The sequence below is a fragment of the Artemia sp. Qi Xiang Cuo genome, chromosome 20, assembly GCF_049724085.1.
Source record: "Artemia sp. Qi Xiang Cuo chromosome 20, ASM4972408v1, whole genome shotgun sequence".
NCBI lineage: Eukaryota > Metazoa > Arthropoda > Branchiopoda > Anostraca > Artemiidae > Artemia > Artemia sp. Qi Xiang Cuo.
Window position 1 is genome coordinate 45,248,239 of NC_142813.1, and position 72,089 is coordinate 45,320,327.

Here is a 72,089-nt window from a genome sequence, read left to right on the forward strand (position 1 = left end):
ATTCTGTTGATTTTCATTGTTCATTTTGAATTTATTTAATTGAAATGCAAGAGTTGGAATATTTCAGTAGTGTTTTGTTGTGCTTTACCTTGTCACAGTTACATTCTCTTAATTTTTCAAAGTTCATTTTGAATTTCTTTCGTGAAATGCAAGAATTGGAATATTTCAGTAGTGTCTTGTCGTGGTTTACCTTGTCACAGCTACATTCTCATGATTTTTCAAAGTTCATTCTGAATTTCTGTCGTAAAATGCAAGAGTTGGAATATTTCAGTAGTGACTTGTTGTGCTTTACCTTGTCACAGTTACATTCTCTTGATTTTTCGATGTTCATTTTGAATTTCTGTCGTAAAATGCAAGAGTTGGAATATTTCAGTAGTGTTTTGTTGTGCTTTACCTTGTCACAGTTACATTCTGTTGATTTTCATAGTTCATTTTGAATTTCTTTCATTGAAATGCAAGAGTTGGTATATTTCAGTAGTTTCTTGTCGTGGTTTACCTTGTCACAGCTACATTGTCAGGATTTTAATAGTTCATTTTTAATTTATTTAATTTAAATGCAAGAATTGGAATATTTCAGTAGTGTCTTGTCGTGGTTTACCTTGTCACAGCTACATTCTCATGATTTTTCAAAGTTCATTTTTGATTTCTTTCGTTGAAATGCAAGAGTTAGAATATTTCAGTAGTGACTTGTTGTGCTTTACCTTGTCACAGCTACATTCTGTTGATTTTCATAGTTCATTTTGAATTTCTGTCGGGAAATGCAAGAGTTGGAATATTTCAGTAGTGTTTTGTTGTGCTTTACCTTGTCACAGTTACATTCTGTTGATTTTCATAGTTCATTTTGAATTTCTTTCATTGAAATGCAAGAGTTGGAATATTTCAGTAGTGTTTTGTTGTGCTTAGTTTGAGTCGGTAATGAATTTTCCAGGTCGGTAATGATGTGTTTATTTTGCTCTGCGAAATTCTTTCCAGCACATGTCAATAACTTGCAAGACCTAGCTATAGAAGAATCTTGTTTAGATTTAATCATTGTTTCAATCACCTCCTTGCCGTTCGAAGCAGAAATAAGACCTTCCTTCAAAAGAGTACCGAAAAATTCTGAATCATTCATGTTTAAAAATGGTTTTGGTTCATCTCCAAGTTTTATGGCGTGATGTTTCTTGAATATTGATCCTAGATAGGCTTCCAAGTTAAAATTTTTCACTTTGTTGGTTTGTGTCCTCAGAGATTTAAACATATTAGAAAATATATTAACATCTTCGCCACTTTTAGCCCCCACATTGGATATTATCTTTATTGCTTCCTCTAGATCTTCTTTCACCAATTGTGATACAAGTTCAAAAATCTTGGTTGAGAAGCGATCGTAAGATGTATTAGTAATCTCGCTCAAAAAATTCTTAAGTACAATTTTCCATTCTTTTTCAGATGTTGGAGATAATGGTGCCATACTGCTAGTCTTTTCCAAGAAAGCTGGATTTTCCTTATAATTTGTGCCAGTTTCGGCTTCTGTTATTACTTGGGCTGACCCACCTTTACAGGTCATTTCATCAACTTTTAAAGCAACAACGTTTGATCTGGGGAGCTTTGAGTTGCTGGACGTCTTTTTCGTCTTGTAGCTCTGAATAGATCTTTTCTTCTTTGCCAAATGCTTCAGAAAAGGCTTTTTACTACTACCTGCGGTTATGATTTTATTTTCTGTGGGTTCCGTTTGAAGGGCTGATAGCTTATCACTTGAAGAGGGTGTAACTCGGTCAGGAGAAGTAAAACCGATAATATCGCGGTTTGACTCTTGCAAAATTTCTTTATGAGGATTGCTCTCATCAAGATCAAAAGAAATCATCCAACTATCCAAATCAAGATCTATAAGGTGCAATACATGATTTTTCGTGCTGGCAAGAAGGTTAGGATTTTCCAGGAGAATTTCCAGGTCGGTAATGATGTGTTTATTTTGCTCTTTCATTGAAATGCAAGAATTGGAATATTTCAGTAGTGTCTTGCCGTGGTTTACCTTGTCACAGCTACATTCTCAAGATTTTCATAGTTCATTTTTGATTTCGTTCATTGAAATGCAAGAATTGGAATATTTCAGTATTGTCTTGTCTTGGTTCACCTTGCCACAGTTGAATTCTCTTGATTTTCATATTCGATTTTTGATTTCCTTCATTGAATTGAACGAGTTTGACTATTTCAGTAGTGTCCCCCCTCGCCGCCCATGGCCTCAGATAGGGTGGAAAACAGGTTCTCTGAGCATTCCTCTTGAGGAAGATCCCATTGATTTTCGATTCTGAACATTTTTGATTTTACTTACAAAATTGACCCCCCTCCCCTGCCCTCAGAAATGGGGGAAGGAGGGGCCTCTGAGCCTTCCCCTTGAGGCAGATCACGCTTTATTTTCGATTCTGAGCATTTTTGATTTTCCCTACGAAATTGACCCCCCCCCTCCCCTGCCCTCAGAAATGGGGAAACGAAGGGCCTCTGAGCCTTGCCCTTGAGGCAGATCTCATTTATTTTCGATTCTGAGTATTTTTGGTTTTACCTCCAAAATTTACCCCTCCCCATCCCGTACCCTCAGGCAATGGGGCAAGACGGGCCGCATCGCCTTCCCCTTGAGGCAGAACGCAATTAATTTCACTTGTGATAATTTTTTATTTTCCCACCAAAATTGACCCCCCCCCCTTTCCTGCCCTCAGAAATGGGGGAACGAAGGGAATGTTAGATCCTATTTTAAATTGACAATGCTTTTCAAACATCACTTGTGTATTATACAGACCACATCGGAGAGGTAAAGCTAGGTCAAGTCACGTCATTCTATCGTCGTTAGCCATTGTCATAGACTGATGTTGTTTCAAATTTATAACAAATTAACTGAGTTAACAACTCCTTCGGGGTTACCTTAACTGCTAATCTGTTTAATCCTTTTTTTCTCCACCTTCCTACAATCCAGTCACTAATTAGAATCATTCAGACTCCTATTATTCAAAACATTAATTAATATCGTTCATAGTGTCCAATTTGCAAATTCCTTATCTATTCTATTCTTTGAAAGAGTTATTAAATTGTGAAATGCTGCAACACGACAATCTATAACATAGCCAAAATATTTGCATTCCTTTTATTCAAATCCAATGACCTATCAAGTTATCAAAAATATTTGAATATATTAAGTTATAGGCAATACTGGTTTAGAAAAACTAGAATAGTGACATAATTTCACTTTATCGACCTACAAATTCCATTTAGGTTGCCGTGACCAGAAGTATAAGGCCATGTGAGGGAGCTCTGAATCTCTTTGAAAAGGTGTAGAGGCGCGATAGAATAACGTTGAAATTGCTATGGCAGTACGCAAATAGCATGGTCCTATACCTGCAAGCAAATTGCATGGTCCTATACCTGCAAGCAAATACCATGGCAATTGCTATACCTGCAAGCAAATAGCATGGTACTATAGCTGCAAGCAAATGGCATGGTCCTATAACTGCAAGCAAATAGCATGGCAATTGCTATACCTGCAAGCAAATAGCATGGTCCTATACAGGCAAGCAAATAACATGGGAATTCCTATACAGGCAAGCAAATAGCATGGTCCTATACCTGTGAGCAAATAACATGGGAATTGCTATAGGAGTATCAGAATTCCATATGTACATACTACTCAAGGGTAATTTTCGCTTGAGGAAAAACATAACACCAATCTAAAAATGATCAGAAATTAAATTTTAAAAAAGGAGGTTTTTCAACTAAAAGAAGGAGCAACATTAAATTTAAAACGAACAGAAATTATTACGCATATGAAGGGGTCGCCATCTTCTCAATACCTCGCTCTTTACACTAAAGTTTTTTTTAGAACTTTTCAAAACGCTTGTTATTCTAATTAATTGCCTTTGTGATTCAGGAGTCATTCTTAAATAACTATAAAAGAAAATCCAACTTTAGCGTAAAGAACGAGATGTTGAGGAGAGGGTGACCTCCATCATATACGTAATAATTTCTGTTCGTTTTAAGTTTTACTGTTGTTCCTTATTTTCAGTTGAAAAACAATGTATTTTTTATTTAATCAGTACAAGGAATCAAAATTCAGTTTGACTTTGAAAGAAGGCTCATATTAAAAGATCTACCTGAACATTTAAAAAATAATAATTAGTTAAAGAGTTTTGAAACTTCAGAAATGTTTTAGATACTATAAAATAGCTAATAATCTTAACTGAGACTAAGCTATAATGAGAATATGGCTGATATGGCTAGGACACGTTCTGCGGATGACAGATTGTCAAAGATTGTCCTTGTCGAGCAATCACATAAGGTCAAACAAAACAAAAGATAGTTTTCAAAAAAATCGGGGTATATGCCCGCCGATTACTTTTGTTGATTCTTAAAAAGGTATATAGAAATTTCAATTTCCAATCAAATGATGCTTTTATGACAACCCCTTACAATTAACCTTATCTGCCCCCGGGGCATAACTTGTAACACTTCCACCGGGCTCTGGGGGGTTGTTTTGACCAATGAGTTTTCGTTAGTCGATCTTTAAACTAGTTTGAACAAAAGGTCTATCTCAAAATTTTGATCAGATGCATTTAGGGAAAAAGGGGTCTGGGGGCTAGTTGCCCTCCAATCACTTTCGTCTCTTAAATAGGGCACTAGAAATTCCATTTTACAATCGAATGAGCCCCTTCCGAAGTTTACACTAACATCCCTTCCATAAAAACCTTATATGCCCCCGGGGCATAATTTGCAACACTTGTTCCTAGATTCTGGTGGGGTGTATCCCTGGGGTCTTTGTAATATGATTTTGGGTTTATTTCGAACAAAACGGCTATATAAAAAATTCGATCGGATGCATTTTGGGAAAAGAGGGTTGGTTTGGGGGGGGGGGCTAGTTGCCATCGGATTACTTTTGAATCATAAAAAGGGAATTAGGACTTTCAATTTCTAATCATTTGAGTCCCCTCCAAGGTTTTTACGACCACTTCTTCCATAAAACTTTATATGCCCCCAGGGCATAAGTCAAAATCCTTCCCCTGGGCTCTGGGGGTATGTTGACCCTGATGTTTTTGTTATCTGATCGTTGGACTATTTTGAAAAAACTGGCAAGCTCATAATTTTAATCAGATGCATGTTGGGAAGAGAGTGTATGTGGAGGGGGGAGGGTAGATGTCTTCCGATCCCTTTTGACTCAAAAAAGGTAACTAGAACTTTCAATTTCCAATCAAATGATTCATCTCTGAAGTTTATACGACCTTCTCTCACATAAAACCTTATAAACTCCCGGGACATAGTTTAAAACAGTTGCCCCCGGGCACTAGGGGGCTGTGTCGACCCCTGGAGTTTTTATTATCTGATTTTGAACTATTTTTTAATAAAATGGCTTTCTCAAAATTTTTATCGGATGGATTTGGGGAAAATGTCCATGGGGAGGTCTATTTGCCCTCTGATAAGATAAGATAATATTTATTTTCCAAAGGCTATCACAAGCTCTAATAGAGCCGAATTCGCTTCATATGTCAAAAAGAAATAGAAAAAGCAAAACAAAGAAACAAATAATACAGCAAGAAAAGAAACACCAATCAAGCATAAAAATGGTCTATAAGAATTTAGAAAATGGCTAGAATAGAAACAGAAAAATATAAGAATAAGGGGTGGGGGATAAAAGAAAATCACAGTCAAGAAGAAAAACGTTGCCGAAATCGTGTTCAAGGTCAAATACATAAAATTAAAAAAAAAACACTTAAAATCAAGCCAAATTAGTTGTCAGAAGAAATATTTACAATTAAATAAATTAAAACAATTAAAGGAAAAAAAAAATTAAAATTATAGGTCAGAAAAGCAATTTAACATAATAAGTATTAACAAAAGGGAAAATAAAAGTGACAAAGATAAAGAGAAAAAATGAAGCAAGATTATTGTGAACATACACAACAACTAAAATAAGGGACGGAGGAGTTAATTTTGGTACAGCCAAAATTTAGGTGCTTATTTAGGGCTTTATTTAGGTGCGCCAAAATAAAGGGGATAAAACTTTTCCGGAACCTCTCAGTAACGGTATGGATAGATAAATATGTTGGAATTGCCAAGAAAGCTAAGCGGGGGAGACGGGATCTAATGGGGTCATGTAAATCATGAAAGATGTCCTCAGTACGAGGATTAGATATTGCGGATTTAGCAAAACGCAAACAAATTTGTACTCTCCTTTCTTTTAAGGTGGTAATACCTGCGGATTTAAGGTGGAAGGAGTATGGAATTTTGCTCTCTTTTTAGATGATACTGAGCGAACGCTTTTGGACCGGCTCAATTTTGTCACTAAGCTCGCTTGAAAGATGCGAATGCCAGACCGGACATGCATATTCTAATAGTGGCCTGATAAATGATAAATAAATACGGAGGGACTGCATCTTAGGGTAATTAATTTTTTTTTTTTAAAATAGATAATGAAACGTTTGCTTGTTTAACAAGATTTCTATTGACTAAAAAGTGAACTAGAATTTTCAATTTCCAATCAAATGAGCCCTCTCTGAAGTTTATACGGAGCATCTCTTCTATAAGAACCTTATATGCCTCCAGGGCATGACTTACAACGCCTCCCCCGGGGTACTGGAGGGCTGTTTTAACCCTGCCGTTTGCGTTATCTGATCGGTGCGCTGCTTTACGCAAAATGGCTATCTCGAAATTTTTAACAGTTGTGTTTTGGAAAAAAAGGGGGCGGGGGGGGGGGGCTAGTTGCCCCCGATCTCTTTTGACTCTTAAAAAGTTAGCTTGAACTTTCAATTTCTAATTAAATGAGCCCTATCTGAAGCTTATACAAGCATCCCTTCTATAAGAACCATACATGCCCCCAGGACATAACTTATAACGCCTGCCCCCGGGCCCTGGGGGGTTATGTCGACCCAGGAGTTTTTGCTGTATGATCTTTGAAACGTTTTAACAAAATGGCTAACTTAAAATTTGTATGGGATGTATTTGAAGGAAAAAGGGAGCGGAGGGGGGGGGGGTAGTTGCCCTCCGATCTCTTTTTGGCTCTTAAAAGTAAACTAGAACTTTCAATGTCCAATCAAATGAGCCCTCTCTTAAGTTTATACGAACATCCCTTCTATGAGAACCATATATGGCCGAAGAGCATAACTTACAACGCCGACCCCCGGGCCCTGGGGGACTGTGTTGACCCCGGAGTTTTGTTATATAATTTTTGAACTATTTTTAACAAAATGGTTATCTCAAAACGTTATCGGATGTATTTGGGGAAGGGGGGAGGGTGTAGAAAGGGGCTAGTTGCCCCGTGATCACTTTTAACTCTTAAAAAGGGCACTAGAACCTCCAATTTCCAATTGAATGAGCCCCCTCTGAAGTTTATACGATGACCCATTCCATATGAAGTGCTTCTGGGGGAAAAAAATTAATAAAACATTGGAGCCGTATGGACTTAACTATAGGCAACGCTATAGCGTTGCCTCTGGTTAAACAATAAAAAAAAACAATTTGATTCAACTGAAAGTAAGGAGCAACATTAAAACTTAAAACGAACAGAAATCATTACGTATATGAAGGTGGTTGCTTCCTCCTCAACACCTCACTCTTTATGCTAAAACTTTTTAGTGCTTTTAAAAAAACTTCTTATTGTTCTAATTAAACGACCCTTGTGTTTCAGGAGTCGTTCTAAAAGAATTAAGACAAAATTCAGACTTTAGCGTAAACAGCGATGTGTTGAGATAAATACCATAATATGCATTTATGCAACTTTTATTAGCATTATGTGTCAAATTAAAAAAAAAAGAGAAACGTTGGTGAAAAACCACCAAAAAAAAAAAAATCAAGCCAAAAAATAATGGCACCAAAAAGCTTAAAAAGGCGTAGCTTTCCTTTGAAGGTATAGTTCTCTCTGGGAATCAAAATTTTATTAACTTTTGAAATTTTATGGACGAAAAGCGTTGTCAAATTCAACCAATAAGTTTCGCTTGTTTATTTTCACGGTTCAACGTTGCAACACTGACAAAAATGTGCCACTGCCCTAGAAAATTCATAATTTTGGAACGGCTAAAAAAAAATAGCGGTTTTTCAGGGATGAATAGAAGTAAAGTAGGTCAAAGGGAAGAGTTTTTTGTTGCTCTTGGTGCTTTAACTCTGTATATGATTTCGTCAATAACTGTTTTAAACATCTTTGTAATTAAATTCGTGTGTGACTCAGGTAACTTGAGCAACGTGCTATTCATTAATACGTTGTAAGTGCCCCCTTAGTGCCAGACCATATTTGACTAAAAACTTAAGAAACCTATAAAATTACCAATGTTTTTGCTACTGCCCAGGTCAATCGTGATGGCCTCTAAACATCAGATTGTCTGCGGCAAAGAAGTTTATCATATCTATCAATTTTTCAAATGTTATATTATTTGATGTAAGTTATTATATTTTCATATTGTATTTGAAAACATTACTTTTTATTATATTTATAGTTTATATAATTTGATTATTTTTTGTACATTCCATTTATATATTTTGTATTTCTGTACAAAGTGAATAAACTTTTGCGATGTCCTAATCAATCCTTCGTTTTTTCATCTATAATTCCTTAAAACAAACAAAATTTTACTTCACAGATTACGTAACACATTTCTACAAAAATAGCTTAAATAAACTAACTTTCGTTGCAAAACCTTTTAGCGAAATTTTTTTTTACAGAATCTTGAAAGAGCTGGAAACCCCTTGAAAAGTACGGCCAATCGAAATGAAAAGTACACCGTTGGATTTATCATGGTCAAATTGTAGATTTTGTTTATTTTCAAAGATTGTAGATTTTCAGCCCCCTATTTTGAAAACCCAAGAAAATTATATTTTAGCCTGCGTAACTCATGTGTCTCCATTTTAAGTTTTTTTTAGCAGTAGCGGGGACAGAAACATCTAGAGAGCTGTTTAGGGACTCATTTTATATTCAATGCTTATATCTACGAGCTTTTGTAGATTTATCTTGATAATGCTATCTGGATATGGAACCAAAAATGACACTTTTTGACCCATTGGTGGAGCGTAAAGGCTGGGAAGCATAATACGCATGTCATTAAAATCATCATGGTCAAAAACTCTAAACAAGAGGGGGGGGGGGTTACAAAACCCTATTTTGCAACTTCAGCTTCACATCTATATTAATAATACAGACCACTTGTACTTGCAATAATGAATGAATACCCCCTTAGACTTCAACGTTCTAGATGTCAGTTGCAATCTTGGACTGAATTTCTTTTATTTTATTTATGATTTTACATCAGTGATTTTATTGTAGAAATTGTGTGGTCAATATAGTGTCTTCCGTCTTTTCCCGTTTCTTGTTTTAAAAAATAGCAACAACCTAAAAACGAGGGGACCCTGGAAATTAGCAACCCCCCCCAAAAAAAAAAAAATAAGCGAAACGGTCTCATGAGAAAAACGTCACAATTTTTTTTGAAGGAAATTCTTTTTAAGTATGTTTTTATCCAATGCCTCTCAAAATAAATTTTAAAGATTCTTCTTTACTATTCAAATATTTCTAAAAAATTACAAGGAAAGTACAACATCGAATAAAAATTTCCGCTTTATCAGAGAAAAAACCTGAAAAATTTCTTTTCCTTCCGATGGGGTTAAAATTTTTAATGGAAAGTAGGCTCTAGCAAGCGGATATCAAACCTTCAAAAAAAGGAAAAAAAATAGATTCGGGGATAAAAGGCAAAAACCAGGATGGGGTGACCAATTTTCGACCACATTTTTTATGGTATTTGTCAAAATATCCCCCTCAATGTTTTAGTTTAGGTACTTAAACTATAGCCTACATTTTGTTGACAATTCAGCCATATGGCCGTTTCTGCCTATCCATGCTACTGTTTCTCCCTTTTTTCCTCCATACTTAAGGAGGTCCACATTGCATGAAGTCAACCTACGCGAGAATATATCAGCCGATTTGTCATTCAATATTCTTTCCAAATACTCGTATGTGAGACATTGCCATTATAAACTCCATTTAGAACGGTTAAAGAGACTCTGAAACTGTTCTGTTGCCCTCTCTATACATTTTTTCTCTGCTATAGCTAAAATTTTGATACGATACAGCATCTAGTCTAGGAAAACCTAATTTTTTTTTGAAAAAGTGAATTTTTCTTGGGGAGTGGGGGGGGGGGAGAGGTCATTGGACAAAACCCAGGGACGCCAAAGCTGGACAATGCTGAACTGGGCGGGGATTTCGGTTTAAACCTCTGAGACATGATTTTTATCAATTTTATTTTTGTTTTGATAACTAAAAATGAATACTAGATTGTGTTTTGATTCCCCTTGTTAGAGGCTACACTAATCTTTTTCGTTTCTTTAGAAATCTACAAGTAAATCTTTGCTGATAAATGTCATAGCATTAAGTCATAAAATCTCCCTCCACTCCCCCTTGCCCTAGTATAGAAGTAGACATCTCTCCTCACTCCATTTTCATTTTAAATAGAATACCAATGGGAGATCTTTACCTGTGAACAAACTGGAAGCTTTTATTTATTTTAGGGAAAAAAATTCCAGCTGAAAAAAAAACCGGATTTTCAACTCTTTTCCAAAACAGAATAAAACGAATTTTAGCCCATATGAAGAAATTTCTTTCATTGGATGAACCTGAAATGTGACTGCCGCAGCGAAATTTAACGTTTCAAAACCTAGCTTAATATTTAGAGAATTAAGATAGTATCGATGACGAAAATCTTTTTGGCGTAAGAAAAGACGAAATAGAGTCCTTAAGACCTTGTCGAATTGGCCTCCTATTTTTTCTACGTCTATGGTCAAAGTATAATCATCTACTGAACAAGTACTGACAAAACTCTCCAAAAGTGATCCCGCGTACCTCAGCGCCTCTAAACGCAAAATGTTGTACTACTTAATCGCTCTGAGCCAAAGTACTTTGCTCCCAGCCAATCGCCCCAGCCAATAGAGCGTGATTCAGGCGACGAGTTACCCGGAAATTTGTATTAAAACATAACCTAAGGGTCTGTGTAAATTGTGTAACAAAGGGTCACTTTTTTTGTGTGGAGAGGATAGGTTTTGTAAGTACTTGTTCAGTAGATGATTATACTTTGGTCTATGGTATTGACACCAAAACACTATCGATAACAAGAATCCTCTGGGGCCAGAAGAGACAAGTTCGAATCCTACAAGTCCTAACCTTTACAGCCCTCCTCTATATGGCACATCTTTTTTTCTTCTAAAATGTTAACGTTTTAAAAGTAAAGATTGCACTTGCCACATAAAACCTCACTTTTGCCCAAAAAGGCCGTTTTATTCTAGTCGGTACCTTTTTCATATGCAAACGCAAGGTTTCATAACATCATGGTTGCAGCAGCAACCGCCACCTAGTAAAGAAAGAAGAACCACAACCCATTGTGACCAAAAATTAAAAAAAGTAAATAGTGACAGCCACTGTAGCCAAAAATAGTGACAGAAAAATTGTCATTTTTAGCTGATTCAGGAATTGTAACTATTATCTCAGATAGTCTAACTAGTAAAATGTTATTCCAAAAACAAATTTATGGGATTTTCAAAAAAGAGCCTGAGACCCCTAAAAAATGGCGTTGGGTCAAACAAAAAGAACACCATTGGGATTTTCATGACCAAAAGTTCTGTATAGGAAACTTACAGTCCTTAGGCTTGAACAAAGAGGAAAATCACTTTTTGCATGGGTAGCAGTGACGTATCTTCTTTTTTTCTCCACTACAAGCGGGGCATTGGACCATCATAGAGAGCTGTTTAAGGGCTCATTTTAAAGGAAATTATTGCATACACTGCCTTTTATAATTATCAAAACACAATTTTTTAAATAACATCATTTCTTTGATAAAAAAAAAACTACACCTTCGCATTCAAGTGATGCAAAAAGGTAAGTTGAGTAAAGGTAACTTTAGAAAAAAACTAACTTAGAGGAAATACCGCAAGCTTAAAGCGTTAAAAAAAAGAAAAAAACTGGCAAGTGAGAATGAATTGCCATATTTAGCTGATTCAGTAATGGTAAATATTATCTCAATTAGTCACAATAGTAAAATGTTATTTCAAAAACAATATTATGGGAATTCCAAAAAATAGCCTGAAACCCCTAAAAAATGACATTGGAATCGCCATAGCCAAAAACCTTATATAGTAAACTGACAGTCCCCTGGCTTGAACAACGAGGAAAATTACTTTTTTGCATAAATTTCATTGATACATAAAAGATTTCATTGTCGTTTAGTGGCGCAATGGGTGTGATCTCAGCTACAACGATGCAATGCAGGACTTGGAATTTGACTCCGATAATGAGATTATGCAAAAGAATCTCCGTATTAATCCAAGCAAGAACGTATTTCATCGCTATAACATGATGTCATCATTTATCATCTTGTAGGCTATGCCCGCTTATCAAACCCATTGCAACTAATAATTAGAAAACACGTTCTAAATAAATTTTAAAATGTGAAAGAATTTCAACTTTAATCCATGTTAAACTTAAAAGTAGAGTCATGATAAAAACGAATTTACAGGAATTTCAAAAAAAGCCAGAAAACCATCAAAAACAGTGGCAGATCAAAATAAAAAATATACCATTGGGATCCCCATGGTCCAAAGGCTTTAACTGGAAGTTTTCAGCACTCTGTCTTAAAAATTGAAGAAAATCACATTCTAGCTTGTTTAGCACTGACTTGTCCTTTTTTAAAAAGCAGCTCTTGCAGGCTACTGGAACATTATCGAGAAATGTCTAAAGACTCATTTGAAGGCTAATGCTAACCCCAACGCGCTTTTTATAAATCCATCTTAACAATACTATGGTAACACATGGATTAACAATACTATGGCTAAATGAAGCTATGAGATCATGGTAAACTGTCTCTATATACAGAATGAATTTATAAATATAGGCTAGCTAAAGATATTTCGGTTTTACATTGCAGATAATTCTGACATCCGAATTGATAAGTATTTGCATCCGAATGATGCAACGTTTTTTCTTTTCAAGGAAATCAGTCTTCAACTCCGATCACAGGCAAACATATTGCTGCACATGAAATAAAGTTCACAAAGATGGCAGCAACTCTCACATTCCACAGCGGAAATTGGTAGGAATCAAGCATTGCACACATTTAACTTAACATTTTTATACCTTATAAATATGAAAAGGGACATACGTGGAGAAAGAAAATGCGTTGGTTACTCAAATACTTTGCTTTTAAATTTTCTCTCAATACAAAATGGAAATTGTGCAAAATGTAAATTTGTGAGAGGAGTAATATTCATGATGTAAATGAAATGTACCAGCATAGCAGGCCGGAGGTCAATAAATGCCAAGTCTGAAAATTGCGTTAAACCTGACAAAATATTTTAGCCTAAGCAAGGGATCCTTTTCCGTGTTTCTGTATGCAGAATGTATATTGTCTTGATCATCAAATTAGTCACAACCGCGTCAATAATCTTTTATCCTCCATTTTTCACTTAGTCTGAACAGTTATTCGTATAGCGTTCATCCACAAACAGTTTCAGCATGTTCTAATCTAGAGGCTTGTTGCGGAATAGCATCAGACACGCCATCTTTTCAGGCCGACAATACCAAATAAATAAGATAGGTCCATGATAGCAGGCCTTGGGTGCGTTCAGACTTTGGACTTGAGTTGAACCACAGTCAACTTCAAAGGTTTTTACCCGCGGTAGTCACAGCTACTCTTATCGCTATACTCTCAAGCTCTGGCAGACATTTTGTAGCTCCTGGACCAAGGCCGTATCCATGATTATATATATATATATATATATATATATATATATATATATATATATATATATATATATATATATATATATATATATATATATATATATATATATATATATATATATATATATATATATATATATATATATATATATATATATATATATATATATATATATATATATATATATATATATATATATATATATATATATATATATATATATATATATATATATATATATATATATATATATATATATATATATATAAATTTTTTTTGGGGGGGGGAGGAGCGGGATTACAAAACGCATCAAAAAGTTATTTATATTTATGTTTATTACTTTTTTTACGAGTCAGACATTTTTTTTTGGGGGGGGGGATACTTTTTATAAGGTATATACTAACAGGTTTAATTAAGGTAGACTACAGTAAAATTTTACCCAAGGCTAAGTATTTGATATGACCTTAATTTGAGATTTTGAAAGTTGACTATCAATTTCTTCCCTGAAATTTGCGAAAGAATCAAAATGTACCCACGCATATGTGGGAAACAAATGATAAGTATAAACCTATTAGTTAGTCTATCATGCATAGGAGATAGGCCTTTTTTAGCCATTGTGTGCTAAGCAGCAAAAAAAAAAAAAAAAAAAAAAAAAAAAAAAAAAAAATGGAAACCAAAACGCTCTTAACCAAGTTCCCCAAATGGGGACTTGATTTTTAGGTCCTCTGGCTATAAAGAGTTTGCTGTGTATTCTGTCAGATGACTCAATTTTCAATTGAAGTAAGTTACATATTATTTTCGTACAATAGAGCTAACCGAAACTAAACACACGGAAGAAAAATGGTGCAAAATATTGCATATTATTTTCGTACAATAGACCTGAACAAAATAAGCATAAGGAAGAAAAAAGGCGCGAAATATTACATATCATTTTATATTATTATTTCACAGATTATTACATATTAGTTGTATATCATTTTCGTTCAATAGAGCTAACCGAAAATAAACACAAGGAAAACATGGTTCGGAATATAAATTGCAGCCTAAATTTATTTGCATTTCGTGGATATTATCTCCCCTCCGCCAAATTGAGTATCCATTTTATAGATTTGATGTCATTATAAAGAGCTAAAACTTATCTAACCTGAGTGGAAAAAAGCCCTTAGAGGATAAGGCGACTCCAGAGCCATTGATGGCGCATAGGGTATCGAATGATATTTCAGTTCTTGGGTCTTTTTTACAGGGGCAGGGAGCCAGCCTGTCCCCAAACTTGCAGCAGCAGGAATCGAACCTTTGGCCCCATACTGCCGAGGAGAGCATCGATCCACTGATCTACCATAGTGTCAAATTTGTACCATAACAAAGGCTTGAGCCAGGATTACCGCGACCACAATGTCAGATCCTAACCACTTGCAAAATAAAAAGACATTCAAATTTTTATTCCCGCAGTTATCAAAATAATTAAAAACACATACAAGTTTGGAATCTTTTGCTTAGCCAATGAAATTCATGACGACCAAATGAAGAACAAAATGGCCGAAAATGAAATCGGCAAATGCTCTCTTTGGGCTAATGTTGTCAAACTGAACTTTGTTGGCAGGATTTATTTGCAGTCTCAAACATACTGAAAAACAGAAAATAGCAATTATTAGTAGTTTTATTCATAAGACAAAATATATCATTATTAAAAAAATAAGTCACAATAAAATTGAATTTTACTTAAAATTAATTAGAATTAAATTTAAGTTAAAAAACACAATAAAATCGAAAAAATATTAAAATCGGAATAAGATTGGCGTACACGCACACAGCGTGGAAGACGAGATGGGGCTACACTGCCCTTCGAAATTCGACATATGATCCTCTCGTATATTGAACTAGTTCATGTCGTTTTATCGACTTTTTCATTTCTTGGCTGTCAAATTACTTTAATAGCAGTATACTTTGAATGTTTTGACATTTATTTATCAAAATAAGAATTAATGCAAATTAATCAAAAAAGATTGCAAATTCTATATGTGAACGATTTGCAAATTGAATACCTTGCAGCCCTTTTCCCAGGGACTATTGGGGGTCACGTCATTCCCAAAGGCATAATTGTTGGAGCTTTCAACTATGCTGGATCAAATGGGCATCTCAAAATTTTGACCAAAAGCCTTTGGGGAGAAAAAGGTCGTGAGAGGGGGGCTAGTTGCCTCTCAATCCGTTTTAGTAGCTTAAAAACAGCACTAAAACTTTCGATTTCTGTTCGAATGAGCCCTCTCCCAATCTTCTAGGACCATTAATTTGATATGATCGCCCCTGGAAAAAAATTAACATGCATCCACAGCCTTTTTTTGTGGAAGAAAATACCAAATTCCAAGTTTTTGTAGATATGGGGCTTAAAATCTCTACAGTAGGGTTCTCTAATATGCTTAATATATGATTATCAAAATTCCTTTTTATAGAGCTTCGGTTACTACTGGGCCGAGTCGCTCCTTACTTGCAGTTCATTACCACAAATAGTTTTATTGAAAATTTCTTTGAAATTGTTACTAAACTGCAAAAAAATTGCACCAAATATAACCTAAACTGATCTACCTAAGGGTGAATAAGTGGCTGGAAATCTATAAGATCCTTAAAACTATTGTATTACAGTATGATTATTAGTGAAATTAGTGCTTTCAGAAAGCCTAGACAAGGCAGTGCACTTTGCTATTTATTTATTTCGAATTGCGGATTTCGGTGAAGATGGTGCTAAACTACAAAGAAATAGCCCCAAATCTAACCTAACTTCCTACAGCTAAGGGTTATTAACAAGCTAGAAACCTATAAAATCTCTCTCCTATAGAAGACTATTCTAGTAAAGGATGGCTGCCAGTGAGATTAATGTTTTTGATAATGGTAATAAGCTTACCTAAGCTATGGATGTCAGGTATTGTGTTATCTTGGAACGATAATTTCGACAGGACCTGTGCCTGTCATCATCAGGTTCAAATTCAAGACTCTTGCCAGAATATAAAATCAATAAATAAAATAAAACTAAAATCACTGAACAACACTAATAATACGTCGAACTTGGAACTAATGTTGTAATATGGCCCGGATTTTGGTAGAGGCATTGATGGCCGCTATCCTTGTAGATCTCAAAAAGGTTGGGTCTATAGATGTAGGGTGGAGTTTTTTGCGAGTTCTTAGCCTATGGGTAATGGGTTCCAAAATTTCACTGATGCGGAACTCTCCATTGTATTTATTATTGGCTGGTTTGTTTTTAGCAATTTCCAGAGCTTCTCTGATTTTCTGCTTTAAGAGTTGTGGAACAATAGCAATAAGTTGAGCCTGGTCAAAATTAACGGAGTGAGAAGGGTTTTCAAAAATATGATGGGCCAGTGCAGAAAAAGTATCTTCCTCCTTAAGCTTTGTCTTTTTAAGGCAGGCATCAATGGAATCAGCATGTTCTTTTAATCGGTGATGTAGAGATCTCATGGTACGACCTATATAGGTATCACCACAACTGCATTGAATCTCATATACTCCTGGTGGATCTGAAGTGATCTTATCTTTGCCTTTGTTTAAGAAGAAGGAGAAGGTCATTCCAGAAGGAAAAATCACCTTAAATCCTAGCTTAGTGAGTTTGGAGCTTAAAATGTCAATAATCCCCTTAATATAAGGCAATGACAAAAAGGGTTTATCTTCTTCAGTCTTAGGTGAGCTCTTGGTTTTTGTGCTAATCTTTCTCCTGGAGATAACCTTATCAATGACTTGTTGGGGCTAGCCATTGCCTATAAGAACATCTTTTATATGATCAAGTTCAGCCTTCAGCTCCAAATCAGAGGAACACACTACAAACGCTCTATCAACCAGCGAATAGACTACAGAATTTCTAATTATTGGGTGGTTATAAGAGTCATATCTCAGATATCTATCACTATGAGTTGGCTTTCTATTTACACTCAAGTCAAACCTAGTTTCCCGTTTGGTAATGAGAACATCTAAGAAGGGTAATCTGTGGTTATTTTCAAGTTCAATGGCGAACTTTATATCTGGATCCTGCTGGTTAAAGTATTGAGAAAGGATCTTAATTTGTCTTCGGTCCCATTCCAAATTATTAAGCAATCATCTACATATCTCATGTAGAGTTGGAGATCCTTGAAGTCCTGCTTGAAGATATTATTTTCGATATATTGTAGAAACACCTCACTAAGAACTGGTGCCAAGGCTGACCCCATTAGTATGCCCCACTTCTGTTTGTAGGTTTGATGCCTGAAAGTGAAGTAAGCATTGTTCAGACATAAAGACGTGAGAATAATGATGTCTATGGTGTCTAAGATGGTCAGTTCTTTCCAGGAATCATCATTTTCCAAAGCTGATTGTAAAGCTGGTATAAGTCGGGCCAAGGGTATGCTAGTAAACAGAGATACAACATCGAAACTGCACATTGTGGTATTCTCCAAGATGTTGATGCTTTTTAGCCTTTCAACTGCTTCTTTGGTATTTCTTATTGTGTGTTGGCTGCTAAGAGTTATGGATCTTAAAATACCAGCCAAATACCTTTCCAACTTTTGTGTAGCTGAACCTATTGTTGACACAATAGGTCTAAGGGGAATATCTGGTTTGTGAATTTTGGGTGCACCATAAAATCTAGGAATGACCGGTCTGACAGGACTAAGTTTCCGATAAAGTTGATCATTAATCCTATTTGTGAGACTAAGATTATCCAAAGCTTTTTTGACATTATCATAAGCAACCTTTACAGCATTGACATTAACTTTTTCATATACTTTGTTGTTATTCAGGAGGTTTAATGATTTGCTGACGTACTCGGTCTCATTGAGGATTACTATTGTATTACCTTTATCAGCTTTGGTAATTATGATGTTGGTATCTTTCTTGAGATCTAAAAGAACATGCTGATTCCATTGATGCCTGCCTTAAAAAGACAAAGCTTAAGGAGGAAGATACTTTTTCTGCACTGGCCCATCATATTTTTGAAAACCCTTCTCACTCCGTTAATTTTGACCAGGCTCAACTTATTGCTATTGTTCCACAACTCTTAAAGCAGAAAATCAGAGAAGCTCTGGAAATTGCTAAAAACAAACCAGCCATTAATAAAGACAATGGAGAGTTCCGCATCAGTGAAATTTGTGAACCCATTACCCATAGGCTAAGAACTCGCAGAAAACTCCACCCTACTTCTATAGACCCAACCTTTTTGAGATCTACAAGGATAGCGGCCATCAATGCCTCTACCAAAATCCGGGCCATATTACAACAATAATTCCAAGTTCGACGTATTATTAGTGTTGTTCAGTGATTTTGGTTTTATTTTATTTATTGATTTTATATTCTGGCAAGAGTCTTGAATTTGAACCTGATGATGACAGGCACTGGTCCTGTCGAAATTATCGTTCCAAGATAACACAATACCTGACATCCATAGCTTAGGTAAGCTTATTATCATGTACAAGAGTCAGGTTGGCCTCAGAGAATATATTAGTAAGACCTATGGAGGGTGTGTGGCCAAACAAGTCAAAGATCTATCTCTCCTATTTAGGAAGAAAGCTAGAATCATTAATCACCAAAAATTCTTACAACAATGTAAGAAACAAAATTTAATTCCACACTCTATGAGACCCAGAGTGAAAATATCTAGCAAGAACGATAAATCTGCTCAACACAAAGCTGGCCTAATCTTTATTAATCATGAATTAAAGGACCTTCAACAGAGGAAAAACATGGTTTTTCAACAGATCAGTACAATTAGACAGCAACTGAGTAATACTCTTAGCCCAGAAGATTTCACTAAGGTTGGCAAGATCCATGACAAAGATTTTAAGTTTGTTTTTTCAATAACCAGGAAAGTACATGTAGACAAGCTAGAAAAATTTAAATTTAAGAAGTCTGCTACTATGGTTACACATAATCCTAGAGTGGCATCAGGTCCAGCAGTAATAAATTTAACTCAAAAAACATTTGACCAAAAGAAATTAGACATTCTTTCAAAACGATGGAAATATTTTATCCCCCCCACAAATATACCAGTAGAAGAAATCATCTCCAATATAGAGTCAGCTTTAATTCTAAACAAGAAAACAATCAATGTTGATCCACAAGATATTAGAAGCTTGGTTTCTAATACCCTCAGAAAAGTTTTTTCCAAAAAGAAACATATTGATGAGAATCTAACAAGAGATGAAATGAAGATCCTCACAGATCTCAAGAAAGATACCAAAATCATAATTACCAATGCTGATAAAGGTAATACAATAGTAATCCTCAATAAGACCGAGTACGTCAGCAAACCTCCTGAATAACAACAAAGTATATGAAAAAGTTACTGTCAATGCTGTAAAGGTTGCTTATGACAATGTAAAAAAACCTTTGGATAATCTTAGTTTTACAAATAGGATTAATGATGAACTTTATTGGAAACTTATCCCTGTCAGCCTGGTCATTCCTAAATTTTATGGTGCACCCAAAATTCACAAACCAGATATTCCCCTTAGACCTATTGTGTCAACAATAGGTTCAGCTACACAAAAGTTGGAAAGGTATTTGGCTGGTATTTTAAGATCCATAACTCTTAGCAGCCAACACACAATAAGAAATACCAAAGAAGCAGTTGAAAGGCTAAAAAAGCATCAACATCTTGGAGAATACCACAATGTGCAGTTTCGATGTTGTATCTCTGTTTACTAGCATACCCTTGCCCCGATTTATATCAGCTTTGGAAAATGATGATTCCTGGAAAGAACTGACCAGCTTAGACACCACAGACATCATTATTCTCACGTCTTTATGTCTGAACAATGCTTACTTCACTTTCAGGCATCAAACCTACAAACAGAAGTGGGGCATACCAATGGGGTCAGCCTTGGCACCAGTACTTAGTGAGGTGTTTCTACAATATATCGAAAATAATATCTTCAAGCAGGACTTCAAGGATCTCCAACTCTACATGAGATATGTAGATGATTGCTTAATAATTTGGAATGGGACCGAAGACAAATTAAGATCCTTTTTCAATACTTTTAACCAGCAGGATCCAGATATAAAGTTCGCCATTGAACTTGAAAATAACCACAGATTACCCTTCTTAGATGTTCTCATTACCAAACGGGAAACTAGGTTTGACTTGAGCGTATATAGAAAGCCAACTCATAGTGATAGATATCTGAGATATGACTCTTATAACCACCCAATAATTAAAAATTCTGTAGTCTATTCGCTGGTTGATAGAGCGTTTGTAGTGTCTTCCTCTGATTTGGAGCTGAAGGCTGAACTTGATCATATAAAAGATGTTCTTATAGGCAATGGCTACCCCCAACAAATCATTGATAAGGTTATCTCCAGGAGAAATAGTAGCGCAAAAACCAAGAGCTCCCCTAAGACTGAAAAAAATAAACCCTTTTTGTCATTGCTTTATATTAAGGGCATTATTGACATTTTAAGCTCCAAACTCACTAAGCTAGGCTTTACGGTGTTTTATCCTTCTGGAATGACCGTCTCCTCCCTCTTAAACAAAGGCAAAGATAAGATCACTTCAGATCCACCAGGAGTATATGAGATTCCTTGCAGTTGTGGTGATACCTATATAGGTCGTACCATGAGATCTCTACATCACCGATTAAAACAACATGCTGATTCCATTGATGCCTGCCTTAAAAAGACAAACATTAAGGAGGAAGATACTTTTTCTGCACTAGCCCATCATATTTTTGAAAACCCTTCTCACTCCGTTAATTTTGACCAGGCTCAACTTATTGCTATTGTTCCACAACTCTTAAAGCAGAAAATCAGAGAAGCTCTGGAAATTGCTAAAAACAAACCAGCCATTAATAAAGACAATGGAGAGTTCCGCATCAGTGAAATTTGGGAACCCATTACCCATAGGCTAAGAACTCGCAAAAAACTCCACCCTGCTTCTATAGACCCAACCTTTTTGAGATCTTCTAGGATAGCGGCCATCAATGCCCCTACCGTAATCCGGGCCATATTACAACAGTAATTCCAGGTTCAACTTATTATTAGTGTTGTTTAGTGATTTTAGTTTTATTTTGTTTATTGATTATATATTCTGGCAAGAGTCTTGAATTTGAACCTGATGATGTCAGGCACTGGTCCTGTAGAAATTATCATTCCAAGATAACACAATACCTGACTTCCATGGCTTAGGTAAGCTTACTACCATTATCATGTACAAGAGTCAGGTTGGCCTCAGAGAATAGATTAATATTTTCTAAACAAGACTTAGCGCATTGGTTGCTTTACTTAGTTTGAAGTTGATAAATGAATCTCATTAGCATAATTACTCAAATAAATCTAGATTTTAGGTCATGTGACCAATAGTCTAGAAAAAGAAAGGCTTGGAGATACACTCAATACTACTTTACATTTATCATAAGTTCCTGAAAAAGAAAAAATTAAGTTGGAACAACTTGTTCCCATTTAGTCTGGGTGTGAAACAGTTCCCAAAATCATTATTACACACTTCCTAAGGTGTTGACTTTAAGGTTTCCTGGAATGCCTCAATCTGATAATCTAAACTTATGTCTTCTTTAAAAAATCAAGCAGAAAAAAGAAGGACTTGAGTACTTACCAGCTAGAACAAAGCATCCTACAGAGGCAGTGAATCCACTCAGAACGGAATTGAAAGGGAATGTGCCAACTAGACAGCAATAACCAAACTGCACAACTCCCATCAGCAAGACGTATGCTAGGTACACATCTACAATCTTTAGCCGTTTCGATGTTGTTTTCACATAATCAGAGGCAAAGCTCTTGACTACCTCACCAATAGTAATTTGAGCCATAACTGAAAAAAGAAGAGTCGTTCAGATGATATCTTTTCCATTCAAAAATTTTTACTAAAAGCATGTGATTGAATATTGAATTTTTAGGTAGTTTTTGTCATCCCCCCCTTCCCTAAAAAAAATAGCTTAAATAGCCAAACATGACAAATAGCAAATTGATATTGAATAGAAATAAATTTTAGAATCCAATTTGACTCTATATATTAGATGTACCCCCCTTCCGTACCATCCATATCCCTCCAAATCCCAACTAAACTCTTACTAGAAACCAAGTTTTAAGTATTTACGGTCTGTAAGTTCCTTGGTTGCATCAAAATGACGTGAAATATTGTACCAGTTTACCAGTAATACCCCCCCCCCAAAAAAAAAACCGCTTAATCACAAAGGCCGTTAATTAGAATAAATAGCTCTTATGAAAGTACTAAAAAATCTCTGGCTTAAAGAGTGACGTATTGACTAGGGGGTGAACCCAATCATATATGTAATATTTTCTGTTCGTTTAAAGTTTTGTTGTTGCTGCTGTTGCAGTTGAAAAACTTGTTTTTTTTATGTTTAATTTCGGATCTTTTTTTGAATAATGCTGGGAAGTCCGGCGTCCCCTTCATAGCAATGTCCATTCCTCCACGAAAACTTCCTTCATGGAGAGATCCTCCCACATAACCCCCGACCCCCCCCCCCTACTACCCATGAAAAATCTCCCCTGAAAACGTCTGTACTGTATACTTCCTAATAACCAATGCTATATGTTAACATTGGGTAAAGTTCATAACTTTCAGCCCTCCTCCCGGGAACTTCGGGGGATTAAGTCATCCTAAAAGACATACTTATAATGTTTTCGAACATGCTGAACAGAATGGCTATCTCAAAATTTTGATCAGGTGACTTTGGGAAAAAATGAGCGTGGGAGGGGACCTAGTTGTCCTCTATTTTTTTGGTACACTTAAAAAGGGCACTAGAACTTTTAATTTCCATTCCAATGAGCCCTCCCACGATATTCTTGGATCAGTGGTTCGATGCCATCGCCCCTGGGAAAAAAAAACAAATACCCACGCATCCGTGATCTTTCTTCTGGCAAAAAATGGAAAAGTCCACATTTTTGCAGATAGGAGCTTGAAACCTCTACAGTAGGGTTCTCTGATACGCAGAATATAATGGTGTGATTTGCATTAAGGTTTTATATCTTTTAGGGGGTCTTTCCCCCTTTTTACGAACATAAGTCAAATTAGCTCTGGTACGTAACTTTTGATGGAGGATATTAAACTTGTTGAAACATATATTTGGAATCAGCATTAAAATTTAATTCTTTTGATGTTTCTATTTGTATCAAAATACCGTTTTCTAGAGTTTCGGTTACCATTGAGCCGGGTCCCAATAACCAATACTATATGTAGCATTGGGTAAAGTTCATAACTTTCAGCCCTCCCCCTGGGGGCTTTAAGGGATTAAGTCATCCTAAAAGACATAGTTATAATATTTTCAACCATGCTGAACAAAATGGCTATCTCAAAATTTTGATCGGGTGACTTTGGGAAAAAATGAGCGTGGGAGGGGGCCTAGTTGCCCTCCATTTTTTTTCGTCACTTAAAAAGGGACTAGAACTTTTAATTTCCGTTCCAATTAGCCCTCCCACTATATTATAGGACCACTGGGTCTATACGAAAAACCCTGAAAAAAAAAAAAAAAAAAAAAAAAAACACCAAACCGTGATCTTTCTTCTGGCAAAAAATTGAAAATTCCACATTTTTGCAGATAGGAGCTTGAAACCTTTACAGTGGAGTTCTCTGATACTCTGAATATGATGGTATGATTTTTATAAGCGTGCTCCAACTTTTAGAGGGTAGTTCGTCCTTTTCTTGAACATCAAACAAATGTTCTAAGGTATTGAACTTTTGATATGTAAGATTAAACTTGACAAATTTTATATTTTTGAAATAAGCATTAAAATCTGATTCTTTTGATGTATCTATTGGTATCAAAATTCCGCTTTTTAGAGTTTCGGTTACTATTGAGCCGGGTTGAACAACCACGAACTGTTTGATCATTCCTCATATTTCCCTTTTTATCAGCATCTTTATGGAATGATGAAACTTGCTACTGAAACAACTTTAACTTTAGTTATAATGTTGTTAACTTTAGTTAATAAAGTTACGTTTAGTTAATAAAGATGTTAACTTTAGTTAAAGTCTGGTTAACTTTCGTTAACTTCGTGTCTTAAAGGAACATCGTTGATTAAGAATAATCGGGCATGAATTGGAATAATTATTTCTTATTAAACAGGCATCTCTTTTTGCAGGGAGTGTATTTTAATATTGGATGGCCAACAGCCCAGGCAAAAAATCGAAAACGAAACAAAAAGTACGTTGACAGGATCACATCACATGGCCTTACTTCTGCATTTTGCAAATGACAACTTTTTAGGGATAAAAAGGCTGTTCTAGCACAGTATTTAGTATCCGCGGCGTCTTCTCGAGGGGGGGGGGTAGGGTCCCACCGATAATTTTGAGAAAAGGTTATTATAAAGCCTATGCCAGTTGACTAACCGGATATAGACCCCTCTTGCCCCCCTCCCCCCAGAAAAATTCTGGAGCTTCACCCCTGCTTAGCATGGTATATTTAAGTAAAGCCTACTTATAGTAGGATAACTTACTTTTACATTTGGCAAATGGTACCTTTAGGGGATGATAAGATTAATTCGGGATAGCACTTAGGTGGTCAATGGTTTAAATTCCTTTTGGTTGCTTATTTCACAAAAATAACATTCATTCAGACATTTTATAGGAACAATTTGAACAGTAAAGGCAAGATCAATAATCCACTGGAAACATATTTTGTCACAAGGAAGGTGCTTTTAAATCAACTTTTTGTTCTCAAAATGAATGTAGAATCTATTTTCTTTTTGTTACACAATAATTGATAACTTTTGGTACAGTTGTGCTTAATGGTACACAGCGCTATAGATTGTCGAATACAGTGATGGAGACCCGTAAAGCGGCTAATTGCTATCTAAATGTTTCGAAGAGCGTGGTTTCTCATTGAATTTACAATGTTTTAACTGTTGTTTTTTGGGGTTTAGGGGGGGGGGGACCTAGGTTAGGTTACGTATTTAATATATGGTTTGCTTTACACCCTCCCCCTAATGTGCAAATATATAGCCCAAATTTGTTTCTAAACTACGAGTATTATATATTCATCCTTTTTTTTATTGGCATTAACCAAACTTGACTTCTTTCGTGTGTACCATATATATATATATATATATATATATATATATAAATAGAATAGCCAAAATGTTTGGTGAGGGGAGCCAATGGATTTTACTGACTGGTTGGCCATTTTTACAGAGTGATTTGGGCGATATTGCTATTAAACTTTTGATTGTATTGTTTTTTTTTACTGTTAAACAATTGACTGATTACTGACTTAGGCCGATCATTTTCCATTGACTGTATGTTATTTATTTCCATCAGCCCATTTACCTACTGAAAAAAGTGAGCCAGTAAAATAGCAGTGCTTTGCACCATTATTTTACTAGCTAAATTTCTTCTATTGATAGGCTGATAAAATTAGGGGGGGGGGGGCTCACAAGCAACGCCCCTGGCCAGTATAAGAAAATAATCTACAGAAAAAATTCTAGAAAACACGTGGTGGTGGTAGAAAACAAAGATCCATTAAAGTAAAGATTCAAAAAAGGATCACATCATGTATTATTTGCACTTATAATAATTTATTTGTACCCTCTATACACAAAAATGCATGCTAGAGGAGTAAATAAAACAAAGAAGAAAACAAGACAAGAACTACACAAGGGCAACAATAATTCTCACTCAGCAAAAGGAAAAAAAAAGAAAAACAATTTTGCTCACAATAGGAAACATACCTTAACTCGCCTAATACACAATTTAATATACTATAGCTCATAATACTCACACTTCTAAAATACACAATGCAAAACTACTCTAACTTGGCCTAATACAATTTTGGGAGCCAGCATTCCCCCCCCTGGAATGTCCCCCAGACCCCACATCCAGGTTCATGTTCCTCCTAAGGTGTTTGGGGAGAGGAGTCATAAGATAGCTGGCAAGGTGACAACCTCAGAGAGAGGTGTCCCTGTCACCAAGGTTAGGACTGTTGCTGGAAGTGGTCAGTATTTATCACTTTACTTCATATTTCCAAGGCAAATTTTTCAGCCTCAAATGCTAATTGGTGTTGCACCCAACCCAGAAGGCAGAGTTGTGCCATCAGGTTGGATAAACCAAGACTTATTTTTGAAATATATTCATCACTTCAAGGTATATTCACATGCATCTCAAGAGAGCCACAAGCTTCTAATCTTACAAAACCATGAGTCTTGTATTTCAGCTTAAAAGTTGTGCACTCTGCAAAAGATTCAGGCATCATGCTACTTACAATTCCCCCTCAATGCAGCCACACGCTCTAGCTGTTAGATGCTATCGTATACATCCCCTTCAAGTACCAATATGATCAAGCTGCAAATAAAAGGATGTTGTCTAATCCTGGGAAAATCTTGACAACATATGACATTGCTTCTCGTGTTAGATGAAGTCTTTCTCTAGTGTTACCCCAAATAATATCATGAGGGGCTTAAAAAAAACTGGAATGTGGCCCTAAAATGCTGAAATCTTGGCAGTAGAAGATTTTCGTATCTTTTTGGTCACTGACAAGCCTGCTCCTGCTAATCTTGATGGACCTGCATCTTTTAGTTCTGCAAATGATGTCCTATGTAAGCCTGAAGACCATGGGGCTGAGGTAGACAATGAATAAGCTTGGAGCTCATCAGCTCTTGTTCCAAATCAAGAACCAGCTACTCTTGAGCAAGTAAGACCATTCCAAAAGCAAAGCCACTTACTACCCAACATGATTAGGTTACACCCATCATACTGCAGATGGAAAAAAAAGAAAAGGAAAGATCAGCAAAGTAGTTAATGAGATAAGTTGCCGAAGGGAAAAACACCTGCATAGAGAAGAAACTCTTCATAGAGCCACACAGTTGAAATGGTCCTGGATGATGAAAGTAATCATTCTTTGAAAGCTGATTCTTCTGATGAAGGGGATGTGACTTAAGACGTCTTTAGCTACATCAACAGTGGTTACTTTGTAAGGGTAGTATTTGAGGGAAGATTTTACACTGGTTGTATAGTAAAACATTTTTCTCTTGTTGCCATGTGTATGGCCAGACTTTATATTTTACCCCAGAAAAGATATACTAAAAAAATCATCACCCCCTGTTCCTGCCCAATACTGCTTCCAGAGCATATTCATTATACATATTTCAAGTTCACCAATTGATAGTCAATTTATGGTGAAAGTGTGCTTGATTTTAATTATTTGAAGTCAATGATTTAATCATACAAGTGATTTTACCCTTTTTGCTAATAAAAAATTGGTTTGTGTCATAGCTCACTATGTACTATCCCTTGACCCTCTGTGTACCACCCCCAGGCATTTAGTGGGGCAACTGACACATGCAGGGATACCCCCTTTTTTCTTTCAGTTGAAAAGCGAAAAATCTGAAAAAATCACATTCTATTCTCATGATAACACGATTTAATTTTAATATATAAATCAATTCTTTAGTCAACCCTTTCATATGATTTTTTTTGTGTTAAAAAAAACTGTTGCCCCCCCCCAAAAAAAAGGAAAAAAACTATAATTTATTAAGTAGCTTTAAAACTGTTGCTCATTTTAAGTGTCAAACTTCCTCTAATTTGAGCTGATAATTGCTCATTTTTAATATAAGGAAACAATGCACAAAATGTGCATTGTCAATTTAATATACATATGCTGATATTTATTCCCTAAAATCATGATTAATTTTTGATTTCTTAAAGTTACAAAAGTGAAAATATTTCAAAGAATTGTTTTCAGTAAATAGCCAATGACACAGTAGGTCTTAGGTTTCTACAGTGATACGATACCCACGCTCTTGTTAGTAACTATTTTTATTCGATTCAAACTTGATTTGCATATTCAATTTAAGTTTCACTCGTTTTAAGATTTATTCATTCATTTACATTAATATATATTGTATGTTTGTTCGCATTGATCGTTTATTTAATTTCTGTCCGTTTTAAGTTTCATTTATACTTTAATAGAAAAATATTTGTTTTCGTTTTAAGCTTGATTTTCATATTGAATCTAATTATTACTCGCTTTAAGATCTATTTATTCATTTATATTATTACTTGTTGTATTTTTTTTGATATGATTGTTTATTTAATTTCTGTTCATTTTTGGTTTCATTTATTCTTTAATAGTAATTTCTGGTCGTGTTGAGTTTTAATTTTGAAATATATTTGTATCTACTGAGATTAAGTTTAAAATGGCCTAAGATTTTATTTTAAAAAAATATTTTTTTTAAAGTTTTTTTTAAGTTAATTTTTTTTCGTTTTTGATCTAAAGGATTTCCAAGTTTTTATTACATGGGGGGGGGGTTCTTACTGTCAGATTATTCTTGACTTTAAAAATTGGATCTATAAATGTAGGTTTAAACCGAATTAGGTTTTTTTAAAATTCTATAATATTAACTCTTTTATAAAGAACATATATATGAACAATATATAGCTTGCATAAATTGTGGAAAGCGATTGACAACAATGAATGGATTGAAAAAATAGCTCCAATCAGGGGGTTTAGACCATTTCACTTCCTGACACAAAGGGATCACGACTGTTTGGAATTGACCTTAATATGAATTTGTGTGCCAAAGCAATTTTGCATCTATCCCAGAGTATGTATTTAAACCTTATAATTGGATAATTATAATAGATTTCCTATGTGTTATTCCCATACAAATCCCCTTCCCATAAGTTATAAACCCCCCTTAATAAGTTATGCCCCAGGGCATAACGTACAACGCCTACCCCTGGGCCCTGGTGGGCTGTGTCGACACCGGAGTTTTTTGTTATAAGAACTTTGAACTATTTTAACAAAATGTCTATCTCAAAATTTTTATCTGATGCACTTAGGGCGTGGAGGAGGGAGAGGGGCTAGCTGTCCTTCAATCTCTTTTGACTCTTAAAAAGTGAACAAGAACTTTCAATTTTCAATCAAACGAGCCCTCTCTAAAGCTTATACGAGCATCCCTTCCATAAGAAATAATATGAAGGATTTGGATAATCCTTAAATTACAACCCTTGCCCTGAGGGCTTTGGGGTAGTTGTATTCCTCAAAGACTTAATTTCCAGAACTTAAAACTACGTTAAATAAAATGGCTGTCTTAAAGTTTTGATTGGGTGTGTTCGGGGAAACGGTGGGCGTGAGAGGGGGTAGTTGCCGTCAAATCATTTTCGACTATTACAAAGGGCGCTAGCCCTCGGAATTTCCAATCGAATGAGCCTTTTTTGAAGTTTCTACGACACCACCTTCTATAAAAACCTAATATGACCCCAGGGCATAACTTAAGACCCTGGCCCTGAGGTTTTTGGGGGATTGTCCTTCTCAAAAAAATATTTTCTATCTGGAAATCAAATACGCTGAACAAAATGGATATCTCAAAATTTTGCTGGGATGTGTTGGGGGGAATGATGGGCGTGGGGCGGGGGGGGGCTAGTTGCCCTCCAATCACTGTCGACTATTAAAAAGGGTAATAGCCCTTTGAATTTCCAATTGAATGTGCCTGTTTTGAAGTTTCTACGACAACGCGTTCTATAAAAACCTTATATGCCCCCAGGTCATAACTTAAAACCTTTGCCCTGAGGGTTGTGGGGGAGTGTCCTTCTCAAAAATATATTTTCAATCTGGAAATCAACTACGCTGAACAAAAACGGCTATCTCAAAATTTTGATTGGATGTGTTTGGCGGAATGATGGGCGCAGGGGGGGGCTAGTTGCCCTCCAATCACTTTTGACTATTAAAAAGGGCACTATCCCTTTGAATTTCCAAAAGAATGACCCCTTTTTGAAGTTTCTATGACAACGCCTTCTATAAAAACCTCATATGCCCCCAGGGCATAACTTAAAACCCTTGCCCTGAGGGTTGTGGGGGAATCTCCTCCTCAAAAATATATTTTCTATCTGGAAATATACTGCGCTGAACAAAATAGCTATCTCAAAATTTTGATTGGTTTTGTTTGGGGAAAGGGGGGGCGTGGAGGGGGGGGGGCTAGGTGCACGCCAATCACTTACGACTATTAACAAGGGCACTAGCCCTTTAATATCCAATCGAATGAGCCTGTTTTGAATTTTCTATGACAACACCTTCTGTAAAAACCTTATATGCCCCCACGGCATGACTTACAACCCTTGTCCTGATGGCTGTGAGGGAGTGTCCTCTTCAAAAAAATATTTTCTATCTGGAAATCAACAATACTCAACAAAATGTCTATCTCAAAACTATCATTGGCTGTGTTTGGGGAAATGAAGCGCATAGGGGGGGGGGGCTAGGTGCCCTCCAAACCCGTTCGACTTTTAAAAAGGGCACAAGCCTTTTAATTTCCAATCGAAAGAGTCTGTTTTGAAGTTTCTACGACAACGCCTTCTATAAAAACCGTATATTCCCCCAGGGTATAACTTAACACCTTTGCCCTGAGAGTTTTGGGGGAGTATCCATCTCAAAAATATATTTTCAATGTGGAAATCCACTACACTGGACAAAAATGGCTAGCTCAAAATTTTGATTGGAGGTATTTGGGTGACTGATGGGCGTAGTGGGGGGGGGGCTAGTTGCCCTCCAATCACTTTTGACTATTAAAAAGGGCACAAGCCCTTTTAATTTTCAAAAGAATGACCCCTTTTTGAATTTTCTATGACAACGCCTTCAATAAATACCTTATATGCCCCCAGGGCATAACTTAAAACCGTTGCCCCGAGGGTTGTGGTGGAGTAACCTCCTCAAAAATATATTTTGTATCTGGAAATAAACTCCGCTGAACAAAATGGCTATCTCAAAATTTTTATTGGATGTTTTTGGGGAAAGGAGGGGCGTGGAGGGGGGGGGGGGCTAGTTGCACACCAAACACTTTCGACTATTAAAATGGGCCCGAGCCCTTCAATGTCCAATAGAATTAGCATTTTTTGAAGATGGTACGACAACGCCTTCTATAAATACCTTATATACCCCCTCGGCATAACTTTAAACCCTTGCCCTTAGGGTTGTGGTGGAGTATCCTCCTCAAAAAAATATTGTATCTCTTTAAATAAACTCATCTTAAAACAATGTATTAAGCACCATTTGTCTTGGCGGGGGGGGGGGGACGGCGGGGCGGGGGGGGCTAGTTGCTCTCCAATCACTTTCGACTATTAAAAAGGGCACTAGCCCTTTAATTTCAAATCGAATGAGCCTGTTTTGAAGTTTCTACGACAACGCCTTCTATAAAAAACCTTATATGCCCCCAGGGCATAACTTAAAACCCTTGCCCTGAGGGTTGTGGGGGAGTGTCCTCCTCAAAAATATATTTTCTATTTGGAAATCAACTATGCTGAACAAAATGGCTAACTGAAAATTTTGATTGGATGCGTTTGGGGAAATACTGGGCGGGGGGGGGGGGGTAGGGGTGCTAGTTACACTCCAATCACTTTCGACTATTAAAAAGGGCACTAGCTCTTTAATTTCCAATCGAATGAGCCTGTTTTGAAGTTTCTACAACATGCCTTCTATAAAAAAACCTTATATGTCCCCAGGGCATAACTTAAAACCCTTGCCCTGAGGGTTTTGGGGGAGTGTCCTCCTCAAAAGTATATTTTCAATCTGGAAATCAACTACGCTGAATCAAATGGCTCTCTCACAATTTTTATAGGAGGTGGTTGGGGAACTTATGGGCGTGGGGGGGGGGCTAGTTGCCCTCCAATCATTTTCGACTATGAAAAAGGGCAATAGAACTCTCGATTTCCAATCGAATGAGCCCCCTTTGAAGCTTCTACGATTCGTACTATGAAAAAAGAGGTCAAATTAGTTGTAGTTTGATCATGGAATTTAGTAGAAGGAGATTCACTCCAGGAATGATTTAGCTGTTTTAATTCTTATTTCCAGGTTTTATTGAAACTCTGATTCTCTTGTGCCATTGAAGTGCCTAATAAGTACCGATACTGTCCTATTCCTTATGTTTTGGATTCACATACTAGCCCATAAGTGAAGCACTGCCTTTACGTATAATACCATGATGACTTCTTGCTATTTTTGCTCTTCTATTCATTTCTTTTAACCAGCTCAAAAAAAAATTTACATAAATGTGCAAAGAATTATGGCTGAAATTAGTCACATTTCATGCAATGCCAGTACTGCTTGTGTGACATTTATTTCTGCATCAGCATGCTGTATGAAATGTCTGCTAATAGAATAAAGTGAATTTAAACAAAATATGCATATTTTTCCCATAATTTAAAAAATTGTTTGTGCATGTATAAGTGGTACCAACCCATTCTCTTTCTATTGTTATCAATTTTATCATGCAGCACTAGGAGACCAAGCTTTGCTTATGAAGGAGAATTATAGACATAAAAATAATAATCAGTGTAACCCCTCTCCAGAAATGTATACTCTCTATACTCAAATTTACACAATAAAATGTTTCTTTTATTTTTTATATATTTTTTCTTTTTAAAAAAAATAAAAAAAGTATCTTTTATTTTAATAACTCTATTCTACAGGTTACTCTCCCTACAATTTCAAACCACACAACGGTACTCTTGTAGCAAGCGGTAAGCACGCGAATATTGCATTGAAGATTAGATAGAATAAAACCCAGTACTTACACGAGATGCTGTATAAAGAAAGGCATTACAAAGGGTTTCTCACTCCAGGAACTACATTTAAAGTTTAGTTTTTTGAGGTTTAGGGGGAATAAAAATTACCAAATTTTAGTTGATTAGGTTAAGTATTTATTATATCCTGTACGTTACAATCCCCCCCCTAATGTACAAATATATAGCCCAACTTTGTTTCTGAACTATTATATTTGCATTCAATTTTGTTTTATGTCATTAGCGTTAACGAAACTTAACTTTTCACGCACTTACCGCTTTCTACAAAAGTACCAAAACGACTAAGCAAGCCGAGCCCTACAAATCTTAGTATTTTTTCGGTCCAATATGAGGTCAAAAAAGACTTTCTTTGGGAAAGAACAACAAAATTTACTCCTTCATCTGCGCAAAGTCGACGGAAACCAATTGCCCCCTAGAAAACGACTTGTTGAACCAAGCCCTATAAAACTTGGTATTCTGTCTGTCCAGTCTAATGTCATTAAAGACTTCTGTTGAGCGAAGGGCTACGAAATTTACCGTTTCATCTGCGCAAAGTTGACAAAAACATAATATTTTGTCAGTCCATTATTATGTCATAAAAGACTTCTGTCAGGCAAAGACAACGAGATTGACTGCTCTATCTGCGCAAAGTTGACAGAAACCAATTGGCTGCCAAGAAAACGACTTGTCAGATGGAGTTTTGCAAAATTTGATATTTGTCAATGTCCCAGTTAGACAGGCTCTACTGAGAAAAACATATTGGGAAATATTGTTGTTTCTTTCCAAAATATCAGGAACATCTGACATATTTTTCTAATACATAAGCCAATAGCATTACAAGGTTATACTAAGCTCATTTAGAATTAGGCCTCTTTCTCTTATTCTCAAAAGCCATATAATAAATCATATAATCCAGGGTATGAAGAATTAAAAATGCAAGAGAAAGGAACAATTTTCCATTCTAGTTTCGAAAATTTTGCTACTTTGCAACATTCAACTTATTTCAAGACTTGATTTAATAATAAAAATTACGAAAAAGAAGGCAGGAAGCTTAGTGACCTGGGTTGTATTGGTACTTCAAAAGGAAACTCTGTAATACACAAACATGTAAAAATAAATTCAAACCTAACCAGTTTGTCAAGAGAGAGGAAAGTTTACAGCAATGCAAGTTTCCAGTGATCTAGAAATTGCAATTTCTATTAGCAAGATTTGAACGTAAAAGGACGCTTGGAGGACTATTTTATTTTTTTAGATCATCAGCACATGAAAATGGTTGCAGAACAAAGAAAAAGATCCAGAACTAGAATAAAGCTTGGTGTAAAGTATGTTTCAAAAGAATTATGATGAAAAGTATTACTAATTTGACTCTGATTATTGAGCTACCCGTATTCCAAAGCATCATAGTGAAGAACTGGAAACCAGTATCAAAGTGAAGATTAGGCCAAAGATTGTGCAGAAGATCACTCTATTTTATATTCCAAAATGCTTATGGCCAAGAAGCTCCAAGAAAACCATAGAAGGCCCTGTCACAAGCAAACTTTATTTCAAACTGCAAGATAGCTTAGAGCAATTTGAGCCAACAGAAAGCTTAGAGTCTGTCTTCAGTTGTGCCTGTTGTTTTAGTGCAGAGTCACAGCCACCTTGCATCTAGCATCCTGAGACTGCTAAAGATGTTTCTCAAAAAAGTTCAGCAGATGTCCGTGCAACCACATAATTTGATAGGATTGACTCCCAAAGTCTGTGCAGAATCTTACTTTTAAGGGGAAATTTTTTAAACAAGTGTCAGTTTATTAAAGTGCAGTAATCTTTAAAAAATTTGATTGAAATACTGAATAATTTGTAACTGATAAACAAGGAAATGATAAAAAGATTAGGGATATTCAACAAAATCTATCCTTAATCTTTAATTATATATAATAAAAAGATGAGTTATCCTGAAAAGCAGTGAACATGTCCTTTTAATATACAAACTTTTGCATTTCTACCTAATTTAATTTTGTTTCTGTGACTTAGAGGAAAGTCCTGGTAAGTCGGTCTTTTGTACAGGAATGGAGTATTGGAGCCGCGTGAGTTTTAGAGATATTGGAGTATACGTAATTATGTATGCAAAATAGCAGTATTACTGTGTCGCAAACCTCTACACATTTGAGCTTGCTCTCTACTTTTGGGGTTCCTACTCTCTTTTCTTTTGACGTTTACTTTAAAATAGAACTGAACTGAAGTGTACCAAATTGCCTGCAAGAAGCAAAGAAGAATATGGTTTTGAAATTACCTTTCAAGTTGAATTTGTTATGGCCAGGTTGCCTTGTAAAAGTTGTTGAATTTGTTTTGAGCTTTTCAATTTTTTCAAATGCAACAAATAAATAAAGACAAATAAATGTGGTATAATTGAAGTACTATTTCAGACACATCTTGATGAAGTTTGTCCTGGCCCATCCTTGACAAAGATTGGAGTCTGAATAGAAGAAAATGCAGCTGAACCATTATCCTTTCAGGCCTGACACTGTGGAACCTGGTGAAAGAAAAAAAAACATTGGAAGAAGTTTGCTGTTCAGAAAGTGATCACAAAGAAACAGTAGGAATCAGCAATATCTTCACTCTTCTTTTTTGCATTACTGACTGTACCAAAGCAGCAAAAAAAAGTGACATTTGAATTAAAGTTGGATTCCATCTCCAACAAGTTAGATGCTGCAATTTACAAGCAGTAGACATAGAACAATCAATCAGCAAATATGGAACTAGTCTTATTAGTTAGTCAGATAAATTCTTTTCTCAGAAAGTGTCAAGAATGGAAGGAGTAAGATCTGAAGCCAAAATTTCACAGCAAGCTGGGATCATAGGGGTCAAGCACAATCCCAAGCTTAAAAAAAAAAATTTCAGGCTCAGAAAAGCTGAAGCCTATCAAAATAGGACCATTTCAGCCAAAATCAATTTTTCAATAAACAAGGAAATCCAATCCCAGAGTTCCAAACACCAATTACAGTTTGTTAGAAACTGGTACAATGAATAGGCTACTTGCTTCCTAGAGTATAGTGTCAAGAAATATTTCGCTCACTACTTTGCCTGTTTGTTGTTTCCAATTGCTGCAACTTCTAGTTTGGCACATTCTGCCACAAATGCAGAAACAAGGCTTCTTCATTTATAACAAGAACTAGAAACTGGCACAAAATGCAAAGCAAGGGCACCAAGGCTGGAATGCTCATCACTCACTTCCAATCAAATGATCTCAAAGCTTCTGCAGGTGATCTTATTTGTTTTATAGACAGCAACAGATCATTACCAAGCTTAGTTAACATGGAGATAAAATATACAGAGTCAAAAAAGAAAGCAAAAGAGGCTGTTGCACTATATACATGTTGCTAGATGTTACCACCACTCTAGGTAAACAAGGGCTGGCTTTTCATGGGAAGATTCATGACAGGAAAAATCACATTGAGATAGCTACTATTCTTTTGAAACCAAAAATTGAATTGGGCCATTGAAAAAAAAAAAAAAAAACAGGACAAACCACAATTAACCCGCTATTGGTTGGGTAAAAGCCAAAATCAATTAATTGCAATTGTTGGAACAGAGCCAGTTAAAAAAAGTTTCTCAGAGGTTAATGATGCGGACTTTTTTGATATCTTTGCATACAAAACACCCACTGTCAGCCATGAAGAGTGTTTAGCTGTAGGTGTACAGCACATTGATAGAGAGGGAGCCACTAAAGAGCATTTACTCATTATTAAAGATTCTGAGTCCAAGTTGCAGAATAAATTCTACAAGTTTGGCGGAAGGCTTGTATCAATGAAAAAAAAACTGGCATTTTAATGCCACAATTTTGCAAGTAACATGAGTGGTTGCTTCAAGGGAACACAAGCTCACATTTCCAAGAAATTAGGAAGAAATGTTCAATACATCAGATGCCAAGCCCACAGAGGGAACATTATCTTTCTTTTTGCAAGAGTGCTGGAAGTATCATTGAGTTTGCCAAGTTGTTCTCTCTAGTGAAGAAGAACAAACAAGGGTTGCCTTTAGTTACAGAGCATCCAATTTTGCCAAACTATTGCTAAAATATTGGCCAAAGGTGAACAAATATTTAGCAAGACGAAAAATTGTCAAGAACAGATTGAAGTCAACCATGGGAAATGATTGACTTGACCATTGCATGCTCACGATGTCAGAAAAAGGCCTACTGGAAAAAATTGACCTTAAACTACTTGCAGAAAAGTCGAAATTAGAAAAGCTGTGCAGCCTTAAAGTTTAGCTTATTTTCTTTGTCTTGATTTTACTTTTATACCTGAGTTTTTCTCTACAATATATGACGATTTTCTGCAAATAATAAACATTATTTTAACACAATAAAACAAGTAAAAAATGTCAGTTGTTGTAGGTATGTTCCCAAATTGATTGGCACATTTTTGACATCCCCCCAAAGGTAAAAGGCTAGTGATGCCCCTGACCCTAGCAGCCACTTTTCTGATCAGTGTGCTAGGTTATCCAGGTATTCCTACAGGGAGGTTCTTGCATCAGCAGTATTGGATGCCCCTGCAAGCTTAGACTTGTCAGCATAAAGAGCAGCCCCCTGTAGGCATGAAATGGAAGAATAATCTTTAATCTTTCTGTGTTGATGTACTTTCAAACAAACTTGATGAACTTTATTCTTTGGTAAATTTACAGAAACCTGATATAGTTATTGTGACTGAGGTGCTTCCAAAGCACTGCCTCAACCCCAAAGCACATTTTTGTCAACTGAGTGGCTATAATATTGTGGACAACAAGCATTCAAAAAGAGGAGTTTGTATTTATGTTTTGTCATTGTCAAAATTTAAATATGCAGAAGTTGATGTTTTGTTTACTATGGAATTAAGTCAAGTAATTAGTGTGGAAGTTAAGTTGCCAGGGGTATCCCAAAATGTGAGAATTGTAGGCATTTAACATACAAAGCCAAGTATGTTAAATGACAATCACCTGCTGAGTTATCTGTCATACCTTTGTCTGTTTTCTCAAAAATTTTTGTTCTTGGTGACTTCAATACACCCAATATTGACTGGTTATCCCAGGCTATGTCAATGATAGACCAGAGTTTTGCTTTTAAACTTGTGCAAATGTTACAGGATAGTTTTCTGTGCCAGCATATTGTTGATCCCAGAAGGCTCAGAAATCATTCCACTCCCCATGTACTAGATTTGGTGATCACAAAATCTCCAGGTGACATACTAGACCTTAAGATTCTGCCACCTCTAGGTAAAAGCAACCATGTAGTTACGTCTCTACCAATGAATGTAAGTGCAGCAGTGAACTGTGGTTCTAAATTTTATTGTGATTATATACAATGAAATTCAAGACTTTATCCATTCTGTTTCTTTTTTTGAGGAGCTTCAGTCTAGGAATGCAGATGTTCTTTTAAGTTCATCTGAGAGGTTATAAAAGAAGCATGTGATAGTTTCATTCCGCAATATTACATAGAAGAAGGTTCAAGAAAAAGAAGACAACTGCCAAAATTTGTATTTGATGCAATTAGTGATAAAAATAAACAATGGAGACAGCATATGTTGGAAAAAAAACAAAGACTTGTGGTGTGAGTATAAAAGGGCGTGGAATCATGCCACTCATTCACTATGTGTTAACTGGGAATAACTCAAATTGTCAATCATTACTAACATTCGAGGGTGTCCAAAGAAGTTTTGGAAGTATGTTAATAGAAACAAGACTGATTCCTCAACTGATTTGTGCATTTTTGATGACCCAGCTACTAGTGAATTAATAAGTAATGATCAGAAAAAGGCTGATGTGTTTACTCAAGTGTTTTCATCAGATTTTGTAAATCTGAATGATGTCCATGCATGAAGTCTGTCCCATTTTACTGAATTTGTTTCAGCAGACAAAGTGCCCTTTGATGACTGATATTTCTTCAGAGCAGGTTTTAAAAATTCTCCATGACCTTTCCATTAATAAAGCTCCAGATATTACCTTACCTTAAATTACCTTAAATTGCACTAGCCAGCGATAAGGACGAATGATATTTCTAATGCTTTTCTTCAGAAGACAGCCACATGTTTAGCTGAACCTCTTGCGTTTTTGTTTAACCATTGTCTGTTGAATGGTAAATGCCCCTCAGCATGGAAAAAAGCAGTCATAAAGCTGTTCCATAAAGGAGGATCTAAATTCCAATTTGGAAATTATCATCCAATTTCAAACACCTCAATTTTTTTGGGAGTTCTTGAAAAGATGATTGTATATTGGATACAGGATTACTTAAAGCAAAATAAATTCTGGCATCCGTCACAACATGGTTTCAGAAAAAACAGGTTATGTAATATGCAGTTGCTAGAAGTTGTAAAAGATTTCCAAAATATGGCTGATTTTGGTTTGAAGTTTGACTGCTTGTACATTGACTTCAGTAAATTGTTTGACAAAGTTTCAGTTATTTTATTGCTTGAAAAATGTGAAAAGTATAAGCTAAGCAGTAGAGCTTTAACATGGATTACAGATTACTTATCAGACTCTTCCCAGCAAGTTATAGTCAGTAGTGCACTTTCAAGTGAGAGTCCAATTTTGAGTGGTGTGGCACAAGGCAGTTGTTTGGCCTATTTTGTCCTATAAGTATTTTGTCACTCCACTGTCATACTGTTTGTGGATGATATAAAACTGTATAAAAGTCTTACCTCCCCAGTAGACGTCACCCTTATTCAAGAGGATCTGAATGCCCTAAATGATTGCTGTAAATTGAACTCCATGTTTGTAAATCATTGAAAATGTTTTGTACTTCATTACTTTTTGAAAAGCTCAACTTATCATTATTTTCTTGGTGATACACCTGTTTCATCTGCAGATTCAGTAAGGAATTTAGGTATTCAATTTGATAACCAGTTAAGTTTTACAAGCATGTGTCAATAATTTTGTGAAATACTAATTACAGTCTGCTTTGAATTAAGAGAAGTTTTAGGAAATTTAAACTTCACACTTTTAAGATACTATACAAGACAATAGTATGCCCGGTGGTAGAATATTGTTCCTCTGTGTGGTATCCTACATGGAAATGTGACTTGCAGCAAATTGAAAGGGTTCAACATTGGGTGTCAAAGTTTGTGCCATATTTGAGCCATTTACCATATCAACATTGACTGGAGTGTTGGGGACTTCCTTTTCAGGAGTTTTGATGGCATAAAATTGACCTGATCAATACATTCCATATTATGAAGGGTGTCAATAATGTGGACTGGGCCACTCAACAAAACTTGTATAAACTGTATCAGCTGCAAGTGCACAAGAAAATAAGTCAATGTAGCTTTCTTAAACAAGCAAAAAAACTTTGGAATATTTTACCTGATACTGTAGTTTCTGTGCAAAGAGTGCAATCATTTAAGAGTGCTCTTGTTGAAACTGATTTATATGAAACACAGTTTCTGTAATATAGCTGTTGTATAGATGTTTTTTTTTTCTGATGAATATTTTTTTTTTGTGTTTTGCAGTGTTGTTGTTTAGTCTGTCAGTTCTTGTGTTTGTTTCGCAACAAGCCTATGGTTTCCTCCTTTATTGAATAAAATAAAAGGTTATTTTATTTTTATGCTATGGACATTGCTAATATAAATGCTGGACAGAGTAGGACCAAGACAAGTGTCTTGAGGTACTACAATCTTTAAGGATCAAGGGTTGGAATAAACTGCTGAGGCACTTTGCTATATGCCATGCTTTTGTTTCAACCTAGTACCCATAAACTGAATCAATGTTGACAAAATCAAGAAACATAAAATGATTAGAATTATAGGCTATAATTTGGGGGGGGGGGGAGGGGTAAAATGGGGGTAAAGATTGAGCAGCTCTTATTACCAACCTACAAATAAAGTGAACATACCACTAGATGTCATTTTTATGTTCTCTCTGAGTATAATAATTGCTGTTCTTGCAAATTTAATTTTAAGCCCTTTTAGGACCCTTGAAAATAATAATTTCATTCTATATTTTTTTAATATAAAAATGTGGTATAACATTTGTTTGAAACTTTCTATTTTATTGTAAATCCATCTTGTAAAAATAGTAATTCACAAACATTGATTTGTCAAGATTAAGCTGATAAAAAAAAATTCAAGGCAAATCTGCCATGTTTTCTTCTTGTTCTGTCAGGCTGCTTAAAAACTTCCATTTCACCTATATGTTGAAAAATAACAAATCCAACAGAAGAAACATGGCAGATAGAAAAATGAAGAAATTGTTTTGAAGTTTCTATCCAACCTAATTGTGAAAAATCAATAGACCTACTAGTGGATTATATGTGGAAAAATATACTTGTGGAAAGCCTATGGCTTTCTCCTATATTGAATAAAGTAAATATAACTTTAACAAAATGGACTTTAAAATGAAACAGTAACTTTGAAACATAGTTTTAGAGCTTTTTAGAGTTATACCAAAAATATATAAAGAAATCCTCATTTTCAAGCATCAGAAACGGGTTAACACTGAATTTGCACAAAAAGCAATAATTATATTCAGAAAGAGCATGCAAAATGGCCTCTATTGGTATGATCACTTTGTTTTTTAGGTCAATAATATGAACTACTCAATATTTACCCACATTTGCACATTAGGGGGGGGATTCAGTGCTTTTAGGGATAATAAGTATTTTAGGATCTAAAAAAAATTAGAATTTTATAATGTTTCCTGCTCAAAAACACCAACTGTACACTAACCAAGACAATATAAATATGTGAAAAGAGCATACAAAGATGCATCAAGTACCCAAATTGATTGGCACATTTTTGACATCCCCCCAAAGGTAAAAGGCTAGTGATGCCCCTGACCCTAGCAGCCACTTTTCTGATCAGTGTGCTAGGTTATCCAGGTATTCCTACAGGGAGGTTCTTGCATCAGCAGTATTGGATGCCCCTGCAAGCTTAGACTTGTCAGCATAAAGAGCAGCCCCCTGTAGGCATGAAATGGAAGAATAATCTTTAATCTTTCTGTGTTGATGTACTTTCAAACAAACTTGATGAACTTTATTCTTTGGTAAATTTACAGAAACCTGATATAGTTATTGTGACTGAGGTGCTTCCAAAGCACTGCCTCAACCCCAAAGCACATTTTTGTCAACTGAGTGGCTATAATATTGTGGACAACAAGCATTTAAAAAGAGGAGTTTGTATTTATGTTTTGTCATTGTCAAAATTTAAATATGCAGAAGTTGATGTTTTGTTTACTATGGAATTAAGTCAAGTAATTAGTGAGGAAGTTAAGTTGCCAGGGGTATCCCAAAATGTGAGGATTGTAGGCATTTAACATACAAAGCCAAGTATGTTAAATGACAATCACCTGCTGAGTTATCTGTCATACCTTTTGTCTGTTTTCTCAAAAATTTTTGTTCTTGGTGACTTCAATACACCCAATATTGCCACTCATTCACTATGTGTTAACTGGGAATAACTCAAATTGTCAATCATTACTAACATTCAAGGGTGTCCAAAGAAGTTTTGGAAGTATGTTAATAGAAACAAGACTGATTCCTCAACTGATTTGTGCATTTTTGATGACCCAGCTACTAGTGAATTAATAAGCAATTATCAGAAAAAGGCTGATGTGTTTACTCAAGTGTTTTCATCAGATTTTGTAAATCTGAATGATGTCCATGCATGAAGTCTGTCCCATTTTACTGAATTTGTTTTCAGCAGACAAAGTGCCCTTTGATGACTGATATTTCTTCAGAGCAGATTTTAAAAATTCTCCATGACCTTTCCATTAATAAAGCTCCAGATATTACCTTACCTTAAATTACCTTAAATTGCACTAGCCAGCGATAAGGACGAATGGTATTTCTAATGCTTTTCTTCAGAAAGACAGCCACATGTTTAGCTGAACCTCTTGCGTTTTTGTTTAACCATTGTCTGTTGAATGGTAAATGCCCCTCAGCATGGAAAAAAGCAGTCATAAAGCTGTTCCATAAAGGAGGATCTAAATTCCAATTTGGAAATTATCATCCAATTTCAAACACCTCAATTTTTTTGGGAGTTCTTGAAAAGATGATTGTATATTGGATACAGGATTACTTCAAGCAAAATAAATTCTGGCATCCATCACAACATGGTTTCAGAAAAAACAGGTTATGTAATATGCAGTTTCTAGAAGTTGTAAAAGATTTCCAAAATATGGCTGATTTTGGTTTGAAGTTTGACTGCTTGTACATTGACTTCAGTAAATTGTTTGACAAAGTGTCAGTTATTTTATTGCTTGAAAAATGTGAAAATTATAAGCTAAGCAGTAGAGTTTTAACATGGATTACAGATTACTTATCAGACTCTTCCCAGCAAGTTATAGTCAGTAGTGCACTTTCAAGTGAGAGTCCAATTTTGAGTGGTGTGGCACAAGGCAGTTGTTTGGCCTATTTTGTCCTGTAAGTATTTTGTCACTCCACTGTCATACTGTTTGTGGATGATATAAAACTGTATAAAAGTGTTACCTCCCCAGCAGACGTCACCCTTATTCAAGAGGATCTGAATGCCCTAAATGATTGCTGGAAATTGAACTCCATGTTTGTAAACCATTGAAAATGTTTTGTACTTCATTACTTTTCGAAAAGCTCAACTTATCATTATTTTCTTGGTGATACACCTGTTTCATCTGCAGATTCAGTAAGGGATTTAGGTATTCAATTTGATAACCAGTTGAAGTTTTACAAGCACGTGTCAATAATTTTGCGAAATACTAATTACAGTCTTCTTTGAATTAAGAGAAGTTTTAGGAAATTTAAACTTCACACTTTTAAGATACTATACAAGACAATAGTATGCCCGGTGGTAGAATATTGATCCTCTGTGTGGTATCCTACATGGAAATGTGACTTGCAGCAAATTGAAAGGGTTCAACATTGGGTGTCAAAGTTTGTGCCATATTTGAGCCATTTACCATAACAGCATTGACTGGAGTGTTGGGGACTTCCTTTTCTGGAGTTTTGATGGCATAAAATTGACCTGATCAATACATTCCATATTATGAAGGGTGTCAATAATGTGGACTGGGCCACTCAACAAAACTTGTATAAACTGTATCAGCTGCAAGTGCACAAGAAAATAAGTCAATGTAGCTTTCTTAACCAAGCAAAAAAACTTTGGAATATTTTACCTGATACTGTAGTTTCTGTGCAATCATTTAAGAGTGCTCTTGATGAAACTGAGTTCTATGAAACACAGTTTCTGTAATATAGCTGTTGTATAGATGTTTTTTTTACTGATGAATTTTTTTTTTTGTGTTTTGCAGTGTTGTTGTTTAGGCTGTCAGTTCTTTTGTTTGTTTCGCAACAAGCCTATGGTTTCCTCCTTTATTGAATAAAATAAAAGGTTATTTTATTTTTATGCTATGGACATTGCTAATATAAATGCTGGACAGAGTAGGACCAAGACAAGTGTCTTGAGGTACTACAATCTTTAAGGATCAAGGGTTGGAATAAACTGCTGAGGCACTTTGCTATATGCCATGCTTTTGTTTCAACCTAGTACCCATAAACTGAATCAATGTTGACAAAATCAAGAAACATAAAATGATTAGAATTATAGGCTATAATTTGGGGGGGGGGGTTCACATTTGGGTAAATATTGAGCAGCTCTTATTACCAACCTACAAATAAAGTGAACATACCACTAGATGTCATTTTTATGTTCTCTCTGGGTATAATAACTGCTGTTCTTGCAAAGTCAATTTTAAGCCTTTTTAGGATCCTTGAAAATGATAATTTCATTCTTTATTTTTTTAATATAAAAATGTGGTATAACATTTGTTTCAAACTTTCTATTTTATTGTAAATCCATCTTGTAAAAATAGTAATTCACAAACATTGATTTGTCAAGATTAAGTTGATAAAAAAAAATTCAAGGCAAATCTGCCATGTTTTCTTCTTGTTCTGTTAGGCTGCTTAAAAGCTGCCATTTCACCTATATGTTGAAAAATAACAAATCCAACAGAAGAAACATGGCACATAGAAAAATGAAGAAATTGTTTTGAAGTTTCTATCCAACCTAATTGTGAAAAATCAATAGACCTACTTGTGGATTATATGTGGAAAAATATACTTGTGGAAAGCCTATGGCTTTCTCCTATATTGAATAAAGTAAATATAACTTTAACAAAATGGACTTTAAAATGAAACAGTAACTTTGAAACCAAAGTTTTAGCGCTTTTTAGAGTTATACCAAAAATATAGAAAGAAATCCTCATTTTCAAGCATCAGAAAAGGCTTAACACTGAATTTGCAAAAAAATCAATAATTATATTCAGAAAGAGCATGCAAAATGGCCTCTATTGGTATGCTCACTTTGTTTTTTAGGTCAATAATATGAACTAATCAATATTTACCCACATTTGAACATTAGGGGGGGGATTAAGTGATTTTAGGTATAATTAGTATTTTAGGATATAAAAAAAATTAGAATTTTATAATTTTTCCTGCTCAACAACACCAACTGTACACTAACCAAGACAATATAAATATGTGAAAAGAGCATAAAAAGATGCATCAAGTAGTGTAGCCAAGTCACCTTTAATCTAGCAAAGTATTGTGTGAGAATACAAATTTGCCATCTTTTTAGATTGTGAAAAGACTGAATACCTACACTTTCAGTGAAAGAATAATTCCAAAATTGGAGAAAAGATTGTCAAAAGTAGGCTTAATAGAAGGTACCATAGAATAATATGCCACAATAAAGTAGGCCCAGCCCTACTTTAAAAGGATAAACTCAGGTAAAATTCTAGTTTAGCTACTTTTGGCTATCTTGGAAAGGAGTTTGGTTAGGAAAATGGAACTATCAGGGATGGGTCTACAGGCCAAAGTATGTCCTGGGAAGGTATTTTGAAGTACCTACCTCCTCTTCTTCTCACTCTGGAGGGTCCTGAAATGTATCTACATGACAGGTCTAGGCCTATACCTATTTGAAATTTGGACAAAACAACATTTTACCTTAATTTTCAGTTATTAGTTCTTTCTCTGGCTATTGTTCTGAAAATGCAATTTCTGTTATTTGAGTAGAATTTAAAGCCCATATCAATGTTTTTTTGGTAAATATTTACCAAATCAGGTTATTGAGTTACAACTAAAGTGAATATACCACTTGATCCCTTTTTTATGTTCTTTACAAATATAATAATCATTTTGGTAAATATACACCAAATCATATTATTAAGTAAAAACTAAAGTGAATATACCATTCAATGCCTTTTTTTATGCTGATTATTAATATAATATTCATTTCTATTGGAAATGAATTTTAGCCCCCCCCCTATATATGCAAATTCCGGTTATATATTTCTGCATTAGGGGGGGGGGGGTAAAGTTTAAACTTACCTCCCATTTAAATCAGAAACAAAATTTGCCCCCACCCCCCTAATGTAGAAATATATACCCTAAATTGGTATACATAGAGGGGGGGGGCTAAAATTGATTTCTGATATAAATGATTATTATATTTTTAATCAGCATAAAAAAAGGCATCAAATGGTATATTCACTTTAATTGTTACTGAATAATATGATTTTGTATATATTCACCATCATTTTTGTTGTTAATTAATTTTATCCCCCATATCTATATATAACAATAAAGGGTATATATTTGCACTTAAGGGTGGTGGGGGTAAAGTTTAAACTTACCTCTCACTTTAATCATAAATAAAATTACCCCCCCCCCCCCAATGTGCAAATATATACCCTGAATTGGTATACAATGGGATGGGGGATAAAATACATTTCCAACAAAAATTATTATTATATTTGTAAAGAGCATAAAAAAAGGCATTGAGTGGTATAGCTTTAGTTGTAACTCAATAATATGATTTGGTAAATATTTACCTTTTTTTTCAAAAAAATATTTGTAAATTTTTAAAACCTTGTAAATTGGGATTGAACAAAGTTATGAAGCTGAAAACAATTTTTTGGTACCTTACTGAAGCTGAAAATCTATTTTGCAAGCTTTTGCTTTTACAACACACAGATTTTTAAAGGTCAGGACCCTCTACGGGAGAAGGAGTGGTGGTAAGTATTTCAAAATAGCCTACCTTCCCAGGACATTCTTTAGCATGTAGACACATTCCTGAAAGTTTTGTTTCCCTAACCTAACCCCTTTCCAAGGTAGCCAAGAGTAGCTAAAGTAGAATTTTACCTAAATTAGTCTAAAGTGCAGTAAATATCTACCAAATCATATTATTGAGTTAGGAATAAAGTGAATACACCATTCAATGCCTTTTCGGTCAATATCTACCAAATCATATTATTGAGTTGGGACAAAAGTGAATACACCATTTGATGCCTTTTTTTATGCTGATTACGAATATAATAAGAATTTCTATAAGAAATGAGTTTCCGCCCCCCCCCCCCTATATAGGCCAATTCAGGGTTAGTTTAGGTATAGCCTTTATAGGGGGGGGGCTGAAATTCATTTCCAATAGAAATGCTTATTATATTCGTAATCAGCACAGAAAAAGGCATTGAATGGTGTATTCACTTTATTCCTAACTCAATAATATGATTTGGTCGATATTGACTGCTTTTTTTATGCTGATTAAAAATATAATAAGCATTTCTATCGGAAATGAATTTAAGCCCCCCCCTATATATACCAAACCTAACCCTGAATTGGAATCTATAGGGGGGGGGGCTGAAATTCATTTCCAATAGAAATGCTTAGGCCTAGGACATCCACTATACAGCTAAATGAAAATAGTACAGTCTATATATAAAGAAAAAAACCTTACCAACGCATTATATATAAAAAAAAATGTCTCGCAAACTAGTTGGATAAAAAGCACGACCATGTATATATATAAAATCTTTAAATTAGCCAACTGGTTGGCTATTAGATCTCACCTATATATACATTGGAACCTTAGTTAGCCAACCAGTCAGCTAATATTAGAGTTGTATATACAATATAAGAATTAGCTAACTAGTTGGCTATTAATGTCTAATGTATGCATAAACTTTACTTTAAAATATCCAACTAGTCAGCTATCAATACAGTTTCTAAGAGCTTACACACGTAAAATTAGCTAACTAGTTGGCTATCAATAAGGTTTCTAATATATTTTAGAACCTAGAATTAGCTAACTAGTTTGCTATTAAAGTCTCAGCTATATACACATTTAGAGTAGCCAACCAGTTGGCTATTAGATCTCATTTACCATGAAGACCTAATGTAAGAGAAAGAAACTTTACCAATAATACATTTTCTTTTCAGGCCATGTGTTTACGCTTCAAGCTGAATGGAAGAAGGCCAGCACAATATTTGCCGCGTTACTCCCAAACATGCTCTTGTTTGCAAGAAATTCAAGATATTGCTCGTTCTTGTTTTGTTTCAGTAAAAATTGCATTATCTCTTTTTATTAAATTTTCCCAAATAAATTTTTTAGCGTATACATATCTCAGAGTGAGGGATTTGAATATAAATTATTGCTGAATTCATTCATTCAATTACTGAAAAGAGCTTATCAATGGAGATACCACCAGATATATATATATATATATATATATATATATATATATATATATATATATATATATATATATATATATATATATATATATATATATATATATATATATATATATATATATATATATATATATATATATATTTATATTTATATATATATATATATATATATATATATATATATATAGCTTTGTATAGCTCATACATATAGCTTTGTATAGCTATATAGCTTACATAGCTGTATAGCTATATAGCTATATAGCTCTTTAGTGAATATCCATCTTGATATTAGCAAAAGAGCCTAAATATTATGTAGATATGATGAACGGAAAGCAAGATATTCCGTATCCCTGCCTAAGACCTGTCCCGGCCATCAAAGTAAATGATGGGAAAGAGAAAATCTAAATTAATGCCCACTCCAAATAAATTATCATTATCATTTTGCAAAAATAATAACATTTTTCTTAATTGAGGCACCCTCTTATCTCAATCCCACCCGCGACTCTTACCCCCCCCCTTTCAATAAATAAGGTCAACACCCTTGCCCCCCTGCTTAAAAAATTACTTTTAGCTCCTTTAGACTCAACCTTTAGTACCCTAATTTGCACTCTGCTAGAATAATTACATTTTTTGTTAATCCTGACGGGCTCTTTTCTAACCCTATTTTTACCCCTTTTCACTAAATAAAGTCCAGTCAACACCATTATCCTTGCCTCCCCCCCCCTTAAAAATTACTTTTAGCTCTTTATGGCAAAGAATCCTAGTTAGCCATTTTTCTTCTCTGTATATACATACTCTCAACTCAGCAGCCAACTGGTTCGCCGTTTTATATTTTCGTGTATACTTATACTGTTTTTTTGATACCCAAATGGTTGGCTATATTGAGCATCCGTATGCTACGATGGCTAGATATTAGCAATTTAGCTTAAACTTCTTTTAGATATCATGAACAAAAATTAAAGTATTCCACACCCCCCTTCACGTCCTAACCCGTCATAGTGAAATTATAGGAAATGGAAAATCTAAATTAATCAGCACTTGAGATCTGACCTGCCTCACCCGAACCCCTCAAGAAGGGACGTTAGATCAATTCTAAAAAAATTAACATGAGCATAATACAAATGTAGTGCTTTAGAAATAAATTTTGGAACATATATTTGCACAGGCGGGAGGTGGGTGTAAAATACACCGGGCCAGCATGCAGACTTGTTCTGATATTATGATTTAAGAATCGTTTTTCTACTTCACCATTTCTAAATACCCCCCCCCCCCACCCCTCCGTTTAAAATATAAATACAACAGTGTATAAGTTTCATAATATCTATCATTTCTCTCTATCATTTCTAAGGCCAAGCTAAAAGAAAGAATCAAAAGACACTATATGATAAGTTGTAAATGGATGAACGATTTAAACTGTCGGAATATGTCATACAATAACCATAATTTATGTTCTGTTAATATAATTACATTATTTGTTAATCCTTTCGGGATCTTTTCTAGTCCTAATTGTACCCCTGTAAAATAAATCTTTACCAGTAAACACAAGTATCATTGCCCCCCCCCTACTTAAAAAAATTGCGTTAATGGCTGACTTTAAAATAATACGATGTTTGCCCTGGTCTTGTAGTTAGCGACATAGTATCAACACATTAGCCCTTGTTCGCCGGGTTATATTTTCGGGTATACTTATACTGTTTTTTTGATACCCAAATGGTTGGCCATATTGAGCATACGTATGCTAAAACAGTTTGATATTAGCCAAGTAGTCTAAACATCATCTAGAGATCATGAACGAAAAGTAATATATTCCACACCCCCCTTCTCTTCCCGGCCCATCATAGTGAAATGATAGGAAAGAGAAAATCTAAATTAACCGCCACTTCAAATCAACCCTACCTTACCCCAACCGCTCGTGAAGTGAAGTTAGATTAATCCTAAGAAAGAATATCTAAGCAAGATAAAAATGTACTTTAGAAATAAGTTTGGGATATATATGTGCACCTGCGGGGGGTGGGGGAAAAATCCCGCGGGTCCGCATACAAAATTGTTTAAACATGTTTACTCTTATATGTTGATGTTAGAATTTTTTTCTAACTTCACACGTTCTGAATACCCCTTCCCCCCGGCCCCCTCATTTGAAAAAATATATAGTGAAAATCACAAATGTTTAATATATTATATAACTAAAAATATGGTTACACCTAAATAGAGAAACACCCAACTATGATAACAATTTAATACTTTAGAATTAATTTAGTCTATATAATTGCAAATTAGGGGGGTGGGGTTAAATTACAGCGGGTCTGCATGCAAAATTTGCTAGCCAAAATTATTCTGATATTTTGTTTTAAGAATTGTTTTCTGACTTAACACTGTATAAATACTCCCCCCCCCCAATTTGCAAATATATAGCCAAAAGTACATATTTTTCATCTATTCTATCACTAATCTCTGTCTTTTCTCATGCCAAGCTAAAAGAAACTATTGAAAGAAACTGGTTGACAGTGCGTCAAAGGATGGACAATTTGTGTGGTCGCAGTATGTCATACAAGTACTAAAATTTGCGATCTGCTAAAATAATTACATTTTAGGGGGAGGGGAGTATTTAGACAGTGTGAAGTCAGAAAACAATTGTTAAATCATAATATCAGAATAATTGGATAACAAAAATGTAATTATTTTAGCAGAGTACAAATTATGGTACTTGTATGACATACTCCGACCACTCAAATTGTCCATCCATTGACGCACTGTAAAATGGTTTCTTTTAGGTTGGCATGAGAAAAGACAGAGAGTAGTGATAGAATATATGAAAGATATATAATTTTGTCTATGTAATTACAAATTAGGGGGGGGGGAAGAGTGAGAACTGATGAATTCAGAAAACAAGTCTTAAAGAATAATAAAAGAAAAATTTTGGCTATAAAATTTTGCATGCCGACCCCCCTAATGTGCGAATATATAGCCTAAATTCATTTCTGAAGTATTAAATTTCTATCAAAGTTAGGTGTATTTTCTTAGTATTAATCCAGCTTCACTTCTTGAGCGGCTAGGGTGAGGCGGTATTGATTTGAAGTACCAATTAATGTGAATTTTCTCTTTCCATCTTTTCAAGGAGTCACACTCGTGCCTCTATAAAGAGGCGATCCACCACAATGTTAAGCGATTTCCGGTCCTAGCGGTCGCAGAGAGACAGCGGTAATCGCATTTTGTAGCCCAAGCTCAAACTAAGAAACGTGCAAAATTTCACCCCCCCCTCCGACTTTTCTCTTCATGGGTAAAAGTGGGCCGGAAGTTTCGACCCTCCGACCACAGCCCCCCTTTAACGTTGTCCAATTGGGCTTAAATTTAGAGGTTAAGCTTTACTAGGGCCCGGGAGCTTGGTCTCGAAATTTCAGCTCAATCCGATTATTCCTTCCCTGTTTTCCAAAATACAAATATAGCCACTTAAAGTTCATTTTTTTTTAGCCACACCTACAGGCCACAGTTGGCAACTGATCCGGGTGAATTAGGACTCATTCGAAGCAGAATTCAACCTGTTAGGGCCTTTTGATATTTTCAGACCGAAAAGATTATCCCCTGAATTTACATTTACAAAAAACCTCGTTTTCCTATAAGTGCCCATGTTAATTTTTCCCACCACAGCCCCCCTTTAACGTTGTCTGATCGGGCTGAAATTTAGAAAATAAGCTTTTCTGGGGCCTGGGAGCTTATCCTCGAAATTTCAGCTCAATCTGATCACTCCTTCTCTGTTTTCCAAAAACCAAATATCAAGTTTTGTGGGGGTTCACTTGCGTCAAAAATAGATTCCACATACTAAAAATATAATCACAATTGTGACTCTTTAGTATAGCAGTCGATAATCCTTACTGTCAGGCGGAAGACCCGGGTTCGATTCCCTGTCAGAGGAAATTTTTTATGTACTGAATTTAAAGTTTAAAAAAGAAACTCAGTTTCTTTTTTAAGTTATTTGAAAAAAATTGCGTTTTCTAAAGAGTTAAAGAGGCTGAGTTACAAGGTCGACCCTTAAAACCCCCTGTCGAGAAAGAAAAGAATAATACACAATCATCTAACAGTTAGTCAAGCAATAATAAGTAATAAATTGTACAAAAACGTGCAGAAATTATTTGAAAAAAAAACTACGTTTTCTAAAGAGTTAAAGAGGCTGAGTCACAAGTTCGAACCTTAAAACGTACAGCGATTAGAAGGTACAGTTGGGGGGCCCCCCAAAGCCCCCGCTTTTGCAACCTTTAAATAAAAAAAAATTTAAACTGAAAGTAAGGAGTGACATTAAAACTTAAAACGAACAGAAATTATTCCGTATATGAAAGGGGCTGTGCCCTCCTCAACACCTCGCTCTTTACTCTAAAGTTTTTATTGTTTAAAAAAAGAGTTTTGAGAAAGTCAAACTTTAGCGTAAAGAGCGAGGCGTTGAGGAGTGCACAACCCCTTTCATATACGGAATAATTTCTGTTCGTTTTAAGTTTAATGTCGCTCCTTACTTTCAGTGTAGAATTTTTTTTTTATTTGAAGGCTGCAAAAGCAGGAGATTTGGGGGGCGGTAGCCCCTCAACTGTACCTTCTAATCCCTGTACGTTTTACGGTTCGAACTTGTGACTCAGCCTCTTTAACTCTTTAGAAAACGTAGTTTTCTTTTCAAATAATCACTATGATGGGCCGGGAAAGGAAGGGGGGTGTGGAATATATTACTTTTTGTTCATAATCTCTGGATGATATTTAGACTACTTGGCTAATATCAAACCGTTTTATGTATACATGTCCTTGATATAGCCAACCAGTTGGCTATCAAAAAACAGAATATTAATGCACAAAAATATAAAATATCGAACTATTGTTATTAGGAGTTATTTATACGTATATACCGAAACGACCCTTAGACCCATATTAGTATTAGCAGTAACGCGAAAGACGTAATTTTTTAAGGAGGGGGGGGGGCCCTTTGAATGGTGTTTAATGGCATTTATTTAGTGTAAATGGGTCAAAATAGGGTTAGAAAAGAGCCGGTCAGGATTATCTCGATTGATAAGGTATTATCTTTTATCTCTATTGATAAGCCCTTTTCAGTAATTGAATGAATGAATTCAGCAATAATTTATATTCAAATCCATCACGCTGAGATATGTTGCACTAAAAATTTGTTTGGGAAAATTTAATAAAAAGAGATAATGCAATTTTTACTGAAACAAAACAAGAACAAGCAATATCTTGAATTTCTTGCAAACAAGAGCATGTTTGGGAGTAACGCGGCAAATATTATCATGGCATTCTTCCATTCAGCTTGTAGCGTAAACACATGCTCTGAAAAGAGAATGTATTATTGGCAAAGTTTCTTTCTCTTACGTTAGGTCTTCATGGTAAATAAGATCTAATAGCCAACTGGTTGGCTAATCTAAATGTGTATATAGCCGAGACTTTACAAGCAAACTAGTTTGCTATTTCTAGGCTCTAATATATATTAGAAACCTTATTGATAGCCAACTAGTTAGCTAATTTTACATTTGTAGGCTATTAGAAACTGTATTGATAGCTGACTAGTTGGTTATTTTAAACTAAATTTTATGTATATATTGGACATTAATAGCCAACTAGTTAGCTAAATCTTATGTTGTATACAGAACTCTAATATTAGCTGACTAGTTGGCTAACTAAGGCTGCAATGTATATATAGGTGAGGTCTAATAGCCAACCAGTTGGCTAATTTAAAGATTGTATATATATACACGGTCATTCTTATTAGACGACTACTTTGCTAGACATTTTTTCCTATATATAAATGGGATCGTATTCGCCAACAAGTTAGCTAATTTTTCATATGTAGGCTATTAGAAACTGTATTTATAGCTGACTAGTTGGCTATTTTAAACTAAAGTTTATGTATACATTGGACATTAATAGCCAACTAGTTAGCTATTTTTATATTGTATATAGAACTCTAATATTAGCTGACTAGTTGGCTAATTAAGGCTTCAATGTATATATAGGTGAGATCTAATAGCCAACCAGTTGGCTAAATGAAAGAGTGTATATATATACAGGGTCTTTCTTATTAGCCACCTAGTTGGCTAGACATTTTTTTCTATATATAATGCTTGGCTAAGGTTTTTTTCTTTATATATAGACTGTACTATTGTCAATTAGCCATCTGGTGGTATCCCCTTAGGCCTATTATATTCGTAATCAGCATAAAAAAAGGCATTGAATGGTGTTTTCAATTTATTCCTAACTCAATAATATCATTTGGTAGATATTTACCTAAAGTGCTAATTTGGGACTCAAAAAATCACTAAATTGTCAAATAAAATAGATAAAAAAGACACCAATATTCGAAGAATCAGGCAGGCCAGATTATTTTCAATTTATTCTGTATCTTCTAGTATAATGGTTTGCCGTCTCAATTTCTTCGCTCAAGCTCAATTTCTTCGAGAAATTCTTCTGATTTCTTCAGAGCTGTTCTGTTAACGTATGATGTGCGATCAGCATTAATACCAAAGGAGTTGACCACTGGCTAAAGTTTAGTCTTGTTTAGAAAATTTTATACAATGTCTTTTTTTCTATTGATAAACAATCCAGAGTAAACAATATTCGTTGAAGTGATTCTTCCTAGTTTCAGCAGAATCTAAGACTAGTAGGCCAATTTTTATGGCTAGGCCTAATTTGATAAATATAGGTCAGTTTGTTTCAGTTGGTACAGTATAACCTGGGTTCTGCATAAAAAGGCCTTCATGGGACATCTCAGCTAAATATCTAGACTAGCAAGGGGCAGGGTGCTTCTAACAGTGGCACTTTTGAGCAGTCAATTTTGTTTAAAAAAAAAAAATGAAATATACCGTTGGGTTTCTCACTTGCAGCTGTTTTTAAATGTTATCATTACTGATATTTTTGATGCATCACAGTCCTTTACTCTTATAGGACAAGATATAGGCCAAGCGCGCCAGCAGAAAATTTTCCAGGGGGCCAAATGCCAAAATATCACCGGTGGGTTGGTGTTTTTTACGTTGGAATAAAGTGTATTTTTATATACTTTTAGGAAAAAGCTCAAACAAAAAGAGCAATTAAATTGCATGCAAAATAAAACAGAATACAGAAAATTTTAAACCCCAAGGATTCCTGGAAAACGGATCAATTTGTTTAATCAATAATATATTAAATTATTATGTATTTAATTTTAAAAGAAAATCAAACTCAAACCAAAATTACAGACAGATTGCTTCCATAGATTATAACAGATTTAGACTTGTCTTTATGCAATTTCCTACACCTTAGAATAGTTTACAGAAGGAGTAGAGATACTAAAAAAAATTATCCTGTCTGCACAGATACCACATTTTAATTGTATAACGGTCATGTTTCACAACAAGGCAATTCTCCCCCTCGAAATCAAATTCCTTATATATTCAGACATTAAAAAAAAATACGATAGCGAACAAGAAAAAATTTTTTCATACGTCGACAATCTGTGTTTGGATTTTGATTGACTACCAAACAATTTATGGCAATGAACCACAACTATAAAGCAATCTGGCTCAATAGTAACCGAAACTCTCAAAAATTGCATTTTTAAACCAACTGATATATAAAAAGAATTGGCTTATTATGTTAATTCCAAATATACAAGTTTGATTAAGTTTAGTTTTACCCATCGAAAGCTGCAAGCCTGAGAAAATTTGCCTGATTATCTAAAAAAGGGGGAAAGACCCCCTCGAAGTACAATGTTAACGAAAATCACACAATCAGATTAAGCATATCAAATAGCCCTGCTGTAGATGTTTCAAGCTCATCTCATAGGTAGCGCGATCGCGCTGCCTAAGTAAAGAACGATGTGGGCACAATGTATCATTAATTTTTGTCGAACAAGTTTCGACCCTCCCACCACAGCCCCCCTTTAACGTTGTCCGATCGGGCTAAAATTTAGAGGTTAAGCTTTCCTAGGGCCCGGGAGCTTATCCTTGAAATTTCAGCTCAATCCGATCACTCCTGTTTTCCAAAAACCAGATATAGACACTTAATGTTCATTTCTCTTTTTTTTATTAGCCACGCCTACAGGCCACAGTTGGCAACTGATCCGGGTGAATGAGGACTCATTCGAAGCAGAATTCGATCTGTTTGGGCCTTTTGATATTTTCAGACCGAAAAAATTATCCCCCGAATTTACATTTACGAAAAACCTCGTTTTCCTATAAGAGCCCATGTTAAATTTTCCCACCACAGCCCCCCTTTAACGTTGTCTGATCGAGCTGAAATTTAGATGATAAACTTTCCTGGGGCCTGGGAGCTTATCCTCGAAATTTCAGCTCAAGTTTTGTGGGGATTTGCTTGCGTCAAAAATAGATTCCAGATACTAAAAATACAAGTACAATTGTGTCTCTTTGGTACAGTGGTCAGAGGAAATTTTTTATATACTGAATTTAAAGTTTAAAAAAGAAAATCAGTTTCTTTTTTAAATTATTTGAAAAAAACTACGTTTTCTAAAGAGTTAAAGAGGCTGAGTTACAAGGTCGACCCTTGAAACGTACAGGGATTAGGAGGCACAGTTGGGGGGCTGTTAAAGAGGTGGAGTCACAAGTTCGAACCTTAAAACGTACTGGGATTAGGAGGTGCAGTTGGGGGGCTGCCGCCCCCCAACCCCCCGCTTCTGTATATGAAAGGGGCTGTGCCCTCCTCAACGCCTCGCTCTTTACGCTAAAGTTTGACTTTCTCACAACTCTTTTTTTTAAACAATAAAACTTTAGCGTAAAGAGCGAGGCGTTGAGTTTATATTGAATTTAAAGTTTAAAAAAGAAACTCAGTTTCTTTTCTAAATCCAATCTATTGAATCCTTCGGCTCAACAGGCGTCTCCAGAAGAGTATCACAGTCGGCCTTCAGGTAACACGTAAGTCTCCACTGCTTTGATAACATGGGGCCTGGAAGCTTAAAACTTTAATTGTTGAAATTCATAAAAGCAAAGTATTTCAACATTATATTAGATCAAAAAAGTCCTCTCAACCTGACAAGACCGACTGCAAGCTTCCAAAAATTCCAACTCCTTCCCAGAAGTTTTTTTTGTCGAAAAACAAAAATCTTACTTTGTATTTGCTTGCCTCGAAAATAGATTGCAGAGACTTTCACAAAAAGCCGTTGGGTTTTTCTGTTGCCGAGCTAATAAAAATAAAGATCGTCAGAGAATATGGTGGGGAACATCAGTACTTCTACCATCAGAATTTTAGTTGAATTAACGATGCTTTGTATTTCCAGACATACAAAGATTACAATACCTATCTAGAGTCTGATTGCACAAACTAAACGCTATCTAGGTTTCTTAGACAAAAAACAAAACAAATCAGTGTGGATAGAGTTCTGACTGCAAATCCTGAAGACAAAGATCCCAGAGAGAACACTTTGAGAAGACAATAGTCTTGAAGCTAAGTTTAGGCTAGACTAACCCAAGAACTTTTCTTTAGTTGTGAACCTTAAAAACGAACCTTAAAACGTACAGGGATTAGAAGGTACAGTTGGGGGGCTGCCGCCCCCAAACCCCCGCTTTCGCAGCCTTTAAATAAAAATTATTTGAAAAAAACTACGTTTTCTAAAGAGTTAAAGAGGCTGAGTCACAAGTTCGAACCTTAAAACGTACAGGGATTAGAAGGTGCAGAAGGGGGGGTGGCGCTCCCAAACCCCCCGCTTTCGCAGCCTTTAAATAAAAAAAAAATTTTAAACTGAAAGTAAGGAGCGACATTAAAACTTAAAACGAACAGAAATTATTCCGTATTTGAACGGGGCCCTCTTCAACACCTCGCTCTTTACGCTAAATTTTTTATTGTTTAAAAAAGAGTTGTTAGAAAGTCAAACTTGAGCGTAAAGAGCGAGGCATTGACGAGGGCACAGCCCCTTTCACATACGGAATAAACGATTTGATTTTGATTCAATAGATATCCTAAAAGTGTCTGATTAAAACTTTTACCTTGAGCATCGATGTTGTTAGCAGAAATTCAAAAGGATCTTTTATGAGTGTTGACGTATCTTATGAAATAATTTAGGTCGTATGATCAATTTAATTTATTTTTTAATGCAGTAGTTTTTCAGTAAGGACACTCGATATCCTAAGTGTTTGATTCAAACTTTTACCTTGAGTATAGATGTTGTTATCAGAATTTCAAAAGTAACTTTTATGAGTGCTTGCGTATATGATGAAATAATTTAGGTCGTATGATAAATTTAATTTTTTTTTTTTAATGCAGTATTTTTTAAGTAAGGACACTCGATATCATAAGAGTGTCTGATTAAAATTTTTACCTTGAGCATCGATACTGTTATCAGAATTTCAAAACTACCTTTTATGAGTGCTGGCGTATCTGATGAAATAATTTACGTCGTATGATAAATATTTATTTTTTTAATTCAGTAGTTTTTCAGTAAAGACACTCGATATCCTAAAAGTATTTGATTCAAACTTTTACCTTGAGCATCGATGCTGTTAGCAGAATTTCAAAAGGATCGTTTATGAGTGCTGGCGTATCTGATGAAATAATTTAGGTCGTATGATAAATTTGATTTATTTTTTTTTTTAATGCAGTAGTTTTTTAGTAAGGACACTCGATATCCTAAAAGTGTTTGATTCAAACTTTTACCTTTAGCATCGATATTGTTAGCAGAATTTCAAAAGGATCGTTTATGAGTGCTGGCGTATCTGATGAAATAATTTAGGTCGTATGATAAATTTAATTTATTTTTTTAATGCCGTAATTTTCAGTAAGGACACTCAATATCCTAAAAGTGTTTGAATCAAACTTTTCTAAAATGGGGAAACACCCTCTAAAAGTCGACAGGAATGGAATTGTCTTGGGGAGGGGGGGAATTTTCCATGGAAAAGGGGAAGGGTATTTTTACGTGAAAACAACTTCAACCGTGGCCCACTCCCATAGGGACGACAAACACACAGAGACGACACACACAAAATGACGACTAACACATAGAGACGACACACACACACAGAGACGACACACACACACAGAGAGGACACACACACATAGACGATACACACATAGAGACAATACACACAAAGAGACGAAACACACACAGACACGACAAACACACATAGAGCCGACACACACACAGAGACGACACACACAGAGATACGAAACACACATAGAGACGATACACACACAGAGACGACACACACACAAAGACAACAAGCACAGAGACAACACGCACACAGAGACAACACACACACATAGAGACTACACACACATAGAGACGACACACGCACAGAGACCACAAACACCCAGAGAGACGACAACACACAGAGAGAACACCCACACACAGAGACGACACACACACAGAGATGACACACACACACACACACACACAGAGACAACACACACACAGAGACGAGACACAAAGAGAGACGACACACACACACAGAGAGACGAAACACACACAGAGACGACACACACAAAGAGACGATACACACATAGAGACGACACACGCAAAGAGACGACACACACACAGAAACGACAAACACACATAGAGACGACACACACAAAGATACGACACACACAGAGATAAGAAACACACATAGAAACGACACACGCACAGAGAAGACACACACACACAGACAACAATCACAGAGAACGACACGCACACAGAGACAACACACACACATAGAGACGATACACACACATAGAGAAGACACACCCACACAGAAGACTAACAACCAGAGACGACACCACACAGAGAGACGACACACGCACAGAGAAGACACACGCACACAGATGACAAACACACACACACACACACACACAGAGAGACGACACACACACAGAGACGACACACACACATAGCAACGACACACGCACAGAGACGACACACACACGGAGACGACAAACACACAAACACGACACGCATACAGAGATGACACACACACACAGAGACGACAAACACACAGATACGAAACACACAAAGAAACGACAAATGCACAGAAACGAAACAAACACAGAGACGACAGACACAAAGAGACGAATCACACACAGAGAGGACAAACACACAGAAAAGACACACGCACACACACACACAGACACAACACACATGTAGAGACGACACAAAAACAGAGACGACAGACACACAAAGACGATACACACAGAGAGACGAGACATACAAAGAGGCGACACATACACACACAGAGGACAAACATACAGAGAAGACACAAAAACAGAGATGACACACACACAAAGATGACACACACACAGATACTACACACACATAGAGGCGACAAACACATATAAAGAAAGCACACACACACAGATAAGACGCAAACACAGAGACGACCCACGCACAAACACAGACGACACACACAAAGTGACGACTTACACATAGAGACGACAAACACACAGAAGTGTGTGTGTCGTCTCTGTGCGTGTATCGTCTCTATGTGTGTTTCGTATCTGTGTGTGTGTCGTCTCTTTGTGTGTGTCGTCTCTATGTGTGTTTGTCGTTTCTGTGTGTGTGTCGTCGCTTTGTCTGTGTTGTCTCTATGTGTGTATCGTCTCTGTGTGTGTGTCATCTCTGTGTGTGTGTGTGTGTCGTCTCTGTGTGTGTGTGTCGTCTCTATGTGTAAGTCGTCATTTTGTGTGTGTCGTCTCTGTGTGTTTGTCGTCCCTATGTGAGTGGGCCACGGTTGAAGCTGTTTTCACGTAAAAATACCCTTCCCTTTTTCCATGGAAAATTAACCAACATCGATGCTCAAGGTAAAAGTTTTAATCAGACACTTTTAGGATATCGAGTGTCCTTACTAAAAAACCACTACTGCATTAAAAAAAAATTATCATACAACCTAAATTATTTCATCCGATACGCCAGCACTCATAAACGATCCTTTTGAAATTCTACTAACAACATCGATTCTCAAAGTAAAAGTTTGAATCAAACACTTTTAGAATATCGAATGTCCTTACTAAAAAAGTACTGCATTAAAAAAATAAATTAAATTGATCATACGACCTAAATTATTTCATCAGATACGCCAGCACTCACAAACGATCCTTTTGAAATTCTGCTAACAACAACGATGTTCAAGGTAAAAGTTTGAATCAAACACTTTTAGGATATCAAGTGTCCTTGCTGAAAAACTACTGCATTAAAAAAAAAAAAATTAAATTTATCATACGACCTAAATTATTTCATCAGATACGCCAGCACTCATAAACGATCCTTTTGAAATTCTGCTAACAACATCGATGCTCAAGGCACTAGTTTGAATCAAACACTTTTATGATATCGAGTACGCCAGCACTCATAAACGATCCTTTTGAAATTCTGCTAACAACATCGATGCTCAAGGTAAAAGTTTGAAACAGACACTTTTAGGATATCGAGTGTCCTTACTAAAAAATTACTGCATTAAAAAAAAAAAAATTAAATTTATCATACGACCTAAATCATTTCATCAGATACGCCAGCATTCATAAATAATCCTTTTGAAATTCTGCTAACAACATTGATTCTCAAGGTAAAAGTTGGAATCAAACACTTTTAGGATATCGAGTGTCCTTATTGAATAACTACTGTATTAAAAAAAAATTTAAATTTATCATACGACCTAAACTATTTCATCAGATACGCCAGCACTCATAAACGATCCTTTTGAAATTCTTCTAACAACATCGATTCTCAGGGTAAAAGATTGAATCAAACACTTTTAGGATATCGAGTGTCCTTACTGAGAAACTACTGCATTAAAAAAAAAAAAAAATTAAATTTATCATACGACCTAAACTATTTCATCAGATACGCCAGCACTCATAAACGATCCTTTTGAAATTCTGCTAACAACATCGATTCTCAAGGTAAAAGTTGGAATCAAACACTTTTAGGATATCGAGTGTCATTATTGAATAACTAGTGTATTAAAAAAAAAATTATCATGCGACATGAATTAGTTCATCAAAGACAGGTCAGCACTTATAAACGATCCTTTTGAAATTCTACTAAAAACGTCGATGCTCAAGGTAAAAATTGAGTCAAACATTTTTAGGATATCGAGTGTACTTATTAAATAACTACTGCAAAAAAATAATTAAAAATTAAATTAATCATACAATCTAAATTATTTCATCAGATACGCCAGCACTTATGAACGATCCTTTTGAAATTCTGCTAAAAACATCGATTCTCTGAAACATCGATTTTTTTTTGAAAAAAAATTGATTTTTTTTTAAATTTATCATACGACCTAAATTATTTCATCAGATACGCCAGCACTCATAAACGATCCTTTTGAAATTCTGCTAACAACATCGATTCTCAAGGTAAAAGTTTGAATCAAACACTTTTAGGATATCGAGTGTCCTTACTGAAAAACTACTGCATTAAAAAAAAAAAAAATAAATTTATCATAGGACCTAAATTATTTCATCAGATACGTCAGCACTCATAAATGATCCTTTTGAAATTCTGCTAACAACATCGATGCTCAAGGTAAAAGTTTGAATCAAACACTTTTAGGATATAAGGTGTCCTTACTGAAAAACTACTGCATTAAAAAAAATAAATTAAATTTATCCTACGACCTGGATAAAGTGTCTGTCTTCCTCTATTTACATGTCTGATTCTATTTGTTTGCATGTCTGGCTTGGTGTTTGCAAGTCCAAGTATTTGTCTTTGTTGGTTTGAATGTCTAAAGTATCTGTCTTTCTCAGTTTATGTGTCTGATTCTATTTGTTTGCATGTCTGGGTTGGTGTTTCCAAGTCCAAGAATTTGTCTTTGTTGGTTTGAATGTCTAAAGTGTCTGTCATTCTCTGTTTGTATGTCTGATTCTATTTTTTTGCATCTCTGGGTTGATGTTTGAGAGTCCAAGAGTTTGTCTTTGTTGGTTTGAATGTTTAAAGTGTCTGTGTTTCTCTGTTTGTGTGTCTGATTCTATTTATTTGCATGTCTGGGTTGGTGTCTGCAAGTCCAAGTATTTGTCTTTTGTTGGTGTGAATGTCTAAAGTGTCTGTATTTCTCTGTTTATGTGTCTGCTTCTATTTATTCGCATGTCTGGGTTGGTGTTTGCAAGTCCAAGTATTTGTCTTTGTTGGTTTGAATGTCTAAAGTGTCAGTCTTTTTCTGTTTGTGTGTCTGATTCTATTTGCTTACATGTATGGGTTAGTGTTTGCAAGACCAAGTATTTGTCTTTGTTGGTTTGAATGTCTAAAGTGTCTGTCTTTCTCTGTTTGTGTGTCTGATTCTATTTGTTTGCATGTCTGGGTTGGTGTTTGCAAGTCCAAGAATTTGTCTTTGTTAGTTTGAATGTCTAAAGTGTCTGTCTTTCTCTGTTTGTGAGTCTGATTCTATTTGTTTGCATGTCTGGGTTGGTGTTTGCAAGTCCAAGTATTTGTTTTGTTGGTTTGAATGTCTAAAGTGTCTGGCTTTCTCTGTTTGTGTGTTTGATTCTATTTGTTTGCCAGTCTGGGTCGGTGTCTACAAGAACAAGAATTTGTCTTTGTTGGTTTGAATGTCTAAAGTGTCTGTATTTCTCTGTTTGTGTGTCTGATTCTACTTGTTTGCATGTCTAGGTTGGTGTTTGCAGGTCAAAAATCTGTCTTTGTTGGTTTGAATGTCTGAAGTGTCTGTCTTTCTCTGTTTGTGTGGCTGATTCCATTTGTTTGCATGTCTGGGTTAGTGTCTACAAGTCCAAGAATTTTTCTTTGGTGGTTTGAATGTCTAAAGTATCTGTCATTCTCTGTTTTTGTGTATGTTTCTATTTGTTTATAAGTCTTGGTGGGTTTCTGCAAGTCCAAGGATCTTTCTTTGTTGGTTTGAATCTATAAAAAGTCTGCCTTTCCCTGTGTGTTTGTCTGATTCTATTTGTTTCTATGTCTGGGTTGGTTTTTGCAAGTCCAAGTATTTGTGTTTGTTGGTTTGAATGTCAAAAGTGTCTGTCTTTCTCTGTTTGTGTGTCTGATTGTATTTGTTTGCATGTCTAGGTTGGGGTTTGCAAGTCGAAGAATTTGTCTTTGTTGGTTTGAATGTCTAAAGTGTCCGTCTTTCTCTGTTTACATGTCAGATTCTATTTGTTTTCATGTCTGGGTTGGTGTTTGCAAGTCAAGGTATTTTTCTTTGTTGGTTTGAATTTTTAAAGTATCTGTCGTTCTCTGTTTGTGTGTCTGATTCTATTTATTTGCATGTCTGGGTTGATGTTTGCAAGTCCAAAAATTTGTCTTTGTTGGTTTGAATGTCTAAAGTGTCTGTCTTTCTCTGTTTACATGTCTGATTGTATTTGTTTGCATGTCTGGGTTGGTGTTTGCAAGTCCAAGTCTTTGCCTTTGTTGGTTTGAATGTCTAAAGTGTCTGACCTCCTCTGTTTGTGAGTTTGATTCTATTTGTCTGCCTGTCTGGGTTGTTGTTTGCAAGTCCAAGAATTTGTCTTTGTTAGTTTGAATGTCTAAAGTATCTGTCTTTCTCTGTTTGGGTGTCTGATTCTATTTGTGTGCATGTTTGGGTTGGTGTTTGCATTTCCAAGTATTTGTCTTTGTTGGTTTGAATGTTTAAAGTGTCTGTCTTTCTCTGTTTGTGTGTCTGATTGTATTTGTTTGCATGTCTAGGTTGGTGTTTGCAAGTCGAAGAATTTGTCTTTATTGGTTTGAATGTCTAAAGTGTCTGTATTTCTCTGTTTACATGTCAGATTCTATTTGTTTTCATGTCTGGGTTGGTGTTTGCAAGTCAAGGTATTTTTCTTTGATGGTATGAATGTTTAAAGTATCTGTCTTTATCTGTTTGTGTGTCTGATTCTATTTATTTGCATGTCTGGGTTGATGTTTGCAAGTCCAAGAATTTGTCTTTGTTGGTTTGAATGTCTAAAGTGTCTGTCTTTCTCTGTTTACATGTCTGATTTTATTTGTTTGCATGTCTGGGTTGGTGTTTGCAAGTCCAAGTATTTGCCTTTGTTGGTTTGAATGTCTAAAGTGTCTGTCTTTCTCTGTTTATGAGTCTGATTCTATTTGTCTGCCTGTCTGGGTTGATGTTTGCAAGTCCAAGAATTTGTCTTTGTTAGTTTGAATATCTAAAGTATCTGTCTTTCTCTGTTTGTGTGTCTGATTCTATTTGTGTGCATGTCTGGGCTGGTGTTTGCATTTCCAAGTATTTGTCTTAGTTGGTTTGAATGTTTAAAGTGTATGTCTTTCTCTGTTTATGTGTCTGATTCTGTTTGTTTGCATGTCTGGGTTGATGTTTGCAAGTCCAAGAATTTGTCTTTGTTGGTTTGAATGTCTAACGTGTCTGTCTTTCTCTGTTTACATGTCTGATTTTATTTGTATGCATGTCTGGGTTGGTGTTTGCAAGTCCAAGTCTTTGCCTTTGTTGGTTTGAATGTCTAAAGTGTCTGTCTTTCTCTGTTTATGAGTCTGATTCTATTTGTCTGCATGTCTGGGTTGATGTTTGCAAGTCCAAGAATTTGTCTTTGTTAGTTTGAATATCTAAAGTATCTGTCTTTCTCTGTTTGTGTGTCTGATTCTATTTGTGTGCATGTCTGGGCTGGTGTTTGCATTTCCAAGTATTTGTCTTAGTTGGTTTGAATGTTTAAAGTGTATGTCTTTCTCTGTTTGTGTGTCTGATTCTATTTGTTTGCATGTCTGGGTTGGTGTTTGCAAGTCCAAGTATTTGTCATTGTTGGTTTGAATGTCTAAAGTGTCTGTATTTCTCTGTTTATGTGTCTGCTTCTATTTGTTTGCATGTCTGGGTCGGTGTTTGCAAGTCCAAGTATTTGTCTTTGTTGGTTTGAATGTCTATAGTATCTGTCTTTCTCTGTTTGTGTGTCTGATTCTATTTGTTGCATGTCTGGGTTGGTGTTTGCAAGTCCAAGAATTTGTCTTTGTTAGTTTGAATGTCTAAATTGTCTGTCTTTCTCTGTTTATGTGTCTAAGTCTATTTGTTTGCATGTCTTGGTTGGTGTTTGCAAGTCCAAGTATTTGTCTTTGTTGATTTGAATGTCTATAGTGTCTGTCTTTCTCTGTTTGTATGTCTCAATCTATTTGTTTGTATGTCTGGGTTGGTGTTTGCAATTCCAAGAATTTGTCTTTGGTGGTTTGAATGTCTAAATTGTCTGTCTTTCTCTGTTTGTATGTCTGATTCTATTTGTTTGCATGTCTGGATTGCGTTTACAAGTCCAAGTATTTGTCTATGTTGGTTTGAATGTCTAAAGTGTCTTACGTGCGCGCACACACGGAAACATCAAAACCATGGGGTTCTCCGACATGTTGAATCTGAAATTGAAATTTTCAAGGAGACTCTTTAACCTTTTAGAGTTAACTTACCCTTTTAGGGTTGACCTTTTAGGGTTCTCTGAAAGACTGAACCTGAAAGTGTGTTCCCAAAAATGCTGACTCTGAAAGTGTAATTTTCATGGAGATTATTTGACCTTTTGAGGTTAATTTACACTAGGTTACGTGCATTGGTTCATTTTTTTTACTAAAGCAAGTGCTACCATGTAACTTAATTAAGGTATAGATAACAGCACAACTGATTTTTCCTTCACCCGGACACCTGCAGCCAACCTTCAATAACATCCTTTTTTTCAAGTAACTGCATTCACGTTAGGTTCATTTAGGTTTACTTAGCGTAGCGCGCCACGCTAAATGAACCTAAATGAACCTAACGTGAATGCAGTTACTTGAAAAAAAAAGTGTGGTATTGTTTTTAAACCGACAAAGACAAATGCTCGGACTTGCAAACACCAACCCAGACATGCAAATAAATAAAATCAGACACACAAACAGAGAAAGACAGACACTTTAGACATTCAAACCAAGAGAGACAAATTCTTGGACTTGCAAACACTAACCCAGACATGCAAACAAATAGATTCACACATACAAACAGAGAAAGACAGACACTTTAGACATTCTAACCAACAAACACAAATTCTTGGACTTGCAAACATCAACCCAGACATGCAAATAAATAGAATCAGACACACAAACAGAGAAAGACAGACACTTTAGACATTCAAACCAACAAAGACAAATACTTGGACTTGCAAACACCAACCCAGCCATGCAAACAAATAAAATCAGACACACAAACAGAGAAAGACATGTACTTTAGACATTCAAACCAACAAAGACAAATTCTTGAACTTACAAACACCAACCAAGACAGGCAAACAAATAGAATCAGACACACAAACAGATAAAGACAGACACTTTAGACATTCAAACCACCAAAGACAAATTCTGGGACTTGCAAACACCAACTCAGACATGCAAACAAATAGAATCAGACACACAAACAGAGAAAGACAGACACTTTGGCCATTCGAACCAACAAAGACAAATACTTGGACTTGTAAACACCAACTCAGACATGCAAACAAAATAGAATCATACACACAAACAGAGAAAGACAGACACTTTAGACATTCAAACCAACAAAGAAAAATTCTTGAACTTGAAAACACCGACCCAGACATGTAAACAAATAGAATCAGACACATAAACAGAGAAAGACAGACACTTTAGGCATTCAAACCAACGAAGATAAATACTTGTAATTTCAAACACCAATCCGGACTTGACAAAATATGTACCCAGAAGAAAAACCAGGGATAGACAGACAACTTGGATCCTCCTACCAATAATGAAAAGTACTATTACTTTTATACATTGATCCAAAAATTTAAACAAATAAACTCATACATATACACGAATGCCTACAAACACTTTAAAAATTCAAACCAACAAAGACAAATAGATGGACTTGCAAACACCCACCCAGACATGTAAACAGATAAAATCCAACACACAAACAGAGAAAGACAGACACTTTAGACATTCAAACCAACAAAGACAAATACTTGGACTTGCAAACACCAACCCAGAGATGCAAACAAATAAAATCAGACACACAAACAGAGAAAGACAGAGACTTTGGACATTCAAACAAACAAAGACAAATTCTTTGACTTGCAAACATCAACCTAGACATGCAAACAAACAGAATCAAACACACAAACAGAGAAAGACAGACACTTTAGATATTCAAACCAACAAAGACAAATTCTTGAACTTGCAAACACAAACCCAGACATGCAGAAAATAGACTCAGACACAAAAACAGAGAAAGACGGAAACTTTTGACATTCAAACCAACAAAGACAAATTCTTGGACTTGCAAACACCGATCCAGACATGCAAAAAAAATAGAACCAAACACACAAACAGAGAAATACAGGCACTTTAGATATACCAACCAACAAAGACAAATTCTTGAACTTGCAAACGCCAACCCAGACATGCAAACAAATAGATTCAGACATACAAACTTAGAAAGCAGGCACTTTAGACATTCAAACATAGAAAGACAAATTCTTGAACTTTCAAAAACCAACCTAGACATGCAAACAAATAGAATCAGACACACAAACAGAGAAAGACAGACACTTTGGACATTCAAACCAACAAAGACAAATTCTTGGACTTGCATACACCAACCCAGACATGTAAACAAATAGAATCACACATACAAACAAAGAAAGACAGACACTTTAGACATTCAAACCAACAAAGACAATTTCTTGGACTTGTAAACACCAACTCAGACATGCAAACAAAATAGAATCAAACACACAAACAGAGAAAGACAGACACTTTAGACATTCAAACCAACAAAGACAAATTCTTGAACTTGAAAACATCGACCCAGACATCCACACAAATAGAATCAGACACACACACGGAGAAAGACAGACACTTTAGTTATTCAAACCAACAAAGACAAATACTTGGATTTGCAAGCACCAACCCAGACATGCAAAAAAATATACTCACACACACAAACAGAGAAAGACAGAAACTTTAGACATTCAAACCAACAAAGACAAATTCTTGGACTTGCAAACACCAATCCAGACATGTAAACAACTAGAATCAGACATACAAACAGAGAAAGACAGACACTCTAGACATTCAAACCAATAAAGACCAATAGATGGACTTGCAAACATCGACCCAGACATGGAAACAAATAAAATCAGACACATAAACAGAGAAACACAGATACTTTAGACATTCAAACAAACAAAGAAAAATGCTTGGACTTGCAAACACCAACCCAGAGATGAAAAAAAATAGAATCATACACACATACAGAGAAACACAGATACTTTGGAAATTCAAACCAACAAAGACAAATTCTTGGACTTGCAAACACCAACCTAGACATGCAAACAAATAGAATCAAACACCCAAACAGAGAAAGATAGACACTTTAGATATTCAAACCAACAAAGACAAATTCTTGAACTTGCAAACACAAACCCAGACATGCAGAAAATAGACTCAGACACAAAAACAGAGAAAGACGGAAACTTTTGACATTCAAACCAACAAAGACAAATTCTTGGACTTGCAAACACCGATCCAGACATGCAAAAAAAATAGAACCAAACACACAAACAGAGAAATACAGGCACTTTAGATATACCAACCAACAAAGACAAATTCTTGAACTTGCAAACGCCAACCCAGACATGCAAACAAATAGATTCAGACATACAAACTTAGAAAGCAGGCACTTTAGACATTCAAACATATAAAGACAAATTTTTGGACATGCAAACACCAACCCAGAAAGTAAAACAAATAGAATACAACGCAAAAACAGAGAAAGGCAGAAAGTTTGGATATTCTAACCCAAAAAGAAAAATTCTTGGACTTGCTTACACCAACCCAGACATGAAAACAAATGCAATCAGAAATACAAACAGAGAAAGACAGACACTTTAGACATTCAAACCAACAAAGACAATTTCTTGAACTTGCAAACGCCAGCCCAGACATGCAAACAAATAGAATCAGACACACAAACAAAGAAAGACAGACACTTTGGACATTCAAACCAACAAAGACAAATACTTGGACTTGCAAACACAAACCCAGACATGCAAACAAATAGAATCAGACACACAAACAGAGAAAGACAGACACTTTAGACATTCAAACCAACAAAGACTAATTCTAGTACATGAAAAAACCAACCCAGACATGCAAACAAATAGAATCAGACACACAAACAGAGAAAGGCAGACACTTTAGACATTCAAACCAACAAAGACAAATACTTGGACTTGCAAACACCAACCCAGACATGCAAACAAATAGAATCAAACACACAAACAGAGAAAGACTGAAACTTTAGACATTCAAACCAACAAAGATAAATTCTTGGACTTGCAAACACCAATCCAGACATGCAAACAAATACAATCAAACACAAAAACAGAGAAAGACAGGCACTTTAGACATTCAAACCAACAAAGACAAATTCTTGAACTTGCAAACATCAGCCCAGACATGCAAAGAAATAGAATCAGACACACAAACAGAGAAAGACAGACGCTTTAGACATTCAAAACAATAAATACAAATACTTGGACTTGCAAACACAAACCCAGACACCCAAAGAAATAGAATCAGACACATAACCAGAAAAAGACATACACTTTATAAATTCAAACCAATAAATACAACTTCTTTGGGTTGCAAACACAAGCAGACACATGTAAACACTTAGAATAAGACAAACAGACAGAGAACGACAGAAACTTTAGACATTCAAACCAACAAAGACGTATTCTTGGACTTGCAAACATCAAACCAGACATGCAAACAAATAGAATCAGACACACAAACAGAGAAAGACAGACACTTTAGTCATTCAAACCAACGAAGACAAATAGTTGGACTTGCAAACACCAATTCAGACATGCAAACAAATAGAATCAGACACACAAACAGAGAAAGATAGACACTTTAGACACTCAAACCAACAAAGACAAATTCTTGGACTTGCAAACACTAACCCAGAAAAGTAAACAACTAAAATCAGACACATGAACAGAGACAGACATACCCTTTAAAAATTCAAACCAACAAAGAAAAATTATAGGACTTGCAAAGACTAACCCAGACATTCAAACAAATAGAATCAAACACACAAACAGAGAAAGACAGACACTTTAGACATTCAAACCATCAAAGACAAATTCTTGGACTTGCAAAAACTAACCCACACATGAAAACAAATAGAATAAAACACTAAAACAGATAAAGCCAGACACTTTAGACCTTCAAAACACTAAATACAAATACTTGGACTTGCCAACACCAACCCAGATATCTAAACAACTACAATCAAACACACAAACTGAGAAAGACAGACACTTTTGAACTTCAAACCACTAAAGACAAATTCTTTGACTTGCAAACACACCAACCCAGACAAGCAAACAAATAGAATCAGACACACAAACAGAGAAAGAAAGACACTTTAGACATTCAAACCAACAAAGACAAATTCTTGGACTTGCAAACATCAATCTAGACATGCAAACAAATAGAATCAAACACACAAACAGACAAAGACAGACAATTTAGACATTCAAAACAATAAATACAAATTCTGGA

General features: G+C 35.5%; 1 protein-coding gene across 3 annotated transcripts; it reads right to left on the reverse strand.

Annotated features, from left to right (window-relative positions):
* Positions 1 to 15,143: 15,143 nt before the first annotated feature.
* LOC148940266 (dolichyl-diphosphooligosaccharide--protein glycosyltransferase subunit DAD1-like) lies at positions 15,144 to 55,086 on the reverse strand. 3 transcript variants are annotated; one of them, XM_089106341.1, is made up of 3 exons: positions 54,994 to 55,086; positions 22,300 to 22,515; positions 15,144 to 15,345 (listed from the first exon to the last, which is right to left on the reverse strand). In XM_089106341.1, the coding sequence occupies exons 2-3, from the start codon at positions 22,511 to 22,513 to the stop codon at positions 15,215 to 15,217; spliced, it is 345 nt and encodes a 114-aa protein (XP_088962467.1). In that variant the 5' UTR covers positions 22,514 to 22,515; positions 54,994 to 55,086; the 3' UTR covers positions 15,144 to 15,214. The 3 variants fall into 3 exon arrangements, with proteins under 3 accessions (XP_088962467.1, XP_088962466.1, XP_088962468.1); XM_089106340.1 differs by having other exon boundaries at positions 54,929 to 55,042; XM_089106342.1 differs by lacking the exon at positions 54,994 to 55,086 and adding an exon at positions 25,161 to 25,363.
* Between the last annotated feature and the right edge of the window lie 17,003 nt (positions 55,087 to 72,089).

Bases quoted from the DNA above. Each gene is read 5' to 3' on its own strand.
- LOC148940266 (XM_089106341.1), bottom strand. From the start codon at position 22,513: ATGGCTCAAATTACTATTGGTGAGGTAGTCAAGAGCTTTGCCTCTGAT. The intron at 15,346-22,299 runs GTAAGTACTCAA...TCTGTTTTTCAG, and splicing joins AGGATGCTTTGTTCTAGCTG to TATGTTTGAGACTGCAAATA.